Here is a 65,656-nt window from a genome sequence, read left to right on the forward strand (position 1 = left end):
AAAGTGCCGGTCAAATGTTAAAAATAATTATATTAAGTCTAAATAAGACTATTGTTAATTGAGATTTGAATATAAATATTTATAAATATAAGTTTGTGATATTGTGTTGAGTTAGTTTCATTCATTATACATTCATTGTTAATATTGTTGGATCTTTATTAACTTTACTTTCGGAGTACTCTATAAATAATTTTCCAATTTGACATGGTTAGAAAAGTGAAACAAAGTAAAAACTTTGACATGTGCTTGGAGTATGAAAACTTTACCTTAATCTCAATCTATAAACCAAAATAAAATGTAAAAGAATAAGTCTTTGGATTAGTTTATAAATGCATAAATCTTTATAAAATGAAAATGTATTATGGTTTTCAACTCAATCAAATAAATAGTTTCGAGGCCAATCTAAATAGTTTAAAACTAAATAATTGATTTTTTGAAGAATGAACTAAAAATAAAAAAGAAATAAAGTAAAAGAAAGTAGATAAGAAAGAAGAAGTAGGAGTGTAATATAAGGTAACAGTACGGTTGAACTCAATTCAATATTTTTACAGGTTAGATTGAGTCGGTATTAAGTTTTAGATACACCTAATTCACAACTTAATTCAGTTGTATAACATGTATAGTTTTACAATTTTTATATGTTTTATCATATTAAATATTATTTATTTATGTATCATAAGTATTAATTGTTGATATGTTGCCAATATTAATTTTTTTTGAAGTAATGAGTTTTATAACTAGAATCACTGAATTTGATGACTTAACCCAACTGAGTTGAATTATAATCTGGTTGATTCTTAAACGAAATACAAATCTCAATTTAATCTAATTAAATTACATAAAATAAAATAGATTAAATCCCACTAAACTTCACAGGTCCTCTGTTTGATAAAAAAAAAAAAGATATAATTTTGTTGATAAAATGTTTGAAATTGGAGCGATTAATCTAAACTCAGGTGTAAGAGTGAGGTGAGAAGAAGAAGATGGTAGAAGCAAGAAAGTGCTGACAAGCGCATTATTCAATATGAAGAAGTGCTTAAAATTTGATGAAGAGGAAAGAAAAGAAGGTTAGCATTTGGGAAGAGCACGAGGTAGAAGAGCACGAGGTAGAGCAAGTGGGTGCAATCTAAGACTAATTAACTGGCTTTTTATCACACTTGAATAAAAATTTATGCCTCTTCTTATGGAATCTTAGTCAAAAACTTGAAACTTACGTCCTTGGGCATATGAGATGCTGAACAAAAAAAACAAAACTTTCTCCCTTTTGTTTCATCTACTTAGCAAAATACTTTCAGGCCTATGCAAAACTCACTTTAGCTTATTTTTATATCTTTTCTGGGATGAGATACCAACAAGGATTTATCTGGATTTCTTTCTGTAAGGTGAAACAAAAATACAGTGTGAAGGCGCAGAAAATTCTGTCCTATCATAATGTGTACGAATCTTGTGATTCAAATCCATTGCTCATGCAAATATCTCATTACTGCTTCTATATTCTTGCTGTCTCCTCCAAAGCTGTCAGACTCCTGTAACATATTCTGATATTCAGTTGGCTTGGATATCCATCATGCAGCTTTTTGCTGCTGCACATTTTAAACTAGGCTCAACAAAAATCTCCCAAAGGCCAAATAATTAGATTAGAGTACGTCACATAAATGAAGGCCTAATTTTTAAATCTTCCAAACTAATGTATAGGAGCATGTTTTCATCTGTAATTATTATTATTATAATTTATTAAGCTTCTTTTCTTTTAGTCTGTGAAATTAAATGTTTTAGTGTAAGGATAAAGATCATCATTTTTTTTATACAAATGATTGAAACGAGAATAGAATCTAAGATATAATTAGACCCATACTCACTACACCACTTTTAGTGGTGTGGACTAAAAATCATGCAACCAACAAAAACTGGAAACAATTTTGTGCTGGATTGTTGAAAGCCAGTGGTTTTCATCTAAGAAAATCTGAACTGATTTTTACAAAAATGAAGGCAAATGTAGTATAGTATTGGTTAGGATGAGGTGAGGGTGATGACATTCTGTTTATGAGTGATAATCCGAGAGGTTCAATAATTTATAGATTTTGTGGCATTGGATAAGCATGAGTTTTAGCCATGGGAATGCAAAGTCTGATGTTGAAAGCTGGGGCCCTAATTATGTGCAACTTTTTAGATGAAGTCAAGGTAGTAATAAGTTAGTCGATTATGCTATAAAACCTTTGTAATGGTTGTTGTTAGGAACTGATATGTAGGATTGAACAGAGCTTTACTTACCCATCAGTCACTTCCCTGATAATGTGGATGAAGGGAAAGATAGAAAGGCAGTGAGAAAAAGGAGAAGGCTTTTTGAGTTTTGTCCTGATGGGCAACCATAAACTCCTCCATCATGATGCAGAAGATTAAGGTAAGGTTATAAACTAAAATAAAATAGGTACCACATAGTTGAAAAATTGGAGACCCATGATGTTGGTGGGTGGTGGCTACACATAGGATGATAGAGTGTGACATGGCAATGGAAGAAAGAGAGGGGTGGTTGAATTGCTTGGGTTGTTTTTATCAGTTCCCGGTTATTGGGGTAAGGATTCCCAAAGGGTGAGGTGGGGCCCAATTGCTGTTTGTCTGGTGGGTTTAGAGGCACTGCACGCCCTTTCATGCCCCATCGCTGCCTCTTTACTAGACCAATGTGAGATAGGACCACAACCTCAACCACTTCTATAAGAACCCTCCATCCCTCACTCACAACACAACTCAACTTCAAAGCTTCCACCTTTAACTCCAACATACCTTATAACAAAGGATAACCCCACCATAATTAACTCTACAAAAAAAATGAAGATGGCTAGTCCTACCATGGGAGCTTCAAAGAGAAGGCTCTCAAGCAGAGGTCTTGGAGGAGCCCTCAGGGAACAAAGGGCAAGGCTATACATAATCAGAAGGTGTGTGGTCATGCTCCTCTGCTGGCATGACTAGTACTATGGAAAACAAGATTGCTTCTTTCTCTCCTTTTTATTCTCTTTTTCTTCTTCTTCTTCTTCTTCCTCTTCTTCTTCCTCTTCTCTTCCTTTCATTCATATCGTAGAGTGTGTATATAGCTGACGGCTGGTTATTGTGGAAGAGTGTTAACAATTTTTTGTATGGCTTGCTGGCCTTATAAATACATATGGCTTGGCTTTATGTACATCGCAATAACAGAATTATTTATAACAATTTCAATTTTATCATATACATTCAGAGTTTATTTTTCTACTGTTTTTTCTCTTTAGCTTTCTTTTTTCTATTTGATGCACTGATTCTTGTTCTCTCTCCATATTAGTTAGATCCACATGAAGGAAATATCATTTGAAAACTAGAGCATATAAATAATTATTTAACAGCTTGTTGTGCATATTCAGAATCTAGAACAAAGTTTGTATCTTAATATGATCTTTTATGAGTTCACTCTGACATGGCAAGTTTGACGAGTGATTCCAGTTAAGGAGTATGAGTCCCCAAAATCCCTTTCTCAACAGAATTTCCGGTGGTCTTCAAAACTTTCTACAAATTTCAGAGAAAGAGGCTTTATCTTACCATATCTATTATGGTGCTTAATTTCGAGCATATACTTTCCCACAGATATGGAAGCTTGGTATGAATTTCATAGATAGGTGGGAAAAATAGCAAATCCTAATCCAGATTATGTTTTGAAGTGTATTGAATTTCCGCAATTTCACTGAACTGGAATAGTTATACACAGAGTATGGCACATTAATTTCATATTTTACAGCAGTTGTGTGTGTGAAGGCTCTTGATCTAACTCGCTAAAACAAGTGTAGACACAAATTTTGGCTTATGAAATTTACTACAGTGTAAAAAGGTAATATGAAGATATAGGTGTTGGTTAAGAAACAAAAAGATGGTATGTAAGTGAGATTAAGTTAATAGGAAGTAGCACTGAATAATTATTGGCATGGTGTAGGCCCTGTTAATCATTTGAAGTAAAGATTTTGTTGATGACTCAAAAATTGGAACAGTTAGCACACAGTTGTAACATTTTATATAGATGGATTTTGGAATCTACCTTTTTATCTTTTACCTAAAAGGGCGGCATCTATAAAGTGTTTGCAGCTTGAACTCAAAGCGTTACACTATTCCTTCTGATGTTAGTTTTTATACATTGAAATATTGTCATTAAATTCTAAGTTTATTAATTATTTGTAGTTAAGTCTTTTGATTAGGCAGCATGATTTGATCTTTCAACTGTTTCAAACTTTTTAAATAGGTTCCGTAATTTTAATAGAAATAAGAAATGTTTGGTTTAATTTTGACAGGATTAAAAATATTTTATAAGTTTAGAGAATCAACTACAGATATTTAAATATACTTAACTCACTTTTAAGAAAAAATAAAAATCAAATTGAACTAGTACATTAATATGCATGTCAATAAGTGCTTGAATCAACTTACACATTATTACTTAATTTAGCCAACCATTTAAGATTTAAGTTTTAGTTGTTTATAGGAGTTTCCTCAAACTTGAACATAGTTGTCTCTAATGATAAAAGAACAAATATTTAATATAATTTTGAAAATTGTTTAAATAATAATATTTATAATATTTAATGATTTAGTATTTTTGTAAAAGAAAAAAAAAAAACCCAATTAGGATAGTTAAACTCGTAGGTAAGACAAAGACGTGTGGGTGACATGAATAATTTTGTTCTCACATCTTAGTGAGATGGAGAGAGCAATTATCCTCTTTGTCTTCAACCTAACAACATTACATAAACTATTTTAATCAGCTTACTCTTATTTTAAATCAAGTATTAAAATTAAGTGTTTCCTTTTTCAAGTCTCAAAGAAAAGAAAAAGTGTTTCTATTAATTTTTTTGGTGAGAAAAAAAAGGTGTCTAAATTAAAACTCTAGACACCGCACTTTTAGCTAAACCAAGCAACAAAAAGGTTGAGTTTACGGTCAAATCTTTATGGAAGGTGGGCCTTGCTGAATTATTGGCTTTGAGCCCACTTTCACGTGTGCCACGTATCCACTTCAATGGGCCTACTTCTTTTACTAATGCATCTAATTCATCAATATTGACCAAAAAAAAAACACTATTATCAACACATGAAAAATGAATGAATGGAACGTGATCCGTTGAAGTTGTATGTATGAAGGTATTAGAACCTACAAATTATATTTGTAAACAAATACGTATAGTGTACAATTCTAAAACAAAAACAGGACTCCAACAAAAATAAGAGTCTCAAAATCACAATAAGTTTTATATCGTCGTATAGTTTTTTTTTTTTTTTAATAAGTTTCTTAAAAGAATATGCAAATTGGCTATAGAGTGAATAAGGATAAATTAGTAAATATACTTTCAAATTGTTTTTTTAGGTGGTTTAGTTTTTTTTATTTGATTTTGTATGAATTAGTTGTTGAATATTCATATCTACTATGCATTTTTTAAAGTTCAGATGTGAAAAAAGATGTAGTCATGGAATGATGATTAAAATTAATGATTCACCTAATTATGAAAAATTATTTTAAAACTTAGAATTTATTACTTAACAACATCAGTATAGTGGCAGGCTTTTGTCGGTGTACAATTGGGCAACATTGTAAATAATGGTAGCTCAGTGGGTTGTTTCTGAAATTAAAATGAAAACGAAGGCCACCCATACAAGTATTTGATTAAAAAAACTTTTTTTTTTATAGATTTTTTTAATCTGTTTTATTTAAATTTTAGATCGGAGATTAATAGCATAATTAAACTATTTATTATATTTAATTATAACAGTATACATTTAATATTAATTGGTAATCAATAAATATACATGAATATGTGTTTTAGAGTGGGACTGTATACTTTATATATATATATATAATTCGTATTATATTTTCTATTTGTTATAACATAACATAATTATAAATATGAAAAATTAAAACTATGAATATGATGATAACTATAAAAATTTCAAAATATGTACTTTATACTGAAATTTTTATTATGAAATATTAAATAGTTTTTTTTTTTTTTTATGATAAGTGTTTAATAATTTTATGTTAACCAAAATGGTAAAATAAATCTAAATCTAATTACATAATATTATTTTGATTTGATTCAACTTTTATATTAAATTAAGCAGAAAATTTCTAAATAACAACTAATTTTAAATATAAAAAATAATTACTTAATGATTAATTTAAATACAAATTTATACATGAAAGATTATTAATATTTAAAATAGTTATATTATGATAAAAAAAATATAATTGATTTGTAAATTAGGTTTTAAATGATCTTTAACATTAATTATCAAGATTTTGGAAATTAATTTTAAAGTTTAATTCATAAATTAATTATAATTTTTTATTTATAATAGAAATTATTTTAGATATTAATAATTTTTTTATAAATTAGTATTAAATCAGTGAATATACTAAACAAAAATAATAACATATTAGATGGAATTAACAATGAGAATTTAATGAAATTTATGTTAAAATATTAGTGCATCACCATATACTAAAAATAATATTTTTGTCATAGAAATTTCTTAATTTTTCACGTATTGTATGATTTTTTTTTTCAAGAAAATGTTCACGTATTGTATGAAATTTCAAAGGGCCAAATCATTAACCAAAATTAAAATTTAAAATTTTGAAAGAATAAAATTGCAAAAGAATCGTTGAATGGTGTGGACGAGAATATATTTAAGCACAATGATGGAAATGAAAAAAGACAAGTTGAAGAGAACAAAATATCAAGAATATTGAAAGCATCCATTGAGCTATAGGTCTATGGAAAAGGATCCAATAATCATATGATTTCTAGCACTTTCCTTTTCATTTCTTTCTATCATATTTATCATGTGTAACTAGTAACTTAATTCAACCATCTTAATAACCTAACTTGGATCTAGGATGACACGTCACTTTTTCTACACTCTTTCAATATTTAATGTATTTTTTTTTTCTGATTCTTAATATGAAATTTGTTTTTAATTTTGGGTTTTCCCAAAATCCGTTTGTCTCACCTTTTTTTTTTTGTCTCTTATTTATTTATTTTATAATGAGATTATCCGTGTATCACTGTTTGTTTGTATTATATTGAAGGTGTTAACATACTTCAAATCACATCTGCTAATATATATAATGGTGTCGCCTTTCAAAAAGCTAGAAGACAAAGGGTTTTTGACTAAAAATAGAAAAGACTTAATCTACTTTTGTAGGTATAAAAATATATCATACCATGTTACAGGTTTAGTTGCATAGGATAAAAACTATGAAATTTTGTTTTCGATCATTTTAATTACAAAATTATAAAGTTCATTTGAAGAAAAAATTCAGAATAATTAACATATAATAATGAGCTTAACAATGTAATATTTGATATCATGAGCTTTATATAAAAACAATGATCCCTATTTCATTCTTAAAGCAACGTATAGATAAGTAATTAGATATAAATATTTGGGTCTTGAGAATCCAAAAATAGTATCTACTACGGGATGAAAATATCAGAAATGCATGTAAAAAGATGAGTGTAAAAGATTTGACACGTGTTTATATTAAGTTGAAGAAGAGAATGTGAAAAATAGAAAAATAAAAGAAGTGTGTTATGTTTGGGGATGACAGAGATGGAGGAGAGAGAGAATAGTGGAGTGTTTGGTTGGGTTGGGTGAAATAAGGTTTGGATGATGATATTTTGACAATATTTTTTGACTACTTTTTTTATAATAAAACACGTGTCATTACTTTATTAGTTTATTTGAATTTATATTTAAAAGATATTAAAAACATACCAATCATAAATTATAACACATGTATTTTAAAAAAATTGTTAAAAAAATATCGTTAAAGTTACTTTTTCCATAAGGTTTAGGGCAGCCACGTGCGTCTCCCTTATCAGAAAACCCCACTGCGTCCTTTTGATTCTTTTCCAGTCACTCCATGTCTCTTCTCTTGTCTTGGTCCCCTCCAGTTTTCATACATCCCCTCTTCTCATTTTATATGCACTCCTTCCTTCTCTTATCCTCTTATAAAAATCATTATCATCTTATCACCTCACAAACTCAACTTTTGTCTTATGGATAATGATATTTTGACAATTTTTTTTTAATAACTTTTTGATAACAGGTTATGTGTTATTATTTTGTTCGTCTATTTGAATTTATGTTTAAAAGAATATTTGAAACGGACCAATCATAGACTGTCACATATGTGTTGTCAAAAAATTATTAAAAAAGAATGGTTAAAGAGATTTTTTCCTTTTCTTGTTTCACCGATTTCTACAAAATCTGTTTCATTGGCGTAAAACAAAAGGTGTCGTTTCTTGCAAATATAGAATATACGTGCTCAGATTAGATTAAATGCTGTTAAACAGACAGAACAAACAATTGTTGTTACTTCGATCCAACAAGAATATAATTACTAAGACGTAGGAAGATGATTTTGTTCTATAAACAACAAAATAAGTAATACGATTGCATTGGCTTATCTTGGCGAATGAAGTGAAGTAAAACAAGTTATAATTTCGCAGCTGGTCATTGTCTAAGCCAGATAATTTGTCTGTGAATAACAGCACAGCCAGCATTGTCTTTGGTCCAATAGTTAAATATTTTAAACACTATAAACTGACCATTGCCGGTTTATGTTGCCTCGTGAAAAATTGAATAAGAATGAGAGACACAATTTCATTATGCTTTGGATTGTCTCTTGTTCGATGTCCCACCATTTTCTAATACAAAGACCACAAAAGAATCATTTATAGTGTCTGTCTCTCTTGTAGAATGAGACGTTAATTATGATATAGTTTTCAAATGTTTGCATTGGAGGTAAATCAAGACAACCATAAGGAAAAAAAAAAAGGTTATCAACTCATAATTACATGATATAGTTATGCATATTCTAGACAAGAAACAAGATTGAATAGCATTGCATTAGAAACAACTACAGACCATTCCTTAATTAAATGTCATATTATTCCTTTTGTTTTAATTTATTTTGGATCAAAGTAAAAAAAAAAAAAAAGCCTGTTCAGGGGATTGCCATTGATCAGTAAAAAAGGACAAGTTGATCCATTAAGCTAGCTGAAAATCGTGGCTGATTTTACCAAAAGATATATTAGTACATTGGTACATTGGTGAACGTAAATTATTTTAATCGGGTTATATATATTAAAGTCACACTTAATTATATTATCAAATCTACTCAAATTACAATATTTTTTCCTTTAATTTGAAGGACTTATCTTCATCTCTTTTTTTTCTTTCAAATCCACTGAAAACCACTGTCTCCGACCCATCTTCGTATCCAAACACACAAAGAGTATAAATATCAGCAAATGAGAGCAAGTAACCCACAAGCAGATACGAGAATAGTAAATATAGTCAGAGATAGTATATCTAAAATAAAGGCAAATTTATTTATAAAATAGTGATGAATCTTTTATTTAGATAAATAGAGTGTAACTTGACCTAATCTTTCAAAATTTCAAATACTTGATTACTACTTAATCTCACCTTTATGCTAGTAATCTTAGTGATTAAAAATGGTTGGATGTATGTTACACCCTGAAGTACCGATAGGCATTAATGCTACCCATGAAAATGAAAGCAAGTTCGTGCCCAGCTATTACAAAGCAAGACAACCTGGAATAAACTGTAACACTCTTGATGTTCATGAATCTGGCACCACTAGAATATTCTTTTTAGGGTTTATTAGGTAGACAATGTATTTGACTGTATGGAATTTATACATGAAAGTTCTTAAAACAGTAACATACATGTGTCTGTCTACATTTGAGCAAGTCAGGTCCACATCCAAAATCTGAGAACCTGGAAGGGACATACTACAATTTCACCACAACAAAAGCAAGGTTTGATTCATCATGGTTTTCAAAGCATCGAAGCAAAAGTTCACTGTCATCCACTAAAGCACTAATGGTCAAAGAAGCAAAAGTTCTATTAATTTAGTCCTGATCCTAAAACGAGAATTTCTCAAACAAATAATTGCAAAAATCTTTGCTTTCTATCTGAGGTGAAGAACCACGTTACAGCAGGAAGCCTACTCATTCCATCAGAGGCCTTTGGAAGAACGCTGTGCAGCTAAAACAGATGAATAAGAATTCTGTAGGTAGTGTAGCAGTTGTCCAAGTTAATCTCTCTAGACTTTCAAATCACCGTGGTTCAGGTATTAAAAGCATATGACACCAAGAGTCTCAGTAAAAGAGTTAGGTGACATTTCAAGTGTGTGAAATTATTTCAGAGTGGTGCCAATGCATGTATCTATTGGAAACAAACCACATGAAATAAATATCTACTCCAGACCATGTCATTAACCTGAGCAAATTAGATATTTCTAACATAGAAATAAAACCACAAATAGACCTTTCGTATTAGAATAATATTTCATTTTGAATTTGACCCGTCTACTAGAAACCATCTAGTAATGTTGAGAATAATTAGACTGTCTAATGCGTTGTTATAAATGTTTTAACGGTTTTGTTTTCTTTTAAACCTTTATTATTATTCCCTTCGTTTAGATTTTATTTCTAGAGACTGTTAAGAACTTAGACGCTAAATTATATCTGGTATTAAACTGTGTTGTGGTATTAGTAAAATTGTTTCTTTTTTCAATTTTGTTTATGTTTTCTTGTTTGTTACAATGGATAACTCAACTGATAGCATTGAGACTATGAATCATAAAAAGAATATATAGATGCTCAAATACTCAAATCTTAAAAAGATTCTATATGCCCAAATAATCAAATCAGTTTTTATTGTAAGCTGCATATATAATTCTGATTTCCTCTATTTCCCATCATTTCTTTCTAACAGATTTGATGATTTCCGCGGCTATTCATTCCAATAAAAAAAAAATACAATATTAGAAAGAGCAAGTAAATTAATACGTGCTAAAATTGGGGGTTTTTCTTTTGAGGGAATAAATTGAGAAAATGAACTAGATAATATTCTTTTCAAGTTTGTGACATGTTACTTACAAAAAAATATAAATAATATTCCTAATATTTCTGGGAGAGATAAATATAATGGCCAAAAAGTAGCACAGGAGAGATGTATTGGACTAAGATGAAAATGTTAGGATATGCATACGACACAAGGATTATTAAATGATATTCTCCAGAACACAAGGCCCTGTTACTTCTACAGTGGAGTTGAGAATTCATCTTCATTTACACTTGACACCAATATTAGGAATGAACTTCTTTATGCTACGAGCTGAAACTGGACATGTACAATATCTTACAAACCCCAGAATAAATTTAGCATTCCAGATTCTCGTAATTCCATTTTTTTGTTTTTTCATTCTGACAAATCAGAAACATACAGCGAGACAAAGTGGTTCGCATAAGAAACCTAAACTAAGAGATTCTACCTTCTCTATCTCCGCAGAACTTTATTCCTTCTAGATATAGATATACCTTTTCTTACCAACTAAGATGTACGGATTACCTTTATGTGATTGCTTGTGCCTATGTGATTGTCATGCTTAATGGCGTTGCTTGTGAAACTGGGCTCTCCAAGACTATGATTCCTTTTACTTTTACATCTAAGATCTCTACTAATTTCAATTCTAGCATGATGTCTCCTTGGTTGCAAAGACTTCCTTAGGTGAGAGGCTTTATAATCTCTACTACGCAAAATTGATCTGCTCATTTTAGTACGTGTTGGAAAATGGTGCGAAAGGCTTTCACCCGAGTATAATTTTTTTTTCGTGTCCATTCTGACTCTTCTTATTCTCCATGTTATCCTGATATTGTGTAGCTTAATACACAAGAAAGTGCAAGAATACTCCCAAACATGGAACCACGAAGAGAAACATGCCCGTACCATTTTGCAAGAAGACCGGCAAATTCAACCACACATGCCCAATTTATGCACCAGATAGAAGAACAACAGAACTGCAAATAAACAGAACATACAAATCCAATTTCAGGTTCGTGTCAAGCACTACAACAGTCCATGCTGCAATCTAATAAACAGTTGAACTCACCAACGTACCATAGCATAAATAACATGGCTAATTTCAGGATATTGACGATGCAAAAATTTTCTATATAGCACATGAAATCCCATGTTGGTCCACACACTGAGCTGAAAACATCCAGACACAAATATATCAAGCATGAAGTGGAATTGAAGATATACATACACGAATCATAATGTGTTACAAATCCGAATAGGAGACCCAACCAAAACAATCTCTCAAACACTCAAAACAAGTAAAAGAATAAGGAAAGAATGGAATTGAACAAATGAATATCTTTTATTGATGGTAATATCTGAATAAACAAGAGTAATACAATAATTGGAGACATAACCTCCTTTTATTATATGGGAGCATAACCTCCCTCAGGATGGTAGCCTCCTGTCAACAAAACTCAATAATAAACAGCATAACTCTAACCTTAGACTCTTTCTTTATTTATATTAATTATTTCTCACCCATACTGTGTTAAATCTTTCACTAGAATATTATTCTAAATAAAATATTTAGAATATATATTTATTTACTCTAATTATCTTATTCTGAATATTTTCCTAGGATATATCCTTATTTACTGTAAATTTCTTACACTGAATATTTCCCTATAATATATTCTTATTTACTATAACTATTTCTAAATATTTTCCGCCTATCCTAATTGTTATCCAACCCTTATGATTACCTCCCACCTTATACCCTAACATAATGAGTAGAATAATCCTTCATGTCTTACCTGCAAGACTTTCCAGAAAGAAATTCAATAGGAGAACTAAATAGTTTACCAATAGCCTGTCCTAAGCCCGAAGCAAAGGATTCAATGACCTTGCCCATATTCAAGAATCAAAGAGCTGTAGGAGATATTCATGAAGAGTTAATACTACTTATTACCAATGCAAAGTATTCAGTGAGGGTTTTAGCAGAACACTGATGGGAATGCACTCAGGAAGAATCCAATAAATATCCTTGATTTGAATATTATAGCCTGTGATGTTCTCAATATCCAAAACCTAACTTTGACACAGTCTATTTGCATGGTTAAAGCTTATAATTAATATCTTTATATTTAACATAAAAATAAAAACACATAGATGTGTATATTGATTTAAATCAAAGAGAGTACATTAAGAGAGAATGGTGCATTAGCATCGAAGCATCTATGTTCTGTTTTATGGTGCATGTGCGTTCCTTGTACGCAGTGTGTACAGTTATTTTTACTACACCTTTTTACATCTCGGGAGTCTCACATCCTAGCTCAATTCCTGGAATGCGACTTACAATATGTTGGACAACTTTTGCTAAATGCCAATTGGTTTAAGATGAAATCTGACATTACAAAAGGTATTATTGCAATGTAACCAAACAAAGCAAATAGACTAACATTGTTACAAAGCTATCTTGTATTCATACAGTACTAGATCAACCAATATGTGAAATGAAACACAACAATCCGAACTAAAAGTTTTAGCTTTAAATAGATGCTCATCCTCTTTATATTATCACGGGGTATTAAAGAAGAAGAAAATAAAAGATTCCAAAGATGCATACTTGCAAATCAGTTGATCTCAATGAAAACAGCCATACGCGGAATCAGATTGAACAGAATCAATGTCCCAACAAGCTTGGGTCCCCTATATACTCCGCAATTTGCTCAAGCTTCACATTTAGCAGCTCATGGGTATCAGCATCCCTAACAATGGCCATTTCCCGCTCCAAATCCCTCTCCACCAGACTCCCAAATACACCCTTGTATTTACCAGCCAACACAAGCACAGGTCCCCCACGTTTCGGAATTGCCGTCTCCAGAAAATCTTGGGACACCCCTTGAACAATCTCCCTGCTCTCATCCATTGATACATCACAAGTGGTAGGTCCAACAACATCCAGAATCTCCCCCTTCTTCAAATACAACCGCCCTCCTTTCAAATCCCTGCTAATCACCCTCACCCGAATGTGACTAGTAAGCCAAGAAACCTTCCTCTGATCCACCACTCTCCTCTCCTCTCTCCTACCACCATCCATTCTCTTCTCCTCAACCATATCCCTACGACCCACCCCTTTCCTCTCCTCTCTCCGACTAACATCCACTCTATTCTCCAACTCATCCCTGTCGCGCTTCCTTTTTGGCCCTCTATCCTCACGCTGAATCTTCGACTCCTTCAATTTCCTCAAACACCTCTCTTCATCCTTAGAACCCAATTCAGCAACATCCCCCACCTTCACTTTCACCTTCTCTTCACTTCTGGATAGCTCCAAAACAAGATAATCATCACCGATACTAGACACAACAGTACCCTTCCTCCCAGCATCTCTTCCCCCAACAACCCTAACAACCTTCTCCTTCTTCTCATTCTTCTTCTTGTCCTTGTCATTGCTACTCCGAACCAGCGCAGCAGGAGCATCACCAACAAAACCCAATCCTTCCTTAGCAGTTCTCCGCTTGATCTCAGTAATCTTCACGTCCTCCTTCGCGTTCTTTCCAATCCCCATCCCTTCCTTCCACCCGTAGCCGGCCAGCAGCGCCGCGCCAAAACCCTCGACTGGGACATCCTTGAACTCGTCGAACCCCCGATCCTCCGGTAACCTCTCCATGTCGTCCTTCAGCTTCTGCAGCATCGTACCGTCCACCGGAACGCGGCGCGGCGGCGGCGGAAGTGCGATGCTGTTGTTTTGCTCAGTTTTTTTGTCGGTGCGGAGGTTGAGGCCATAGGAGACGTCGGAGTCGGGTTGGCCGTCGACGGCGTGGACTTCGAATGTAAGGGGTTCGGATTCAGGGTCGGCGGTGGGGAGGTGGAGGTTCTTCATCTTCTTAAAGGGTTTCCATTCGTTTTGGATTGGCTGAATTAGGATTTTGGGGGCGAGGGAGGGAGCGGGTTTGGAAGGATCGAATTCGGTGATGAGATGTTTGGATCCGTCAGCGTCGTTTTGGGCGGTGGAAGTGTCGTCTAAGGTATTGATGGGTTTGGGTTTCGATTGGGATTTCGATGAGGGGACGGAAAACGAAAGCTTCATTCTTTCGCTTCTTCTTTCACGAATCAGATCGAATCGAGAAGAAGATGGTGATCGACCAGCACCAATTAGGGTTCTTCTAACGTTAAGGTTGTGTTCGTGTGCGGGGATTTGAATGAAATTGAGGGAATTTGAAAGTATTGTTTATTTTTTTTAGTGAATTTGAAAGTAAAATATTTTGAAAATTAGTGTAGGATTTGATTCACGTGTTATATTTAAAAACTTTTGTTTTATTAATAGAAATTAAAGATTATTAAAATATTTTTAATAATTAAAGTAATATAAAATTATAATGGTTAATGTTATATTTAAATATAAAAATGTTTATAAAGAAAAAAAATAAAATTAATTTTTAAAATTTAAAAAGTTGTAATTTAATAAAATGAAATAATTTTTAATAATTTTAGTTATTTAGTAAATTGAAATAATTTTCTTTATAAGAGAGAAAAAATATAAAAATTAATTTTGAAAATAAAATAAAATTGTATTTGAGTAGAATAAATAATTATGTGATATTTAATTATTGTTATTAATAAGATATTCAATTAAGTAAAAATAAAATCATGTAATTAGTTATTATATATTTTATTTCTTTAATTAATTATTCACTTAATCTAGTAAATAAAATATTATTTAATAATAGCATTTAAGATATTTAAAACATATTTTATCATGTTAGATTTTCTGTCATTGAAGAGTTTTATGTCAGCAAGCAACTTGCACCTTTACCGTGAAGTTTCGAAGTTTGGAAATGCTTCAATGCTGGAACTAAATACAGTGCTTGAGAAATAAAGAAGCTTGGAATCGAATACGATGGCTGTAACCGAATAAAACACCGCATGAACTTTCGTCTTCTTCTTCATGGTAGACATCTCTCTCATTTCCTTCCTCTCTTTCTCCACTTTACTTTTTGTCTGGATTTTTATGCTGGCATTCTCCTCAACCCGAAGTCACCATTTTACACGTCTTCAACATGCAACAACGAGATAAATGTGTGCGAGAAACATTACCTCACGAAGATCTTCACAGTTGATACTCTCCACAGCTGCTAGAGGGCATAAGACTTTTTGTTATAAATCATCGCAAATCTTTGCAAAACTGCGAGATGCTAAAAAGTGGACAATCTCGCAAATCCTTCCTTTTCCCCACTTTTCTTTCTTCGCAAATCAGCGCATGCAAACACAACAAATCTGTGCAAATCCATCCTTGCTAATTCTCGCATACATTAAATCAGCTCAAACGAACAAAGGCTAACTCTTTCTAAGGTTAGTGTGTGTGAGTTAGGTGGAAAATAGGCTTAATATATTTTTCGTCCCCATTTTGAAATGGTTCTAATTGTTTTTAAACGTTCAATGTACTTCTAAACTTTGTAATTTCCGTTGAATTAAGTATTTTTTTTCAAAAGTCATTTTAAATTGTCAATAGTTAAATGTGCAACAGTGAAATTAGTAAATGAAATATCATTTGACCGCGCTTGACACTTTAGACTTATTATTCCCTATTTGACTAGATGAATTGACTGATGAAGTCTTGTCATGTGTGAGTTCCTTCCCTACCTAAAATTAAAGTTTTAGATTGGAGGGAAAAGCTTCTTGCATCGCTATTGAGAATGCGACTTGCTTATGCTGCTGTAAAGATGATTCACGTTTTCTCTGGTCGGATGGCGATGGGAATGGAGGTGGAGGTTTCAGATTGATGATGCAAGGGAATTCTGCTCCTATGTCGCGAGAAGAAAATCCATGGCATTAATGGATGTCAGGTCGAAGACGGTGACAGTTCAAAGGTCCGCAAATTGGAGCGATTATAGGATTTTTGTTTTTGATTTGGGGATTTCTCCGTTTCTGATTTGTGCAGGGTAAATCGCGATTTAAGGTTCTTCTTCATAGAGGTGCGATATCGAGAAGATGTTTCTGAGTTTTTAGTTTGTGATTGTAGCTGGCCTCACTGGCGATTTGGGTTTTCTCTACTGTAGGTTGACGAAGACTATGGAGGAGGTTGAATGGATGACGCTTCTTACATTGGAGGTTGAAGTTTTATGATTGGAGTACCAATGGCATAATGTTTGGTGGCAGCACGAAGGTTGTGCAGTTACTATAGGGGTTACTTGTTTATACGCGAGAAACGTAACAAATTATGGTTTAAGACGACCCAAGGTTACTAGTGGTGGTAGTGGTACGTGATTAGAGTTAGGGTGGTGGTTCACTTTTGGATGGATGGTGGCAAATGATGGAGGATAGCATGATCAAAAATATACTTTCCAAACACAAAAATTCACTTCACTATATCTTTAAAAAAACCCAAGTCAATTAATAAACGACATTTCATTAATTGATTACACTGTTGGACATTTTACATTTGTAAAAAATACTTAAACCTAAATTACAAAGTTTAAAACTACATTAAACATTTAAAAAAAAATAATGACCATTTCAAATAAATATAATAAAAATTGGGATCGCGTGGAAACTATAAAAATAAGTATTTGAGATTTTGATAATTAGTGTTTTTAAACGTGTTTAGTTAAAATATAGATTTAATAGCTTTTTTTTTGTCTTGAGTTTTGTTTAAATTTGTCAATTAGGTTCAATTTTCGAAAAAAAAAAGTGTGAAATGCTCTTGGTAAACAAAGTCACACAAAGTTTCTTAGTTAAATATTTAAGGAATGCTAATTATACTCAAATAACACTGTATTTTTTAATTTTTTTTTCAAAATTATCTTTTTTTAAAAAAAATATTTAAAATAGTGAGATCTACCATGTTATTTTAATGTCAAAAATAAATAGACGTGTTAAAGTATAATTTTTGATATTTAAGAGTGATGATATGACAGAATCTCATACTCAGTTTCGAATATGATATGACAGAATCCATCTAGTAATGTTGAGAATAATTATACAGTCTTAATGCATTTTGTTATAAATGATTTAACGGTTTTGTTTTCTTTTAAACCGTTTTTATTATTCCCTTCGTTTAGATTTTATTTATAGAGACTGCTAAGAACTTAGACGATAAATTATATCTGGTATTAAACTGTGTTATGGTATATTAGTAAAATTGTTTCTTTTTTCAATTTTGTTTTTAGTGTATTCTTGTTTGTTACAATGGATTACCCAACTGATAGCATTGAGACTATGAATCATAAAAAAAATATATAGATGCTCAAATATTCAAATCTTAAAAAGATTGTATATGCCCAAATAAAATCAAATCATTTTTTATTGTAAGCTGCATATATAATTCTGATTTCCTCTATTTCCCATCATTTCTTTCTAACAGGTTTGATGATTTCCAATAAAAAAAAAATACAATATTAGAAACATCAAGTAAATTAATAGGTGCTAAAATTGGGTTTTTTTTTTCTTTTGAGGGAATAAATTGAGAAAATGGACTAGATAATATTCTTGTTTGTGACATGTTACCTACAAAAAAATATAAATAATATTCCTAATATTTCTGGGAGAGATAAATATAATGGCCAAAAAGTAGCATAGGAGAGATGTATTGGACTAAGATGAAAATGTTAGGATATGCATACGACACAAGGATTACGAATGATATTCTCCAAAACCACAAGGCCCTGTTACTTCTACAGTAGAATCGAGAATTCATCTTCAGTTACACTTGACACCAATATTAGGAATGAACTCCTTCATGCTACAAGCTGAAACAGGATATGTGCAATATCTTACAAACCCAAGAATAAATTCTTAACATTCCAGATTCTCGTATATTCCAAATTTTTTTTGTTCTTTCATCCCGACAAATCAGAAACATACAGCGAGACAAAGTGGTTCGCATAAGAAACCTCAGCTAAGAGATTCTACTTCTCTGTCTCGGCAGAACTCTATTCCTTCTAGATATACCTTTTCTTGCAAACTTAGATGTACGGATTACCTTTATGTGATTGCTTGTGCCTATGTGATTGTCATGCTTAATGGCATTGCTTGTGAAACTGGGCTCTCCAAGACTATGATTCCTTTTACTTTTACATCTAAGATCTCTACTAATTTCAACCCTAGCATGATGTCTCCTTGGTTGCAAAGACTTTCTTAGGTGAGAGGCTTTATAATCTCTACTACGCGAAATTGATCTGCTCATTTTTGTATGTGTTGAAAAATGGTGCGAAAGGCTTTCACCTGAGTACAATTTTTTTTTCATGTCCATTCTTACCCTTCTTCTTATTCTCCTCGTTCTCCTGATATTGTGTAGCTTAATACACAAGAAAGTGCAAGAATACTCCCAAAGACGGAAACACGAAGAGAAACATGCCCATATCATTTTGCAAGAAGACCGGCAAAGACATCCACATATGCCCAATTTATGCACCAGATAGAAGAACAACAGAACTGCAAATAAACAGAACATACAAATCCAGTTTCAGGTTCGTGTCATGTCAAGCACTACAACAGACCATGCTGCAATCTAACAAACAGTTGAACTCACCAACGTACGATAGCATGAATACCATGGCTAATTTTAGGATATTGGCAATGCAAAAATTTTCGATATAGCACATGAAATCCCATGTTGGTCCACACGCTGAGCTGAAACACATCCAGAGACAAATATATCAAGCATGAAGTGGAAGTGAAGAAATGCATACATGAATCATAATGAGAGGGTCTTACCTGCAAGACTTTCCAGAAAGAAATTCAATCGGAGAACTAAATAGTTTACCAGTAGCCTGTCCCAAGCCCGAAGCAAACGATTCAATGACGTTTCCCATATTCAAGAATCGAAGAGCTGTAGGAGATATTCATGAACAGTTAATACTATTCAATGTCAAAAAAATATAATGTGATTGAACAAACAATGGTAGAAGAAAAGATGTGAAAGAAGGTGCATAGGCTGCTATTGTAGAGCATTGATTCCAACATAAAAAAAATTAACCTCATTTCTAACCACTTTATTGTCTCTCTTTGTTGAGGATGCAACCACCATGTTTACATACATAATAAGTTAAAGAAAAAGTGAAAAAGTGGTAACCGTTAAAATTTGTTACATATTTTTGAAAGAAAGAAAAAACTGTCGACAAAAAAGCTAGGTCTAATAACTGCTTGAAGGAGAAGAATCAAATCAATCCATCCTTTGAGATGACCCAGGGAAGAAAAGCAGAACTTACTAAAACCACAACCATACAGCTAGACCGGAAAAAAAAAACCCTGACCCCACCGAACCCAAGAAATTCGAATAATATTTAAGAATAAGATCATTGGATAAAAATAATATTGAATAAATAAAATTAAGTGAAATGAATAATTAAGATAGAAAATAATAAGTTACAACTGTATGAATATTTTATTCAACTCAAACTTATATTTTAATTTCTTATAAATATATTTAAAATTTTATTTTTAATATAATACTATCGTGTTAAAATTTAATAATGAGTTATATAAAGTTAAAGTCCATTATAATTGTCATCATCAAAATTATAGATGTTATTTTTAGTTAAAGATTCAGTGTGTTTATGTATTTATTTTAAAAAATTATTTTTATTAAAAACTTTAATTTAGTATAAATTTTTAATTCGGTAAATGCAATCAAATTAATTTACAATTTGAACAATTAGAAGCTTATTAACCGACAAATTAAATGCTCAAATATAAATTTTAAAATATTAAATTAGAATTGTACTCATTAAATTAAATTGAATTCGAATGTGATCCAACTCGATTGCTACCCTACATATAGTATATGAATATACATGGAATTCATATAAAATTATATAAAAGAAAATATTAAATTAACTAAGTATTTATTAAATTTTAAATTAAAAAAATTAAAAAAGATATTAACCGGATTTTGAAAGCCCGTTAATAATTTTTTTTTTGTTTTTAACTTTTTTAATATGTTTTATTTATTTTAATTTAATAAATAATATTTTATAAATTAAAATATTAATTGATATAAAACTATATGAAAAACATTACGTTAAGTAAAGATTTATTAAATTTTAAATTAAAAAACAATTTTAAAAAATATGTTAAAATTATTTCTAAAACCAGTTAACATATTTTTTAAACTTTTTTGTTTTTAATTTTTTTAATACGTTTTACTTGTTTTAATTTAATAAACAATATTTTATAAATTAATCATTCTAAATTATATAAAAGATATTAAATTAACTAAAAATTTATTAATTTATAAATTTAAAAATAAAATTTTAAAAAAATATGTTAATGGATTTTCGAAAACCGTTAAATTTCGAAATTGAAATAAATTTATTAACTTATTTTCGAAAACTGAGTAAGAAATTATATAAAAAATCATTGAACTCTTAACTAACTTCAAAAGTTAGTTAAGAATTTTTTTATTATTTTTTTCTTATGTTTTTTATGTTTTGATATTTCTTTTCTTATATTAAAAATTTATAATAATATAATACAATTTTTTTATATATTTTCTTATAAGTGTTACGAATTTTTTTTTATATTTTTTAGTAATAAAATTGTAAATATTAAAAGTTAAATAAAAATTAACTAAAATTTAGAATTAAAAAGTTTTTTAACCGATTTTCGAAAATCAAAATCAAAAAGGGTACAGGGGGCTGGAACAATTAATGTGAATAGAGAAGAGAAAGTAAAAAAAAATAAAAAAAACGTAATTATAGTTTTTATTATTGAAAGTTATATTTATAATTTTAGAGGTGTAGAAAATCCAAAGTATACATGGAGAAGTAATCTAATTATTAGGCTGTGGATTACATTGTAAAGGAAAAATATAAGAAAAAAAAAATTCTTTAACAACTATTTTATGTATATTTAACAGTTTATGATTGATCATTTCAATTATTTTATAAATATAAATTCAAATATATTAATAAAATAATGACACTGTTATGTTGTCAAAATATCGTTGTAAAAAGAAAAAAACAAAATGGCCCGTAACTAAAAATGGTTATCTCAATAAAACAATTTTTTATTTTGCACACTGCAAGATGCCTTATTCTTGGTCCTGGTCTATGAAACATTATATTCAACCTTTCTGACACAGAATCATGTTCATAAAGACTGTTAGTTGTTTCACCATATCTCAAATACAAGATTGAAACATGAGTTTTATAAACAATTAATTAAAATATGTTATGTATCAGTGTATAAAAATACTGAGTGGTCATAAAGTGATCAAACATACTAAATTTCAAATCATAAACGTGGTCAGATATACTTGATTATATAAAAATATGTTGTCAGTGAAATTTGATATAAAAATGACTGATAAATTGGAAGAGATAAGTGGATAGGTCGATTCCAGACAGAAATATATCCCACTTGGTAATACCATATGTTTCATTCCATTTATTTTTCTCACTTTCCCGACGTTACATTCATTACAAATCAAATTATATAATTATGAAATCGATTATTTTGTAAAGAATATTCTAATAACAATTTTCAGAAGTTAGAAAATAGTTTAAAAGTAATGACACTGGTAAAGGGTTTTAATGTCAATGTTTCTCAGTATTTAACATTCTAACTCCATATTAACGTTATATAATGTCTATCCATAACTTATGTGACTTCATATTGATGACCAATGGTTATGGTTGATCATTAATGGTTATAGTTTCTATTTAATAAAATAAAGGATTTGACATCCAGAATTGAGAGAAAAGATGTAGATTTGATGTACAATTTATGTATGCACCGACGTCAATTTTGTTGAGTCATAGAAAATATTACTCAACAAATATTTATTTTGGGAGTTGACATCAACCTATGATATGACCAATATTAATATATGTATTTTAACATTTAATGCATAGTCTATGATTTTTAAACAAAAAGAATTTAAAATATCACTATCAAAACAAAAAAACTTAAAGTAAACTATTATAGTCTAATTTCATCTTTTATTAAAAATTTAAGACGATTTAAAAGTTTTTTATATTAATTTAAAAATTAATAAAATGAATAATATAAATTTGATTCATAAATTTATTATTTTAATTATTAGATAATATTTTTAATCCTTCAAACAGTTTATTGATTATTTGTCTCAAATGTTGCAAATATCTTCTTAAAAGAACATAACATTTAAGATTGTTTTTTTTTTTTTTGTTTTTGAGAATACTTATGTGTATGTAAAAGTATAACCTATTCTACTAGGAAGGAATTGTTGAGTTAGATTTTGTAAGGTTGTTTCTTTAAAATTTGTCTTCATGTTTTGTTCAATAGGTTTATATTTTTTTATAAATCAAATCAATTTGAAGTGGATTACTGTAATAAAATTAGTAAATAATTGTTTTTCAATCTAAATTAGAGTGTTTTAAATTAGGATTTGATAATTAAGAATTTATACATCTTTTTAATAATTAGAGTTCTTAGAAATATTTGATTATTGAACTTAGATTTTGCTTTAAATGGTGTGAATGTAAATGAAATTATGTGAATGAAAATGATTAAGATGAAAGTGGATGAAAGTAAAAGATGATTGAGAAACTGGAAACATAAAGTATAATAAATGTAAATGCTGAAAAATAAATTAGGAAGATAAAATGGAAACTAGTAAATGAAATTTGTGACATAAATTGTCATTATCCTTCTGTTTATAAGGATTAAATACAAATTGTCCTTTTTTTTTTTACATAAATAACCTATTTATATCTACTCACTCTTTTTTTTTTAAGTTAAAATAAAATATCATAATAATTGAAATAACGGTCTTAAAATCGTTCACATACACCAATTATTTCTATTAGATCCACATTTGCAACTATTATTATTTCTTAAAGTTACTATTTATTTTAACTTCTTTTTCGATTTTATTTTATGAATTTCCTTTTTGAATTCATATTAAAATATCTATCCCATGATTTTCATTCCTATGTCAAACATGTCTGGATATTCTATATGATAATTTCTCTTTAATCTTATCATTATTTTCATTTTTTTATATATTTATTGAGATGAAATTGATTTGAAGGAAACATAGGCATGGGTAGAGACATAACAGATTTGGCAACTTATAAATTTGCTGCTATCCGTCAGTCAAATTGTAGGCTTAGAAACAAGAAACTCGTTTATAATGTTTAAGAAAAGTTGTAATATACAAAAAGAATGTAACGACTAATCATTGTTTTGATTATATTATATCTGGACTTTATTATATTATCTCTTTGTTTTGAAAGTAAAAAGAAAAAAAAAATTGAATATTTATTTTTTTGATAAATACACAAAAATATTACACAAGAGTTGAATAGGTTGACTGATTTATAAGATTTATTATATCCTTCCTCTTACATTATATAGTTTTTTTTAAACTAACAATTTTAATATAGGAAAATAAAATTTTAACACCATTTTTTGACACCATTTTGACACTGCACATGTGTCAAAATGTGGTTGGACGATTTCAAATTAAAAAACAAACTTTGGTTTTTCTCTTCCAAATATACTCCTGCCTCAACTTTTTTTAATTTGAAATCGTCCAATCACATATTGACACGTGTGCAGTGTCAAAATAATGTCAAAAAATAGTGTTAAAATATCATTGTCCTAACTTAAATATAAATAAAAAGAAAATCATTGGTTTAGTCTGACTTACTTTATCTGGTAACTAATTCAATCATTAAATTCAGAATTCGTATTAAATAAATAGTTTAAAAATAGGTAGTATGATTTAAAAAATAGAGAGAGATACGAATTTGAAAGTTTCTGAATGTGAATTATTGAAGAGAGACATAGGTGAAAAGTTGGATGCAACGTGTCACCTTCTAAATGATTCTTTTAGATAAATTATAATAAAAGTACGGATACTTTTTTTTTATAACGATACTTTATAAATATCTTTTACAATATTTTAATATTATATATGATCTAGAGTGATTTTTTTTATATTATTATAGTTTGTAAAATAATTTTGAATCAATTATAAATAACAGTAAATGATGTTAAATTATTGTAAAAAGAAAAGTTATAAAAGTATGATTATAGTTGACAATTTGTCTTCTTTTTTAACACAATCCATGCATAACAATGGATCAAATTCTAATATTTATTGTGTAAAAAAACTGTCCTCATAATACATACAAATCAAATTTATTTTTAAGATCTTCTGAAAACTAGAAAAACAGTTATTTTCTTTTTCTAAAGATATCTATAATAAAAATTTTATTTATTAGGTATATAGTATCATAATTAATTCAAACCCTAGTTATTTATTCTTTATACATTACATTATTTATTATTTTATATTTGATTTAATGTAAATTTAAATTTTACTGGTCAGAAAATCTTTATTTGTGTAATAAGATTTTAGAAAAGTGATTGTGTGATATAATTTATTGTTTTCTACTTATAAGAAATATTAATCTCTTAAAAAACTATATATTAAATGATTGTTATTACAAGGTTTTTGAAACCAATTTGCGATTAAAATAGCAGTTTTTATATGGTAAAAAAGAAAAACTGAAATGGATGATTTACAATTGATTTTGACGCGATTTAATTTTATATATATCGGTGTAACTTGTGGTAAACTTCTGTCATGAATTTCTTCTTCTTCTTTTTTAAGTCAATTTATTATTTTAAGTTATAAGAAAAAAATGTTAAAAAGCAGAAATGAATAAATAGATAAAGGGAAAGGAATTAAAGAAGTAAATCAAATTAATAACATGGAAGAGGGATTATATTTACTAAACACAAATGTAGAATCATTAATTATATATTTTTGGACAAAAGGGGTAAAGTATCTATCAGTCAAAGAAGGGAACTTATTTTTTCATGCACACAGTAGATATGTACCTTTCTCTGCATTGCCACCAAAACCTTTTCATGTGTACAAATAAATCATTTATAATATTTTTAATGTGTTATAACTTTTCACGTAAAATAAATATCAAAATAACTAAAATATTTTTTATTTTGCAAAATCTAATTATTCTCTACACATTTTTATATTTTAAAAATGTTTGTATAACTTTTTTTTTTGCAAATTATATAAAAATTAAGAAGGTAAAATACCACGCACCCATATATTCGTTATTTATAGTATTATATAAAATGATTTCCTATTTTGGTGTGTATATATATATATTAGAGCTGTTAAAATGAGTTACAATCCGCGAGTTAATCCGGTTCATCATAGGTTCAGGTTGGATTGAGTTTGAAAATATTATATTTTTTTATGCGGGTCAGATTTAAATCCGACTAATTTAAACTCGGCTCATGCTAGTTGAATCTATGGTGGACCGAGTTAGCCTACTAACCCACCTACCTAATTTTATTTTATTAAAATTTAATTTTAATTTTATAAAAAATATTTATTATTATTTTTTGCTTGAAAAAATATTTAAGTTCCTATTTTCAAAATTAATTAAACAGGAGTGATATTTAGGAGTGAAATTTCTTTAGATTTGAATTATAGAAAGTTTGTAATTTTTTTTTTATTTAAAAAAATGTAATTAAGTGAGTCAACCGTGGTGAATCGGATCGAGTTCAAAGTTTTCTGACTCGCTAATAAATAAACTGGGTTAGATTCACTCACTAAATGACCAACCCGTAGTGGGTTAGGTCGGGTCGGACTGGATGACCTGTTTTGACAGCTCTCTCTCTCTCTATATATATATATATATAAGTTTTATTTTTATTCTTTAAATAATTGTTTTTTAAAATTAAATAATTATTTATTATAAAATTATAAAAATCATTTATATTTATGTATGTGGATCTATATGCCTGTTTTTCTGCGGGTATAAAAAGATACCAATGAAATTTTATCGTATGGATTTAGTATAAATACAAATAAACCCTTTTTAAACTAAGTTTAACTAGAGGAAAGTGGGTAGTTGAAAATTGTTACACTAGCGTATTAAAACATAAATGTTTATTAAAAGAAATTATTGAAGTAGACAGAGATAATTTTTTTTGGTAATTGCATATATTTATTGATAAAACCTTTAATGATACTAAATGTAAATGAATATTCTTAATGCATATTGTGAATATTGTATATTATTATTAAATACTTTTAAAAGATTAAATAATCAAAATAAAGTTATTGGATTGTTGAAAAAAATATTAATAATTAAAAAATTGTTCATAATTTGAATTTATAAATTTTTAATTTTTTACTTAGATTTATAAAATTGAAATTATTTTTAAGAAATTAAGTTTTTAAATTTATATTTTGGTGTAATTCATTTACATTTACTTTTTAGAAAGATCATGTTTATTTATATTAATTCTTTTAGTAATTTTACTTGAAATTGAAAAACGTGTGTGTTTACAATTAATTTTATATCATATTTTAAAATACTTTCAATTAAGTAAGAAAATGTAGAGTAAGTAAATGTTATTATTTTGGTATATGAATTAGTGTTTTGATTAAATAAATAGTTAAAAGTAAAAGTGGTAAGAAAAGATTATGAAAAAGCAAAATAAATGTATGATTATCCATTTTTTGTAGTATAATATTAAACATTATTATAAATAGCTAATCTTTGAAGAAGAGAGAGTTGAAGTATACTTAAAAAAACAGTAAAGATAATGTAAAAAAAATTAGTTTGTCTAATATGATTAAAGAATTTGTTAGAAGAAAAAAAGTGAAGAAGGCTATGATAAAATTTGATAGTGTGCATGCAGAGTATAGCTACGCGGCATTCCCACTTAAATTTTGAAGTATGGCTTAAGGAATCATGCGTGTTGAAGAGTAGGTGAAAAAATATTGGTAACTACTATTACTTTTCTAGCTAGCTATATTCTAACGTACACACTTTCCTATATAAACCACCTAGCATCGTTTTCCTTTTGCATGTCACAATTGTCATTAATCTCTGTTTGTACTTGACTTCAATCCCATTAATTATACCACACTTCTGCAAAACCATGGTAACGTCACCATCCATTCCCGCCGCCACCAAGGGTCGTGTTCTCATAATCGGAGCAACGGGTTTCATAGGCAAGTTTGTGGCTGAGGCAAGCCTCCGCACCGCACACCCCACCTACTTGCTTCTCAGGCCACCACCTCTTGTCCCTTCCAAGGAAGCCATTGTTAAAACCTTCCAAGAAAAAGGTGCCATTGTCATTCACGTAAGTCATAACATACACTTTATCTTTTCTTATGTTATATCACAGAGGTCATCAAGTTTTATATAAATATATGCTGTCACATTATGAAAATTTACATCTTTTTTCATTATAAATACTTGTTTCGAAGAATGTGTCAAGTTTCATTCTTTTCATAGAAGATTACTTGTGTTGTATTTTGTGGTAGGGTGTGATAAATGACAAGGACTTTGTGGAAAAGATTTTGAAAGAGTATGAAATAGACATTGTCATTTCTGCCATCGGTGCCAAGAGCTTGCTGGATCAGCTTGTACTGGTGGAGGCCATGAAATCTGTTAAGACTATTAAGGTACTACTTTTTTACTATTTTCTAATTTAGTAAATGACATAATGACAGGAATTAGAATAAGAAAAATAATGAATCAAGTTCGTTTCATTTACTATATGGTTGTTTTTTTCTTTCATACGTTGTAACTTTCGAAACAAATAACCAAAAACTGTTCATTTAGTGAGTTACGTGTATAAAGTTTTGATACAAACGGTTGATTTTCGTTCTTATCTTAAACAGTTTTTCTTGTCCCAAGAAGTTTACTGTGTTTTTTGTGTGATAAATGACAGACTTTTTACAGGATAAAAACACGTGGATTACATCCAATCCAACTTAATTTATTTTTTATCACATAAAAATAGGTTAACATTTCTTGAACATAAAAACTTAAGATTAAAGTTTGAAACAGAGATGAAAATCAAAATTATATTACAGTATAGTTTACAACCAAAATGTTAGCCTTTTATTAGAAGAAAGAGTAGTGAACGTGATATTGATAAAGGGTGATTTTCATACAGACAGACCAGCCTTAGTTTGAGCAAGAGATGTTAAAGATTTAGGATAGAAATTCTTACGTGTTATAATTAATGTTGCAGAGGTTTTTGGCTTCAGAGTTTGGGCATGATGTTGACAGAGCGGACCCTGTGGAGCCAGGTCTAACAATGTACAAGGAGAAGCGATTGGTTAGGCGCATGGTTGAGCAATCTGGGGTGCCATACACCAATGTTTGTTGCAATTCCATTGCTTCTTGGCCTTACTATGACAATTGCCACCCATCTCAGCTTCCTCCACCCTTGGATCAGTTGCAAATATATGGTCATGGTAATGTCAAAGGTATAACTAAAAAAGAGCAATCACTATTGCATACATGGTTGTTTTCAACAAATTGCCTTAAACTGTCACCATTTTTTTTTTCAATCTGTTCAGCTTTCTTTGTTGATGGCATCGATATTGGGAAGTTCACCATGAAGGTTATTGATGATGTGAGAACAGTGAACAAAAATGTTCATTTTCGACCATCTAGCAACTGCTATAGCATCAATGAACTTGCTTCTTTGTGGGAAATGAAAATTGGCCGCACAATCCCCAGAGTGACGGTAACAGAAGATGATCTTCTAGCAGTAGCTGCAGGTTCAATCATTCGTCTATTCCTCCATTTTTTATGTATCTAACTCAGCAAAGTTTGACTACAAAGTAACATTAACTTTAATAGGAGAAAGAAATGTAACAAAAAAAATATGAAAGTGAAGATATCTACTAATCTGTAAAGTTAATCTATAATTAAAATCTCAAGTGCTCAAGTGGGGAATGAGAATTAGTTTTAATGTGTACATTTGCAGAAAATTGCATACCCCGAAGTATTGTGGCATCTTTCACTCATGACATATTCATCAAAGGTTGTCAAGTTAACTTCAAGATAGATGGAGTTGATGATGTTGAGATCAGCAGTTTGTATCCTGATGAAGGATTCAGAAGCTTGGAGGATTGCTACGAGGAGTTTGCTCGTATGATTGACGACAAGATTCATAAAGGGGAACATAAAATTACGGGCACAAAGCCTGTAGTGGAAGCAGTGCCAATCACAGCTTCCTGTGGATAAGATTCACCTACTCTAAAATGTTTTAAATTCGATGCTATGAGTAGTTAGATATGGATTTTTTATGTTCAAGTCATTTGGAAGACCAAATTATCTACTATATTATCCTATAGTATGTTCCTCTGTTTTGGTGTCATATTTTTAAGATTTTGTATTCATAGCAGACACAGCAAGACTATATTGTCCGCACATGTTCTTCAATAACTTTCTCCCGACAAAAGATAAAGCAAATAATCATTCTCTACTAATACCATGATTTAAGAACTTTATTTAAAATATAGGGGGAAGGGACACCTGTAGGCTAATTTTCTATTCAATAAAAAATTGCAAAGAATTTAATCAATCACAATTACTTTCATTTATGCTTCCTATCCGTCAGTCAAATAGTATATTTGCAAACAACATATTAGATTGGAGTGAGAAGTTGCAAATTACGTTAATAAACTAAACATGTAAAATATCTTTATAGTTAAACTCCTCAATTTGATTTCGTCTTAATTATAGTTATCATCAATCCAACAATTAAATTGGTTAGGATCTGAGATAAATTATGTTCTTTTACATATAATGAAAATCAATTTAATTATTCGTAGAGTTCAATTAATGAATTAAGGATCGAATTTTAGATATTAAGACATAAACATATATTATATAAGTTAGATCAGTCTGAATATTATAATTATTCTTATTAGAAATAACATTTTTTCTTATTGGATTAGCAAAATAACTTACTTAAAGGTAGGAAGGATATATTGTTCAATAGTATATTTTAAGATTTTTTGTTCCTATAATAGTAAATTCAATCAACTTGTGATTTTGTACTAAGGTAAAGTCTAAACCGAGATGAACTAATGTACAAATTAGGTCTAATATCAATCTGAAATATCTTTATTGTATCTTAAATACATAAATTTCTTAAGACAAGTTATATTATTTCAGAAATAATGTAAGGTTATCCTAAATTTATCTTTAGTCTTATAAATGTAAATGTAACATTAATGCTAAATTAACATTACGTTAGTCGGAGTGAAACTAAATTTTAAAAAGAAGATTGTGGTTGCAAAGTGAGGCACGATTGAAATGATTATCGATTAAAGTTTTCAATTAAAAATGGACGAGGAATCTTCCATATTCATAGCATAATAGTTAAATACCATTATTTGACTAAAAAGGATAAGTATAACCTACCTACACTTCAACCTACGGAGTTTATTGGGTTGAAAGTTAAAAAAGAAACTATAAAGTCTAACAAAATTTAAAAGAATATTATAAACTTACCATTTTTTGAAAGAAAGAAACAAAGATAAAAGCATGATTTAGATTTTGTAATTTAAATTTTTAATAAAGTTATATTTTGAGAATTTAAAAGATTTGAAAGGATTTTATGAATTCATAAGATTTGAAAGAACTCCATGAAATTTTAAAATATATTCAAAATTGTGAACCAATAAAAAATAAAAAAAAATATAATTTCAATATTTTATTAGTCATTTGTTTCTAACTTCAGATCGTCATGTACTAATCTGCTCTATATCGCCATCTTCTTATTTTTATTCTGGGTTAAAATAATAAGTTCAAAATTATGATATTTATTATATAGTTGTAATGAAGATGAATATCTTTCCATTGGTTAGATTATTAATTCATCATAATCGTTTTTTTCATAAATACATTATCAAATGATGCACATTAATATTTAGGAAGGTCTTCGAAAAGAGCTCTACTATGAAGAGAGAAGGCTATATCAATGGCAGAAAATAAAATATAGAATCGAAGCAATCTAAAGAGTTTGACTATTTTTTTTATTGTTGTAATATTTATAATTCTACTTAAAAGTCAGCAAAATTTACTAAAATTTATATACCTTTAAATACCCCCAACAAGTTTTTAATGAGTTGTAAAAAATCTTAATTAAATCCTAAAAACACGTACTAGATTTATTCGTATCATTTAATTAAATGCTATAAAAGTTATTAAGAAAAAATCTTTTAAATAAATGGAGAGGTGGTCCAAGATTATGCTTTTGGTATAGCAGAAAATTTTCTCGGATATAGTACGATTCTAGAAGCAACTTTTTTTTCAGGCCCAGTTGCTTACATCTGTACGTGAAAGCCGATGACAAAGGAATTAATAGCTACAACACCAACCAAACATTTATAAACTATAGTTTCACTATCATGTGTTTGTTTTGCCATTTGCATGTCGTTTTTTCTTTTCTTTGTCCTTGTTAGAGGAAGATGTCTCCAAAGGCAGGTCATCCCTAAAACCATATTTTGCCATCAACCCATCTGCTAAATTTGACCCAATGGTGGAGAAAATTAGGTGATTTGTACGAAGTTCATCAAGTGTTCAAAGAGTTCAACAATCATCTTGCATTTTCTGTAAAAAAAATAAAAATTCAAGACAACATAACTATTGGCAATTCCTTCAGAATTGCAAGAATGCACTATGGGGGCAGAAATGTTTTAAATTATATATACATCTTCTGGTCTTCAACATATAAAATCTATGAGCAGAGAAATTGATCCTTCTCAGTGCTTGCTTCGTCTAAAATCACAAGCTGGATGGTCAGTAAGATACCTATACATCTTCAATACAGTCTACACATCATATACAGGCATCCTTTCTTCAATGGTGCCACGGCAGACAGGGCACCGTTTACATTTTTCGCAGCAGGTGCTGTTATTCACATCGGAAAAAGGCAAAACAGAAAAATTCAATACTTTTTAACACAACTCCCTCATAACATATTTGAATGGAAAGAATTAAATAGATTCTTTGCAGATGCAACAAAAACTGGTGGAAATTTCTTCATTAAAAATAAAAAAGGTTGTGATCCTGTCACTGTCTACTTTCTTCAAACATTGCATATGGGACCATTTGGTTTCAGAAAACGTCTTCTGTTCTTTAATTAATTACTTCTATTTTAAAAATGTCACCTTATTTTTTTCTGTTTCTTGTATTCAAAGGTTTGTATAAAAAACAAACAAAATACTTTCTTTTACTATCTGCTTTCACTGCTTTTTATTCAAACTTTTCAAAGCAGAAAATAAAGTAATAATATAATAGCAGAAAGTATTTCCTCAAACTGAACTTCTTGGAATCCCTTTTTCGGGCTTGAGTTTAGAAAAATTTACTGGAATGGTAGCAGAAGAGAATCAGACTGGAGCAACTGCAATGCAAGAGCTCTTACCTGCAAATAATGTGATGCCTACAAGGAAGGAGGACCACGTTAATCTGCTCTTCGAAGCAAATTCTACATAAGATCTTCTCCTGATTTATTATCATTCAATTTTGAATTTTGTTAGATCCTGATACGCTTGACAGCCATTCGCATTCAAACACAATTATTGAGCAAAAATAACAAAATCAGAACAAGAATTTTTGTGCAAGATGTTGTAAACTACTAGCAATAGAAAAAGGGTTCAAAGCCAGTATAATTCATATAAGCTGATGTCGTCTAACTCTTATTTTGTAACTATACCAAACATGCCTTCAAACATTCATGTAATAAAATGATGGATGTCGGCTCCCTTAGGCAACAAATGTCACACATGTTTTTCCTTGCAAGTAGGAGGTTCATATAACGCTAAACTCTAATTAAAGATTAAGATAATTGTTACCTAACTATATTAAATTACTTACTTCCACGATATTTTATGTAGGAAATAAATTCAATGATTGGGAAGAGACAGACAAAGGTTAGTCATAAATTCAGTGCCCACTAAAATTTTCAATAATAAATCATGAAATCACAGGATATGACCTCTTAAACCAATCACAAGTTTGATTGACCAAAAAAAAAAACTAAAGGGAATAATTTAGGTACATGCAATTTTAATTAAATTTCAATAACTTGGTTCAACGGATTTCATAATAGATTCTGTGAAAACGAAACAGGAATTGAGGCTAACAGCACCTTCCCAACAAGTAAGATCCAGGGACCCTATTGACCAATGAAACTAAAGATTATATTTCATAACAAGTTGATAATGTACTAAACTAATTAATTGATTAAACGACCAAGACTTGGTCATCACATGCACATAATGTCAAAAACAATCAATCAAGGTAGAGAACGTTACATTTTGAAGCCTTTCATACTCCTCCTGGCTAAATTTTGTAACTTCTGTTTGCTCACCCAATGCAGCTTGTAATCTCCAAATCTGCTTGTTATAAATAACAGCGATATATGAAAAAGATTAAACCTACTTGTGTAAACTAAGATATTCTTATAAATGACGAAGCAATATCATAAAAAATACTTAGGTAGCCATTTATTTTGACAAAAGGAAATTAATGTCTTCACCTCCTCAACCAGATCTGCTCTAGGCATTTTCTTCACTGTATCAGGGGTAAAAGTGTTATACCTAAATAGTAAATCAAATGACATATCATTAGAGGAAAGTTTGAGTAACACTAGAGACTTGTGAAGATAGCAACAATACAAGGGCAAATATTTGATGTCATCAGTGTCATTTGAGAGTAAAAGAAAAAGAACAAAGCTTATTTTATTGCAAGCACACTGCAAACTTTGCTAAATTTTTAACAAAAAATTGTTACACTACACAACTCCGGACTTCCAAGAGAAAGGTATGCAAGTATAACTACAGGATTCAAAAGCTGCTCATAAGCATGGCAAGAAATGACTTATGACGTTAAACACATGTAATTTTAGGGTTTAGGGCAGCGTACTGACCCAGAACTCCCAGAAAAAAATAGTCTAGCTTCTTCCTCTTTACTTCCTTCATCTATTGACCACCAACCAAGTAACCTGTTGAGAGAAAGTGTAGGCAATAAGAAACTTTTTACTGTAAATTTGGCATGGCATCTACCAAAGACAAAATCCTTTTCAAGCCAAAAAGATCCAAATCAATACCTTGAGCCATGTCGAAAGAACCCAAAGCACTCACGAGACTTTGATGCTATAGATGAGTATCTTTCAGGAATATCTCCACTGTAGAGTAAAAGAACTATCTTCTCTATTAATCTATATGCAGCAAATAAAACCCCAGCTCCTTGCAACAAAAAAAGTGGTGAAAAAATGACCCAATGTTGCAGATTTTTTGCACTGGATGGCGTTCCCTAAAATTTAAATGAAAAAAGAAAGGTGGAAAACCAATCAAAAACTAAGGAAAGCTACAAATTAAAAGAACATAATGACAAGATTTTTGTTCAAAATTATCATACCTCTAAATGCATAAAAAGAAGTATTTGAAAACCAATGAATGGAATTTTCATGATATGCCCACCAATATCCTGCAGATTGCAGAACCCATTTTGCTCCCTATCTTCATCCGCATAAGTAACTAAGCGTCCTCTACTCATGTCTAGGTATCTTATGGTATTTGATGATGAACATGGTTCTGTGATGTGACAGCCTCCATGTATAGTTGGATTATGCCACTTAGTACAAACAAGAAAGGCAAAGCACTGTGCAATCCTGCCAAAGAATGCATTGATTTTATTAAGGAAAAGGCACGAGACTAAACCAAATTACTAAACACTCGACCATAAGATATTGATCATACCCATAGTTAATAAATAAGTCCCACCAGCCTAGAGCAGCAACATCACCTGCAGGTAATCGAAATAAAGTTAGTCGCAAAAAGTTTGAGTATCAACCTTAGTCACAGTAAAGTTTTACAAGGAATGAGATCAAAGTAACACAAAACAGCATGAAACCAACATGAAAAGATCACACATACAGATCACCCTAACTATTCGTAGACGCATACCAATGTGATAGGAACTCGTTAGAAAATAATTTTTTATTCTTTTCAGTTCTGTAAATAAAAACTGTTTGACAGTTATTACTTCAGGATGTAGTATCCATATCATCTTTGAATTGATTGGAGTACTTTATGGAACACAACCTACTGTGGAAACTTTTCTCCTTTTACTCTTCAATATTGGACAGATGTCAATATTGACATCTGCGTCAGTGTAAATATGCCTTCCTGTTTCCCAATTTCTCTTTATAGGCCCTTGTTTCTTTAAAGATACATTAATTCACTCAATCTTAGCTTAACTAGAAAGATTATTAAAATTTGTTCATGACATTTCATCCCATGTACTTCACATGAAGCAATTAAATAAACCATTTCCCAGTCTGATAAAGCAAAATCAAACATTCTAACCAATATGTTAAAACACGTGTGCATAGAGAAATACATTGCAAATCTGCCATATATATGCTATAGTGGTCAGAATACCTTATTAGACACATTAAGTAGAATTTATTACACTATATTTTTTGTTTTTCATATCTGTATATTTAAAAGAGCTGGTATCATAAAAATGTAGCAGGAAAAAAATTACTCAACATCACAAAAATAGATGGTAGAGAGGTCAAGAAAAGGTGGGGAATGATAAAGTCGTATTTAGATAGTAAGAAGCAGCTCCAAGTTAACCATGACATTAAAGAGAATAGAATCTCAATATAAATCACAAAAAAAAAATTAAGAGAAACTTAAAACTTACCACATATCTTTAGAAGGGTGAACACTGTGGCAGCAATCAAGAAGACCATGGATATTGAAATCCAGAAGTGCTAGAAAACAAAATTATACAATTTAGTTTTGCACTTTTCAAAAATAAAAAACAAAAGAAAGATAACATTCTACGGAGTGCAACACTTAAAAAAAAATATTTGTAGTAGACAAGTCTTGAATAAGGTAATGTCAATTATAAGATGAGAAGAAAATAAAAACAAAAGAAACGTCTCAATGCAAGGAAGCTATCAATGTTGTAAATATCACTTACAGGTCGGTGTTACAAGGCATAGCAAATATTAAATATAACAATGTTTTAAACCCAGCATGAGATGTACAATTCATAGTTGAAAGGCACTTGTGCTTCCCTATACTCTTAAGATATAGAGGCACCAACACTTCCTAACTACAAATATATTCCAATAGTGAAGTTCAATCATTTCTAACACTAGGATCCTCCTAGATTAAAAATAAAGAGACCTCATTTCAGAATGTGCGTGTGCATTGTACTAGTGCCAATAAGCCACAACGCAGTAGCTATCCATCTCAACCAGGTAGGATTCTTCCATAACATAATCCCACAAATCACAATAGACTCTTTTTCAAAAACTACAGCCATGTGTGCAGCGCACACACACAAATGGGCAGTAGAATGTTTCTAAAGCATACCACAAAAGACTATTTATAATGTGTGAAATGTGAAATATCATTCAATTTCAATGTTGATCATCAGGCATTGAAATGAACGCCCAAAAGGATGTCAACCACCAACAAATAAATGAATCATTGAAGTGAGAGTCACACGCATCACACTTAATAGACATAAAACGAATAATAGTTAATCCAATGCAAAACAATGACAAAATAAAAAGAAAAGGAAAGAGTTTTTTTTGTATTTATAATAATTATATTACTCGAAGGTTCTTTTTTCTTTTACTTACCATAAAGAAAAAACAAAGAGACTTGAACTTTGATTACTAACGCATTTCACCTAAATTTAAGTGTACAAGAATAGCCTACAGCCAAGGCTCCGTAGACAACAAAGACTTTCAAAGTATAGATATAATCACAATCTTATTGCTGCTACATATTATTCATCCCTCTATAGACTAACAATAACACTCCAAAATTCACTGAGGATTTGAATATATGTTACGTGAAAAATCATCACAATTGGGAGTCTTAAATTGCCATGAAAAGGCCAGTTGAGATGCTTATCTCAGTAGTTTCATTGAAGATCCTCATTTATTCTGTTACAGATCATATTACAGCTAAATTAATCAATCAGCTAAAGAATAACATCTTACAGGAAGAGTTTCCCATACTGCTTCATCGGTCAAATTTTCATCATCCCCAGGCATCAAAGCCCTACACATCCTATGAAAAGACATTTTTGTCAATAAATTATCCATTTGTTACAAGGGCATAAAAATAGTATTGCATGTTGCATAATTCATTAATGTTAGGCCCAAGCACTACTTCCCTTCATGCAATGAATCCTCTCAACCATCAAATAATTAGTTGAAAGTAGACCCAAAAATGCAGGTAACTTTAAAAATCACTTCATAAAGTTGAATGTTTGTGGTGAATTTATTGCAAACTATTATAGTAGTTCCAGCTAATATTACATAAACCGGAAGACTGTGAATGGGTTAAAATATATCTGCAAGCACCTTATGAACTACTTGAATATAAATTCTGCTACGCAGATAGATGAAACAAGATAATACCTGATGTTATCAAACAAAACCACCATTTCAAAAAATACCAGGGGCATGAAGACAATCCTTAAATTCATATCTGCATCATTATAATGAATAATATTTAATTTCGTAGCATCTTACAATTAATCACTATTAAAAGAAGTATCACACTTTTGGTGTAAAGATACACTGATTAACAAATACATTTAGCCATGCCACAAGAAATGTTGCCTACCATAACTGCTCCCGAGATGTATACAAAGAAGTAGCTCAAATGCAACAAGTAGTGGAGTTGCTACGAGTGAATGAAAAGGAGCCCACTGCCCATTAACAATTTATTTTTAAGTTCAGTAACAAAACCCTTCTGCAAGATAAATTTGTAATTTTCAGAAAATAAGGAAGACTTTTCATGAAGTATATCTTACTCGCCGATCATGAGGAATCGAAGGAGCAGGCAAGGAAAACCTGCCTCGTGCCACCACAGCATGAAAAAGCCATAGAGGAGAAAATACTTTCCTGTTAAAAAAAGATGTTAAAGTATGGCTATGATTGATAAGAATATGATATACATTCTTAATCTATTTCTTCTTCTCAATAAACAACAACCTATGATCTATTACCCAAAACTCCACTCCTCAATAATATTTTAACACAAGATTTGAAGGACTTGCCCATGATTCACGTGGAATGATCAAATGTTTACGTTCAATTCAGTGTTCTGCATGACATAAATGGGCAGCACATAAACGTGAAAATGACACCCATACATATTCCTATTTACTCAGTTTAACAAAATTGACAATATTGTTGTTGGTTTGAATCACATGGTACAAGATCTCCGCGGGACAATAAAGCATATCAAATGAAAAGGGAAATGCCATGATTTCATTACTAAGACTAAAAGTTTCATCGAATAAAATCCTGCGCTATCTTGTACAATCATAATATAAGACATGCATAAGAAGAATAATCATTTCATGCTCAAAACCACAGACAACTCTGAATCCTTTGATGATTATTCTCATAAGTAGAATTTGGTTGGGATCAGTACCCATCAAAATTGAGAATATTTATCGGTAACAACTCATAATGCTAATGTATCAGTATTAATTTTTTAAAGCCTTATCAATTATTAGCCTAACTATAGAAAAACATTTTTGGAACATAACAAAGTTGAGAAATGGGGGGAATTAATTAACACTTTACTAAAGCGATGTACTTTCATCCTTACTAGCTAAATCAACATGGCCAGAACTAGTATGTTTCTTATTATTAAACTTACATATAATTACACATCGAAATTTTAATTCTCTCTTTACTTTCGTCTCAAAAAGATCAGAAGAAGAAAAAAAAAAAACAGACAGTTTCACATATGGAAAGCAGAAACGAGGGTATCCCAGTTCCCATCCCATTTACAAATGAACAAAATAAAATAAAATAATAAGTTTGTATAACGCAACAGAAAGACAGTAGCGTATAAGGTAAGCAAGTTTGCATTTCCAAAAGGGAAAAAAACTTCACATGTTCCTCCAATGAATGTCAATTTTTTCCAGAATTACAAATAAAAAAAAAACAACAGCATGCATTGAAATTTAAAAAGGGGGGAAACAAATTACCACATGGCAATTCATAACAGAAATCAACAAAAGGTGGAATTTTGCAGAGACCCTTTGATTCAAATCCACAATTTCTAAACTGGGAAATAAAAGCGGAAGTTGTGAATAAAGAAAGATAGAACCTACCACCATGTCCATGAGTCAGGAAGGAGATGGTCAAGCTTGAGAACAAGGAGAAGAGTGAAAGAGAAAAGCAAAGCATGAGCTACCAGAGCTTGCAGGGCCTTCGCCACCCTTCTCCAACTCATCACCCTCCTCCGAACCAGCATTTCTCCAAGCAGAAAGCAAAAGCAACAATGGACAAAATAGAAGAACTTTCTGACACACTCACAAAAACAGCAACAGGACCAGAATCTCACGTCTCTCTCTACCAAAACCGAAACTGATAGACAAATTATCACAGAGGATGCTACCAAAATTCCTCGGAGGTTGCAAAGAGAGTGACTTGGGAACAGCCTTCAGCTTCTTCCGTTACATAAATCTTTGCCTTTTTTAAAAAACAATTTTACTCTCTCTCTCACTACCTTCTTTTCTACGCAAAAAGAAACGCTAAAGAAACGTTTCTATCCGATGATAGATTAATTTATTATATCTTTATGCCGATGTGACTGAATGGTCGAAAATACCCATCACGTTCAAATGTAAAAGTTCAAAAAGAAAAATAGAAGACTCACCTCGAATCTTATTACCATGAATTCAACAACACAATTCTAAATGATTCGTAAGATGCTTTTAAAGGAAAACAAAACCCACTAAAACTAAACCCAAGACTTTTTTTTCTGACAAAAAGTGTTTCCTAATTTATTCTGTTGACCGGTTTTAATCTTGTCTACATATATAGATATATATATCAAAAGATAAATACAGGAAACATAGTTATGGATATTCGGTTTTTTTAAATATTTCTGCTTTTTTTTTTTTCTTTTTACCAGAATATTAAATGTAACAACTCCGTCACATTTGACTTTATTAAATTAAAGAGTAGTTTTTCCATAACTGACTTTATTAGATTATGTGGTCAGTTATGGTAAATTTCTTACAACAGAATTGTTACATAGGACTTTAAAATGAATTGCCTTTAAATTTTTTTTAGAAAAGAAACAGCGTCCAACCTGTTTAAACTGACAAACAAAATTTTAAAGGTTAAAATACAATCTTATCATAAATTATTAAATTTGTGTTATTCTTATCTTTATTTTTTTCTTAATAAGATAGAGACTAGTTTGAACAATAAAATAAAATGTTTTAATATCGCTATATAGATCTAATAAATAAAGTAAAATCGATAATTTATCATAAATAAAAGATATATTAATCAAATTTTAAACGAGCATTAAATATTGACTGATGAAATGGAGTGGTGGGGAAGAGAAAACTATGAGTCGGTGACTTCTCCATCTATTCATAAATTGGATTTGTTTTTTTGTTTTTTTAGGTTCAATTAGTGAAATTTGATTCCTTATTCATATTTTATTCCTTCTTTGAAATGTCATATTTTATATAAAAGAAACTTTCTCCATGGCTTAAAAGTCATCCATTCACAATCATAATATTTTTTGAAGGATAACATAAGTGGTTGTCTTGTTTATTCGCACAGTTAGGGTTGAACATTCCAGCCATACACGTTACCTTAAAATTGCATAAGGCTACAATGTAATTTAGAAAAAAGATAGGATATATGATTGGCTGAGAAAGTCAAATGTATTATGAAAACCATCTTCTCATACCTTATCTCTTTTATTGTTAAAGTATTTGTACCAAAATTTCCTTAAAACTTTGGAAACATTTTATGTTATATATGGTATAAGAGCATGAAGAGATATATTTAAATTATTTTTTATTTTCAGTCCTTATTAGATACGTTTTTCAGTCAAAATATAAAGAGAAAAGATTAATTTTGAAAATTTCTTTTTACCATTTATACATATTTACATACATTTATTAATGTTCTCGTGTCATTTAAAATAATATTATGAGTTAATTATTATGTCAAAATTGAATTTAAAACGAAAATTATCTTTTACGTCATCTATTTAAATTCTAAATATAATCAGTCTATATTTATTTAACGTAGGATATTTTTTTTAGATTATTGGTTATGATGGGCACAGAAGAAGATATGTACATTACATTAGATTGTTTTGAAAGGTGGGACCCCAAAATGAAATCTCTTTAGTTTCATACGCCTAATTAGCCTCACCAATACGCCACTGTGATAGTTTCTTCTAACCAGTAAATTACATTAAATATAGGGAAAACAACAGTTTCTAAAAGAAAAGAAAAAAATTATTATGGGATCAGATAGTAAATAATTACGATGGTGAATTTTAAATTGAATTGTTATTTAATATATATATAATTTAAAAAAGAGTTTTGTAAAAAGTTGAGATGTGAAAATAGATGAGTAGAGAATTTTCAAGTTATAGACAAAAATAGATTTGGAACTAAGACCAAACGTAATTTCATAAATTAAAGATTATCATACGTACAAAAATGAGTTATGACATATATAGTTTTGTACGTTATAATAAGTTTATGTATTTTATGACGTAACAAAAATTTATGTTATTTGAACATATTATAACATAGTTTTTAAAATCAGTTCATTTTTTATATGAATATTGAGAAAAATGGTTTCGACTTGATATGGAGTAAAATTATATATGTTCTAAAAAATTAATTAATAAATATATATATATAATATTAAATCTTTAATATTTAATATTTAAAAAGAAATATAATATATAAATTTTATAATATTAAATAATAATTAGGCATGAAAATAAAAAAATTATATAAAAATAAAATTTCATAACAATTAAAATATCCATTACTTTAAAGTTCAAAAATACTTTTAAAAATTTATGAAAAAAATTAATATTCAAGTTTAAATATATTTTAGTTTTTTTTATTTTTCTAAATTATAATAAAATATTTTTTATACGTTAATAACTTAATTCAAGATGCATATTAAAGAAAACAAAATTCAAGAATCACATTCTTTGAAGACATTGTTATATCAGAAGAATTTTCAGATTCCTACCAATATTCTTACCAAGAATTAAATTACCTAAAACTTCAAAAACTTTTACATCAAAATCAAAATCAAAAAATTGTCTAAAGAAAAAAAACTTTACCTTATCCCTTTCTTAGAGTCTGCTCCTGCGCTTGTGTCCTCTAAACCTTATTCATTGGTAAAGGATGTATTAAGAATGGATGCGATAAATGCTGATGCTCTAAAGCTTGGTATTATATATATATATATATATATATATATATATATATATATATATATATATATATATATATATATATATATAAATATAATGTAATGACTGAAGGTTTAAAATATATTGTGATGGAGTGACAGAATTAAAATATTTTAAAATATATCAAGTCACTTCATTAAGGAACTTTGTCCTCCCTTAAAAACTGAAATTTGGGTCGATAGCTGTATGTTTCTAGAAATTGAGACATTGCTAAAACTGCTTTCAATTTTCAAAAATTAGTCACATTCAAAATTTAGAGAATATGTTCATATTGTTACGTCATAAAATGTGTAGATCTATTATAACAAACAAAATTATATACGTCATAGTTAATTATTTTACTGTCATAAAATATGATTTTTGTATTAGTGTATATTCATTAGATTTGTTGTTTTAATATTTTTCGTCTGCAAAATTTAAAATTAAATTTGTCAATTTATTAAGTCCAATATTTGTTAGTATTTATCTATATTTAAAAGCCTGAATTTAACTATTTGATATATGTATAATTTTGTTTTCACTGAGAAATATTTTTTGGACACTTGAATTACATTGGAATCATGGTTGTTGTAAAATTTTCATTATCTCAAATCTTTACTTACTGCATTTTCGTACTAAAAAAACAGGACACTCAAGCAATGCTTTGAAATCTCCACGTACATCGATATCTTCATCGAATATTTTAAATTTTTTTAAGAAATAATATAATTATAACTTTTAGTAAAATTGTTTGGTATTATATAAATATATATATATATATATATATATATATATATATATATTAGTAAACGTATATTAATTATTTACAAAATTAAACTGATATAAGTTATTTAATGAAGATTTTATTAATTTGGTTTCCACTTAAATTATAGTGTAGATTGTAAACGACACTGGTATTTTGAATCTGTAAAAAATGTAGAAACCCTTTTTACCTATAGATTTGAGATGGTTAATTTATTTTGAGCAAAGAAAAAAATTTTACTAAAAGAGAGATGAGAGGTAGAAGAGGTACCACAAAGCTTAAGAATATAGAAATAGAGAAAGGTACATGACAACCACAATCTATAGTGCCATGGCGGAAAGACGATGAAAAAGGAAGGTTCCTTACCATTTAAAAAACTTAAGGAAGTAAGGTCAAAATCCATAATATATACTTTCAAATGCTACATATACATAAAAGGATAAAGTTTATCTATTCTAACGTCCCACTCCTCACTTTTCTCACTTTATTATTTAAGTTTTGTATCTTAGTGTTATTCTATCAAACCCTCCTTAATTTTATTAAATCAAATCATAATTTTTTTTCTTATTTCCTCAATATTTATGGAAAACAACAAAATGTTTATGCACAAAAAAATCGACTACACTTTTAGATGATAGGTGTTTTCTAGTGTACTGTAAAATGAAATAAAGCGTACAAAACAAAAACGGGAAATAAGAACATGTGGCTTGGTGTAAAAAAACAAAACAAAAGAGGCAAGGCTTGAACTTATTACCATGCGAAACTGCCTGTTTCTTTCTACATTGTTTTTTTCTTCTTGTCTCTATAAATTTCATAAATCTCAAATTAATTCTTATTAACATTATAATAAAAAATAAATAAGATCTTACATTTATTTTTTTCAATATAGTCTGAACGTGCGTTTGAAAGATAGTTTCACATTATAAAATATATTTTACAATGTGTATTATAATCGAAAAAAAAAAATTGATTTAAAAGTTCCAAATATATTTAAAAATACTATATTTCTGAATACATATTTAAAATGATTTTTAACCGGTTTTCAAACTTACCCTTAAGTATTTTTAGCTTATTTGCAGTATGTTAAAATAATTCTTTCCGAAATGGTGAACCGCGTTCCTTTATATTTTTTATTATTGATCCATTTATCACTTTTTGTCTTTAAAAAATCGATTTTAATATAAAATTTGCATTAATTTATATATTTTAAATTAATATTATTTTTAATTATATAAGACTTTTAATATTTTTTATTATAATATATATTTATTAAATTTTAGATTAAACATTAATAAATGATTTGATAGTAAATAAAATAATAAATCAAGAAAGAACAATTTTTCTGATGACAAAGTAATCAATAAATCTAGTTAAAATAAATTTTAATTCACTATTCTAATATCATATTAAAAAATAAATTTTAAATTAAATTAAATTTTACAAAAATAAATTATAAAATAATATTTATACTCATTTATATAACATAAATATACTTTAACTCAAATTGGTTAGAAACTTCCATCATATAATATGTCTCACATTTGCAATCATGGCTAAAATGGGTCCATGCTAAGCCATCAGCGGCTAAAAGAAATGCAGGACTAGACACAGGCTGATTACAGCAAAGAAGGAGGGGATAAAATTATCATTTCATCAAGTCTATAGCGGTGCATAAAGAAAAAAGAGTGTTGCAGCAAGAAGCATCCTGTTAAACTATAAAATTAATGGCCCATAACAACTTCTTATATATACTTCAGAGTTGCGCTTTATTAATGCCGGACCCATTTCTTTGAAGTCGGCTTGCTTAGAATGAACTTTCCCAAAATGCCCAAAACTGCCTCAGACAGAGAATTCCCAAATACATGGAAGCACCAGTTGTTTATAATATAAATTTACAATCCATCTAATAGCAAGCATATATATAAGTTTTCTTATACTGGCTATATGATAGCTTTAAATTTTTATTTTCTTAAGTTACTTTTGTTTATATACTATTTTAGTCTTTTTCATTTATTACTTTTAAGTCTATTTTACACATTTAGAATTGCCTAATCATCACAATTTCAAAATAGTTTTAATGTAATAGAGTTTAAAAGTAAAATAATTTCTAAATTAAAAAGATTTGATTTCAATAAATTATATTTATTGGTTAAAGCTCTTATTTATAATACCATTTTTAAATATAATTTTTGTTTTAAAATGACATAATTTCATGAATGAACATTACTAAAAGTTATTAGTTGAAACCCCTTTATTTTAGTGAAATTTACATTATAATTGTTTTCATGAATTAATATTTTTTTACTAAAATTATCGGTTTAGATTACACATTATAACTTAACCATTTTTCAAGATGTGCTAATGTAATTGTTTTTATAGTTTTTTTATAGTAAATAACTTTTTTTATATATTCAATGATTAATTTCCCTAGTTTAAAATAAAATATGCACAGGAAACTTCAAAGAGTAGACTTTAACAAGTTAACCTTTTGAATATTGATAATTTAGTTTTTCCAGGGTTTACTACAAAAGCTCATTTTACATGACACCTAGTAAATGCAATATGTTTGGGTAATAGTTGAATTTTACTTATAACGAATAAGGAAAAATGTCACTTACTGTGTCTAATTATCCATTGTATAGTAATTAGTTTAATTGGCTTATGTAAATTTAACTTCTATTATTCAAATAAAACATCTTTCATATAATATTAATAACCTTTTTTACTGTAAAAGAAAAAAAAAATAGTATTATTCTTACAAAAGCTTGGATTTTTTTTTTAATTTGTGTTATTTATACATTTAGCCAGTGGATTCAAGACTTCTTAATTTATACTATATTCAGTATATTCATACAATAACATATAAACATTTATTGAAAGAAATTATTATTAACTTCATATGTAAAACAAAACTTAGTTGTAAACAAATAGAGAAAAATGAGTGTTTTTACACTTATTTATTTTATATCCTTTCAAAATAAGTTTTGATGTTATACAGAATAAATTAAAAAAAAAAGTATAAAGTGTGCGATTAAATTCAGATAATGAATGAATGAATAGTACTTGAAATTTAACAGCGAGTTAACCTAATTCATGAAATCATTGCCCTCCCCAGTCCCCTTTAAACACAAATAATGCAGTGTAATTTTAAATTGAATATACTCTTCTTGAGCTTTTTTAACAAACATATTATATCAACTTGAATGTTATTTATTATATTTGTATACACAGAAAACACTTAATATTTTATATTATGAAATTTTAATAATATATATACCATGTAAACTTATAGAATTATGAACTGTTTAGTTCTATTTTTTTTATCGTACAAGTACTGTAATTTAAATGAATTTAAACGAAAATTTAAAGAGGTTTTACCACATCAAAATTGGTTTTGAAATTTCGATATTGTTCTTCAATTCAATTCTGTAACTAATATATAAAATAATTTATTTATTCGAATATAAGTTTTTATCGTGCAATTAATGCTATTTTGGATTAATACTTCGAATAAAATTAAAAAGTCCCTTTCCAAATTTTAAATTTAAATATTTTTGTCCACGCCATTTTACCATTATTTAAATTTAACCTAATATTTTTAATCATCAAATTATTGATTGTTTATAAATTTCTATTAATATTAAGATTATAAACTAGTAAATCTTAATCTTAATCATGAAGCAGTTAAAAAGCTTACCTCCTAAGAAGAATTTTAGTTATGAAGAAGTTAAGTTGATTGAATAATGTATATTTTGTCTCTTTGATTCAGTCTCTCTCTCTCTATATAAATAGATACATACATTTCTATATTTTTAAATTAAGCAATTTCATATTACATTTAATTTTATCTTTATTTAAGGTCTTCAGATTTTTACCATTTATGTAAAATATTTTTTTTTCTTTCTGAATTTAAGACATCAAATTATTTTAAAATTTAAAAAGGAATATTTCTAGTAAATTTTGAATGTTTCCAGGAGGTATAAAAATGTGGAATAAGTTATTTCTAATTAAATATGGAATAATATTTGCCAAGTGCACAAATTTGTATTTAAGAGATATATTAATAGGTTAAAATAAAAAAATTTATAAAAAATACTAGTATTTATTAACTTATTCTTGTTTTAAAAACTAAGTTTGCAAATATGATATATATGTATATATGCATGAATTATTCAACCATTATCTATGTTTTTTGTGTTTGAAATTTATGATATTATGCCTTGAAATTGTTGGACTGAACTTGGTGTATGATAAATGTCATGGTTAATTTCCAATGATCTTATTAGGGACTTATCACTTGTCTATTACTTTACCAACTTTCTATGGTGACATTTGTAATTATAATGTGATGCACTGGAGAGGGCAATGCTTCAAATCAATACAGAAGATCCCAGGCCATAGATATCCAAGTTTAAGAATATTTTTAATACCTTCTTATAAATACTTCTCTTTGTAAATTTAACAAGTTATAAAAATATAATATACAATAAGATAAATCAATGTTCGATTCTCCTGTTTTCCAGTTAGGAATTAGCAAATAATTTATGTTCTCAGCAAAAAGATCTACACTTCCCATATCCTGGATGAAGATGTGTGAAGCAATAAAGAAGAGATTTAAAGAAAAAACCCTCCAATATCATTACCTCATTTCTTAACGATGATGATGTTGATGGAGAAGATACATATAGTAATAACATTTTCCGGCACACACTGTTGAAAAGAAAGAAAAGGAAAAGCAAACCACACCCCCAAAAAATATGTAAATATATATAACAACTAAGTAGATAATAATGGTAATCATATAGGCCTTTAATTAAATAAAATTTATAAAGACCTCCATCCTTTCTAGGACATTGATATTATATTGGTCCTTTGTCTCTTAATATTTGCCGAAGCAGACTCATCCCCCACGCTCTTCTCCATCACAGCCTTAAGTGCTTCTTGTATCGAGCTAATGCAGTACTGCTGTTGGTGGTTGTGGTCCTCACTGCCGCTGCTTGAGTCTTCTTCTTCCCCAGTGATGAACAACACGTTCTTTACACGTCCTCCCAGCGTTGTGATCTCAGCTTTAAGGGTTCTTAGCCTCAATGCTTTCAAGGTCCTGATGAGTTCAGGAAACAGATCTGACCTATCTTCACAGCACAAAGAGGCTTTGATCACAGACCTGCCATCTTCATCAGCTTCGTCCACCACAGTTAACTCGTCAGCCTCCGTAGGAACCGGACTCGATTCTGCTATCAATGAGGTTTGACGCTTCAGCTCCTTCACATGCTGAATCACTTCTGCCAGCAATGATGCTTTATCTGTCTACAAGAAAGAACACAACAAAACAAAAAGAAATCATGTTACGGATATGACAATAAAGCACTGAAATTAAGTGTACAATATCATGGTGTCAAAACAAATGGTGGGGCTTTGGAGATGTTGTTATATGAGGTTATGAGGTTGGTAGGTAATGGCGTGATGATTGTGAAATGTAAATAGTGGGTATCTTTGAATGGTGGAAGTGTCATGCAGCATATGATAGAGGAGATGAAATATTGAAAGGGGTATATAGAATAGATAGTGTGTGCGTTTGTGACTGACAAGGGTGCTAGTTTGTCTCTGGCTTTATTCTTTTCATTCTCAAACTGAGTTTGACTGATCAACATCATCCGGCAAGAAATTTCCATGCCAAGCTTTTCCACTGCTAGTTGGTTCCTCTTTATCATGCCAACCAAGCGACATTAACGCTAATACGCTTTTCTCTCATCCTCTTTTATTACTAGTACTTTTTCTAGCTGTTCCTCGGAACTACCACACCCATAGAGACTACTCTCCGAACACACATACATCATTAAAGTCATTAGTGTGAAGAAATTAAGCCGAAAAGAAGAAAGTAGAATATCACGAAAACAAATTAAACAAAGCCAATCGACTGGGTAAAAAAAAGCAGGCAAAAACAGCCCAAGACCATGTTTTGCACCTCATTTTCTAAAAGGTTATGATATTTTGATTTTTGTTGTTTTACTTACTACGCCAAAGTAATAAATAGAATCTTGCAAAGATTTACAAACCAGTCTTTGAAAAAAAAAGTCCATAAAGAAAAAACACAATCTTGCACTATTGTTTATACGAACATGTTCTTATAAGACGCGAGTGGGAACAACATGAGATTTAGATCTTGGATTTTTGTTGAGATGAATAATTACACATGCACACTTTTTAAGTAATTCACTATTCATGATACGTGAATTCATTTTAATGAATGAATATTAATCTGGAAAATCAATTAATCAGACTCACTTTGGTTGTGCTAGGCAACAAGCTGCGAAGCTTGGCAAGATGGTTGTTGATTCTCTCTCTGCGCCTCCTTTCGGCTTCACTGTGACTCTTGGATGCTGCAAGGGCCTTGGCCTCCATGATTTCCTGAGCAGTCATCTTAGCCAACTCGGTTTGGAGGCCAAAGGGTGCCGAACCGGGTTGAACGACCGGTCCAAGGGTGTCTGATATGATCCTAAGATGGTCAGAAGATGAACCATCATATGCAAACTGAAGAGAATGACCCCTTCGGTTGAAGAAAGTTGCATAGGGTGAAGGTTGGGGAGGGACAAGAAAAGGGTCGTGCTCTCTCACCGTGTTGAAGGGGTGATGAACCTGATTATGAGACACAGACCAAGGCTGATGCATGATTTGAGAGACTTCACCAGGGTACATGTTGAGACCTCCTCTTCCTCCTCCACCAAAGATATCATTGTTTTGTTGCTGCATCTGTTGCTGAAGGAGAAGCTGGTCTTGATAAGCCTGGTGGTAGTTATTGATCGCTTGAGAAGAACACTGTCCTTGATCTTCCTGTATCATTTCCCTAGCTAGTCTACAGCCGCTGTTGCCTCCTGTTTTATATGGAACTAACTCTATTGAAGGATAATACAAACTCCAAGGCTTTATATATAACAATATTTTGCTGGAGAGGAGAATTAAAAATTAAAAGAAAGAGATTGAAATGTCAGAAGCTGAGGTGGGTTTGTATTTGTTTTGTTTTGTCTGATGTGAGTAAGAAAAAGGAGGTGGTTTGGTTTGGAAGAATAAAGAGTTGGGAGAAGTTTGCTTTACACTTGCACAAGGAATAAAAATGAAAAGGGTATTTCAAGGGACAACGTGGGTTGAAAAAAACGGGGGGCCTTTTTTCACACCCGTTACCATCATGAGTATATATACTTTGAGATAAAAGACAGAAATGTGGAAAAAGAAAAGAGGTGAATGATGTGTAGAAATAAAACAAATATAAAAACCAATAATAATATTAAAAAATAAAAATAAAAGAGAGCTTAATAGTAATACCCTGTGCAGTGTATATGATGCTGGGATGAATGAGTTAGTTTGGTTGTGGTGGTGGGCGGTGAAAGAAAAGTCCAAATGCTTTGGATTTCTCTTTCTGCCTCAATGTCAAATCTCTTTCCCTTAGTAGTGTTTTTCTGCCACAAACCTTTGTGCGGGGCAAGGTTACCATCCTTTTACATTCAACAAAACTTTCCTTTTCCTTCGTGCTTTGTTGCTCTCTTTTCGGTTTCTTTGTTTTTTTTTTCGGTTCTAATCTTGCAGCCTTCTGCGCACCAACACCCTCTATCATATACAGAAACTGTTTAGTGCTGCTACTTCACTTTCCTTTCTTCTTACGGCTCTCTCTATCATACCTATACATGTATGTATGTATGTAACCATCCATACCTACTTATGTCTCTACTTTTCCTTTATCATTTTTCTTACACATGCTTTTATATTTTCTCAAATTATTAAACACATTTAATATTCTTTCTATTATAATAAACATATATCATTCCTAAATTACCATGAAATTATATATTTATGAGTATGTATGTGAGAGAGAAAGAGGTATAGATAGGGACGGGAAACACAAGCAAAGCGTAGTGAAGCAGATTGTCGACCGACCAACGACCAAAAAGACTGATATTATCATCATGCTTAACCAACCATTCTCTTTATTCCATTAATATTACCTCCAGTTTTGTCTTTCTGCTAATTAATTTTCTTAAAGATAACAATTTTAAATTATATTAATTACTCACTCATTAAAACAATTAAAAAAAATGAAAGTGAAGAATCTTGAAACGCGTCGTTTATATATATTTTCTAGATTTTTCCTTTAACAAGATCCCGAAATTATAATTTATGTCTAATAATTGATAAACCAAACGACTAATTGACTTAATTGTTTTTTTTTTATCAAAAATCCGCAATGAACAAATCATGCCATTAATTAAGATGATGAATAAAGATCAATTTTGTATAATAATATACTGAAGATAATGGTAAATAAATTACAAGTAAACAGATTCAAATTCTAATATGTTTTAAAAATTTTAAGAAATGTAATATTTAAATTTTACAATATATTTCTGTCATAATTTTTTTTTTTATAAAAACTAATATTATATATATCAGTGTCCTTAATACACTTATCAATATTTGTAAGAAAATAGACTCAATACAATTTATTAATTCATTGAATGTCACGATATTTTAAAAAAATCATTTGATGATTCTTTAACTATTCTATTTAGTACAATATTGGTTAGTAAAAACCATGAAACATTCCCTGTATGTGTATGACTTTGAAATATTTTTACATTACAAATATTTGATCAACTACTATCAAGGAGATTTTTAAATATGTTTTACACTATTTTTTTCCCCAAAATAATTCAAGGATAGACTCCTCTATGTTAAATAAAAACTTAAGATTTAGTCACACCTTAAATCCTTTCAATGTAAATTATGTATGATATTATTTATTGATTTTAAAATTAAACAAAATTAGATCTTCATAATATTCTTTTTCTAAATATATAAATTTGGAGTATTAAACAAGTTTTAAATTATAAATTAAGTGAAAATTTACAAATTTTGAAAGACCATAGAAGTAATAAGACTACAGAATTAATATCTGAGTTTTCTTAATATGAGGTAAACTTTAATATTAATTTTAGTTTACAAATTTTCAGAAGAATAAAATGAAAATTTTAATGAAAAATATTAAAGATTAAATCGAATTTCTTTAATTCAAAAATAATTTCATAACCATCAACAACATTAAAGCTATAAATATTTCGAAGAAAAAAAAGTTTAAAAATATTTTCTTAAGATACATGAAATATATTTTTAAAGACTTTTCAAAAACATGCTTATATAGGTTTTAATGATAATTATCTAATTCTTTAATCAGTAAGAAGATCTTATATTAAAAAATTAAAGCAGATGTACTTGAAAACTTAAAATAAAAAAGATTTTTATAGAATTTTTGTTAGCAATTAAAAAATTTAATTAATTAAGTTAATAGTAATAATTTGAATGGATAGAATTTTAATTTAGGGCTTGGGGTTTTGGCGTTTTCTTTTCCTTGGTACCTCGGTCAAGCCCCCCACGTTCTTCTATACTCTTCCTATGTCCACGCCACCCTTTATGCTTCCCCAAGACCATGTAATCATTGTGTCTTGGAACACACTCTATCCCTCTCTTTCTCTCTCCCTCTCTCTTTCTCTCTCCATATGTGTCTTGGTTTCAGCCATAACCTACACCTTTTCAAACCTGTTTATGACAAAATTAATTAACCCTACTACTAATGCTCCATGAACAAAGGATAAATAAGGAAAAACCGATGCCAATTCAAATGATAATGCACTGCATAATTATAGAGTAGTGGATCTACGCAATGCCTTCATTTTTACGTGCCATGCTACTATAACTCCAAGACAGCCCAAACTTAAAGTTTAATCCAAACTAAAGACCAGATCATTGTCACTTTTAGCATATATTATTACTAGCATCTCATCATCTTCAAAATCAACTAAGATGAAATTAATCATTCCTACCTATTAATTATCTTCTCAATTTCAATAAAAAACATTTGGTAAAGAAGCACGATTCTTGTTCGAAACGCACATTCTCTCAGAACAAAACATAATCTCAGAACATATAGGAGTATGATATTTTTCTTTGGTAACCACTTCTTCTACTTCTTTGATTCTATTTGGTTGACGTAATTGACTTAGAGTCAGGAGACAGCAAATGGCAGCCAATAACTGTGGTTTCTATAGGACAAAATTATTTTGTTTGTTAGCTAAAAAAAAAAGAAATAATTTTTGTGTGTGAAAAGAATGCATAAATATAAATGTCACTTTGAAATGGGTTGGTAAGATATTGTCCACCAGAATGTTAGAACTTGAAAAGGCCACACAACACCGAGGAATAATAGATGTTTCCGTTTACTTTTGACAAGTGGCACAGTTTATCAAGCTCTTCATCTTTATCTTCTACTTTTTAAGAAAAAAAAAACTACTTTTTGTAAAAAATTTAATTAGTTACCTAAGGAACAAATTGTTTTTAAGCAGTGTTGACTTTTAAAATTAAATGATTTGCAAAATAGTGTATGGTTGTCACTTTCTACATCATTTTCAATTTTCCGCACATAATAAATAGTACATTGAGGGTGATGAAAATATTAATGGAATTTTTTGGTGGATGAATTTTTGTGCAATAATATGAAAAGAGTAGCAACATTTTGTTGCATTGCAAAAAAAGAAGTTGAAGTTGATTGGAAGTGGTGCATGGTGTAAAAGAATCAGCGTGTAGGGTAATTTAGTAGTCCTAGCTTAAAAGGCAAGTCTTATATCTCTTGCAAAGCCTGCAAGTAAAATACACGATTCAATAAGCAGTTTTTCTATCGAAAGTTAAACAAAAATCATTAAAGTCTATACACATTTAATTTCCCTATTCAACATTATAATTATCCACGCATAATCACACACCAAATAAATATATATATATATATTAAAAAAACACGAAAATATATTTGTATAAGAAATATAAACTACAACATAGAAAAATATATTTCTATATAAGGTATATGAGAAATATGAATAACTTATAAGAGAGAAAAACTCATTACAGAACCAACACTTTATTTTATGTTGAGATAATGATTTTTGGACAACATTTTGATGATCGGCTCAAAGAGTATAATGAGTACAAGTTTATAAATTAAAATTTTCTTATATCAAGTTTAATCTACGTACAAAATTAATACAACTTATAATTCAAAATCCTAAAACAAATTGTAGATTTATTTTCCTTATAAAGTGTTTATTATTTATAACCTGTAAATATATAGTTGGGAAGTTTAGTATTTATGTCCACTAATTAAATATTTAAACTCATCTATTTTGTTGAAGTGAAGGTTGATTGAATGATCTATGTTGACAAAACACAAGATAAAAAATGTATAAAGTTTTGATTTGTCATTTCATTATTATATTGAGCATAAAAATTTATTTTTAAAAATCATTTAAAATGAGATTTTGTAATTGAAATAAAAATGATAATATGACTAATTAAAAATGACTATTTTTTTATTATTTTCGTTAAAAATGTATTAGATATGGAGGTCGTTATAATTTTCACTAAACTTTATGTTATCAAGAGACTACCAGGGGAAATAATTCATTTTATTTTTAATAAAAATAATAAAAATTCATCATTTTATATTAATTTATAAAATCTTATAATTTTTTAACATACGAAGACAAAAACTTAATTAAAAAAACATAATTTTTTTGAATACGTAATATAAAATATACTTAAATACTTAAATTTATTAGAAATTTCATTCATAATTAAATCTATTTACACGTGTCACAATTTAAATAAAAAATATTTTTGTTGTTTAGTCTAGAGTTAAATATGTTTTTAGTCCCTATACTTTGGGGCGATTTTGGTTTTAGTCTCTCTTTTCAACTAAGGTATAATTTAGTCCTTCAACTTTAGAAAACTCTGGTTTTAGTCATTTTTACCATTTTTTTTAACTTTATTTGTTGTTTTAAGCACGTTTCATTATAGCATTTGGATTGTTTACATTCTTTGACACATTTTTACTTCAATATTAACTGAGAAACGCGTTTGAAACAACAAATAAAGTTAAAAAAATTTGGTAAAAATGACTAAAACCAGAATTTTCTAAAGTTAAAGGACTAAATTGTACTTTAGTTTGAAATAAGGATTAAAACCAAAATCGTCCAAAATATAGGGACTAAAAACATATTTAACCATTTATTCTATTTTCAAAATATATTTGTACCACTACATTAAAACAAAATAGATACTTTCTGCGAAATGCATACACATACATGTTGATATGATGCAGATATTTTGAAGAACCCACTACGTATATGTAATATGTGTTCTAATATATGTAAGTTTAAGTAAATGTGCAACAAGTTTGTTTTATTTTTAAGGTTTAAATATTATTTTCTTATTGTTTTTTGTTGAATTTTTTTATTGTAGTTTCAGTTTTTTATTTTTTTCAATAAAGTCCTAATTTTTATCAATTTTATTTATTTTTGTTAATTTTGTTTACTTAAGTTCTTTTTGTTAATATTTGTTTAAATAATTAATAGTATGTGAATAGCTGTGAATTCTTGATTTTTTTGTTATTTTTTAATTTAAATTTTTTTTCAATTCAGTTTTTATATTTATTATTTTTATTTAATTCAGTTTTAATTTTTTTAAAATAAATAATTTTTTTCTTAAACTTTTATATAAATATTATATTGAAATTTAAGAATATATTTAAATAATATAGTTATTTTTGAAATTATTTTTAAATCAACTGTAATAATTATATTGTAATAAGATAGCTAGAATTAAACAATGTCAGAGACATTAAAAATAAAATTTGGAGAGTGATAAAATATGATAAAATAAATCGAAATAATTAGTTTTTTATTTATTTATAATGCCTTACAAAATCAATGTGAATAATACTTTCTCTTCATAAATGGATTATGTTGTGTCTTCCTGTGCATGAAATGATAAATCACGTATATTAAATATCTAATTAACTATATATTGATTGAAATTTTGAACATGCAGTAATGTAATGTACCAAGGTAAAATCAACTTGTTATAAAAAACAACACCACCAATTATTAAACAAGTGAGGGAAAATAATGTTATTAATGGAAACCAATATCAATCAAACCAAATTGAATTGTAACTTCGACACAATCTACGAATGAGAATGATTAGATCTACAAGGTTGCTTCAAAATATCAGTTAAGTTAAGAACATGGTCGTGTATTTCACTCCAAACTTCAATTTTAATATTTTTTAAATTAACTTTAACTACGTATAATTATTAGAATTGATTTAAAAATAATTTCAGACATATTAACTTACAAAAGTATAAATTTTAATAAAAATATATAATATTTAAAAAAATTATTTAAGAGAACTTAGACCGAAAGGAATAAAAATAACAAATATAAAAATTGAATTGAAAAAATTAAAAATATTAAAAATTTAAAAAAAAAACTTAAAAGAAATTAAAAAAAATAAAAACAAAAAAAATATTAAGACATATATTATTTACATGTTATTATCTATTTAAATAACATCGACTTAATTAAATAAAATTAATAAAAATTAAAATTTGATTAAAAAACTAAGACTACATTGAAAAAACTGAACAGTATTAAATATATTTTAATTGAGATGTTTGTTTTAAAAACAATTTCACAAGTTCAAATTTTATACTCGTAAAATTTGGTGAGAAAAAAGTGTTACGATATGCATCATATGTTTTTAAAACCCCTTCCTAAACTTATTGATTCTTAATAAAAAAAATATTAGAAAGGTAAGAAGAAATAACTTATCTATTAAAACTATTTTGTTTCATTTAATTTTAATGACTATTATGTATTGATGGACACTCGTCCATAATAATAAAAATTATTCAATAATTTAAACTTAATGATGAATTGTTGACGACTAAAACTTTGTTGATAAAAAAGTTGTCAATAAATTTATCGATAGCTTTTGATAGTTAGTAAAAATTACAAATGAGTTTTTTTTTTTTTTCTTTTCTCTTTGTTGTGCCTCCATGGCTTGTCATCATCGTCATGTCAATTGTCGTTGCATGTGACTCATTCCCCTCCTTCTCTCTCTCCTCCCCTCCTCTTCTCTTCTCTTCATCTTTATTTTCCTCCTCTGCCTCTTTTAACTCTGGTAGCCATAACCGTCGCGTCAATTGTTGTCACATTTAACTCATATCCCCTTCTTCTCTCCCACTTTTTTCATTTTCCTCTTTGTCTTCCTCCTTCACTTTCTTTAAATGTGGTAGTCATAGTTGTTGCATTTGTGTATCGCAATTGAACCACTCATACTATCATCACCATGCTTGTGTTTAGAGCTGTCAAAATAGGTAACCCAGCTCGACTCGATCCGACTCGACCCACCATGAGTTGACCACTTAGTGAGTTAACCTAATCTGACTTATTTATTAGCGAGCCGAAAAAATTCGAACCCGACCTGACCCACCATGGGTTGGTGGGATAAATGGGTTGACTCATTAACTCACTTAACTTTTTTCATCCTCTTCTTCTGATATTCTTATAACATGTTACTTTGATCGATCAAATTGAAAAAGTAATAATTGGACCAATTGATATAAAAGAAACTAAAAAGAATTGAAGAATCTAAAGTATTAAGTAGGCATGTGTTTATTTTGTATCTATTAATATAAAAAAAATTAAAGAATCTTAGTTATCATAAGTAACGTGTATTTATTTTGAAATAATTAATATAAAAAAACTGAAAAATCTTAGTTACATAAAGGCAGTTTTTTATATAAGATATTTTATAAGATTTTATATTGCTATGATTGTGCATATTAAACAATGAAAAGTGTTTGATAAAGTGGTCAAGTGATTGTAAAAATATTGTATTTATTTTTCCGTGTTATTAATTATTAAAAGTATTGTAAAAATATTGTATATACAGGATGTTTAAATATTGTAAAAATATCGTATAGGTTTAAATATGGTAAAAATATTGTCTATATAGATGTTTAGATATTGTAAAAATAGCCTAAAAAAATAGGATTTGAATAATTAATTTAATTAATTTGATTTAATTAAAAAAATAGGTGGGTTGGTAAGCTAAATTGACCTACCACGGGTTGAATCCATGTGAGCCGGGTTCTTAGTGAGTCGGGTCAAAATTAACTCACATCAAAGTTTTTGCATTTTTTTTCAACTCAACTCGGCTCAAACCCATAATGAGCTGAATTGACTCACGAGTTTCAATTCATTTTGACGACAATACTTGTGTTACCATCGTCATCACTCCTTCATTGTTACTATTGGCTTTCACCCACCTTCACCTCCTCACTCTTCTCACCTATCTTCCATAATATATAAACAAATTTCATCAAAATTAACAAAAGAAATTGTCACTCAATCGACAAACTATCAAAAATAAAAATTATACTTTATTAATGAAACATATTGTTAAATACTGATAGAAGCATATGTTAATAATACAATTTCTAATTTATCAATAAATCTATCTAACAAATTTTATGAACGAAAATTTCTGTAAATAATTTTAATTTTAAAATTCATTGATAAAATTTATAAATAAATTTGAATATATCAATACATTCATTTCTAATTATAATTACTTGAAATTAAGCTAATACCTATAACTCAATCGAAATTGAAATATCAATCAAGTGAAGTTATCTTCCTATATTTAATTTTTTTTTTTGTTTAAATAAGAGAGCACCGGCCAAACATTAATTTAAGCATTATTCTCCCTTGTTAACTTTTTTCTCCAGTGGACATAATTAACCCTGGTTCAGAAGAACATTACTGTCGAAGTAACACAAGGTAGATGAAACATGACATTTTAATTGCAAGTACACACAACCACATTACTATGTCTCCTCTCAGGCATCCTTTCACTATTTCTTTAGGGAAAGAGGTTTATCTTTTTTCTAAATTAGGTCAGTCACTAGGCACTGTTTTCTTTTCTTTCTGCAAGTTACTATTAATATGTTTCAGCATGGAAGCTCTCTTTTAAGCTTTTCTTTATTATTATTTCACTTAATTATATAATGTTTTTGCTGTAGAAAATGGACGCTTAGAGAGAAAGGGTACTTGTTTTCTAGGGCACTTTTGTGGTCATCACACGCATGTCTGCTTCGGTCCCATTCTTCTTAGCTTTTTATGTTCCATCCTTTTATAATAGTTAAATATACCTTTTTATATGTACATGTTTTTTATTCCTTCATAGTTTTGAATACAGTGTTAAGAATTTCATTTTAGAATGAAGAACCCTATTCAAACATTTGATGATAGCTGCACCACCACTACCAATTCCATAACCCACGAGAACCTCCTTTCAGTGGAGTTTATGATGACATCAGTCCCACCCTGTCATGACGTGTGCTCTTTCAATCTTAGTGCCTATGCCTTCTTTACTTATTCTGCTCTCCAGCAGACTCTGCCTTTCCATTAATCACTCATCATTCAACATTCTTCCCTCTTTGTCTTTGCTATCAACAATACAAACATTTCTAAGTCTTGCAAAATTTAAATCTATAATCTAAATTTTATATTAAGTAAAAAACAAAATATCATATAAATATATTATCTTAAAGTTTTGAATTAATATGTGTTAGAAATTAAACATAAGTTCAAGTTCTACATTATATTAAAAAATGAAAGACTCATTAATTTATTATTTTGTATCTTTACAATTAACCTTTTTCTCGATAAACTTAATCATGTTTAGATTAAATTCATATCTTATTTTTATTATTGCATTCTTTTTTTGAAAGATTTATCACTAAGAAATTTCTCAAATAAAAGTTCGGAACTTTGTTATTTGCAATATAAATACATATGGGTTGTCAGACAGGTAGATTGCAGTGAGATATAGAAATTATCAGGTTGTTTGATTCTACTCTGATTTGATTTTTCATATAATTTAAAAATTCTTACAAACGTTAAATAACACATAGTTGGTACTCGAGCAATGAGAGCACTTACTTTCAAGTTTTAATCAGTGTGTATCGTTTTGAGAGGCAGCATTGGATGGAGGTTTCTTTGATTTCTCGTTACGTGAAAATCTCCATCTCACCAAATGATGATTAGAGTTGCTTGATTACAATAAAAAAAAAAAACATAAAAATTCGGGTGTGAGCAACATTTTGACATACCCGTATCATATATAAAATTTTAGATTTCTTTCTTTTTTTATTTTATTTTGGTTGGTAGCAATTTTAATTGCTTATTAATAAGAAATTTAGGTAGCAAAAAATGAGGCAGCATTAAGCGTGTATTTATGATGATGGCTTTGTTCTATGTGATCGCTCGTATCATGTTTATTTAGTTTATCAAGTACATTCTTATATAATCTCACTTGAGATGGATTAATTCAGCGTGAGCTATCTTCGTTGAGCACAAAACCAGTAATGATGTTAAGAGAAACTTTACTAAGATACTTTTCTTCCTTTCCCAAAAAATATTGGTATGATCATGACCATGTGGCAAGTTTGAGCAGTGCCACTTATATCATTCCTACACTCATAATTAGCTACTATTGTGCAAGTGTTTTGTACTTGAGTTTAATAAATTTTCTTTTATTAAACATATATTACATTAATGGAAATTAATTTATTGGCGGACATTTTATGTATTATCTATCATTTGTGCAGTGCTTAGGAGCTCAAATTTAAATATTTTATATTACTAAGTTATGGTTTAGATAACTCATAAGGTAATTGCAATGGAAAATGAGGTGGCACTTACGTACCATAACTGAGCTCTATATATAGGATTTTTTAATTTTTTTTAATTCAGATAAATATGGTGATACAGAATACATATTAAATATGTTAGCTATATGAAATATTTAAAACAAATATATGTAAGAAATATAATTTCTTAATCAAATGGGGTTATGTGTCTTCCTTTGCGTAATCAATAGATACGTAACCTTATAATAGTAGTATACTGGTTTGTGGTGGAATGTTCAATGGGTAGTTTAAATATTATCTGCCACCAACCACGCACAAAAGGAAAAAGAGGATAAAAGGTACCACTTGATATATTTATGACAAAGCATTAACATGACTAAATAAATATGTACGAGCCAGATTAGAACCCTGAAAAAAAAACACTACTCCTCGTTCACATTAGAAAAGAGGAATGCGTATTAAGAATAATGATTGTATAGAATTTTTTATAAATAAAATATTTTTTAATATTGATTATTTTTAGTATTTCTATCTTCTTTTCACATTGTATAATTTACTATTATTATGTACTTTTTCATTTTCTTTAAGTTAAATAACATTTAGTTTCACTATCATATGGAGATTTGGTAAAATGGGAAGTTGAAATTGAGATTTACTGAAGCAAAATTAACATCGATTCTGAATTATAATTAAGGATTACGTTGAATAATGGGTCATTGACATCAGGTAGCTGTGATTAATTGATTTGATTTGATGAGAACACAATATTCCACTCCAGCAGTATAACTGGTCGAGTCCAATGTTTCTTTGTTTGCGTTTGCTTGTGAGCTACAACTAATTATTATTATATATAATTGATGTTGAAGAAATAATTAAGCAAAATGGTAATGATCAGTGAAAGTGGAGCTTCAAAGCCATGCTTGTTTTTCTGAGATGCATGTGTTACACTCATATATATCTTAGTGCTGGTCAATTCAAATTTGCTTCCTTGAATCCTCAACTAGCTTTTTCTTGTAAGAGAGTTGGAACTGTAATAACCTGCACCATTCTCATTCTCTCAAGAACATTTTATTGACTCTTAACGTACAGATTAAATAACTCTTAACACACAAAAGTTAATGAAACCCACCAACTCTAGCTAGATAGTAGTATTATGTATATTCCTGAACTGATGAATATAATCTTGACCATTGCTCATCACGTAGCAAGAAAGTAAATATTAGGCATTATTGGATGTTCAGTTTGGTTTGGTTTCAATATATAGCAATCGAGGATTCCATTGAAGATGCACGTGGTCCCAGTGAAACAACTAATGTCCATATCTTATACATTCAACATATCCTAGTGTTTTTGTGTGTGTCTGCCATAAGAGTCAAACTTTTATACAATCAAACAAGCACTTGAAAGTTGTGTGTATATATATACATATGTGTAAATGCTATATAACGTTTGCTCTTTTTTTACGTAAGGTGTAGTATCGCATTGAATCAAGATGCTTCCATTTGCTCATACATGCATATCTTTAATATATGAATAAAAAAACCAGCAACTTGTTTTCTCTTTCCTCTTTTTCTTGGACTCAATCACCCATATTGAGTCAACACTTCAGTAAATAAATCTTGTTACACTGCTTAATAAATTAAATAATAATGTGTAAGAAAATAATATTATATAGGGAGAAGTAGCCGCAATCATTTCCTAGTAGAGAGTATAATTGCCCCCATAAGTAAGTTTTCATGAAGATGGTTCACTATATGAAAGCCATATATCTGAAGATTTATGAAGAAAATCAATGTGCATTGAATCTTTCCACATTTGCAAGATGGAGCCGAATACTTCTCCTTTTAGATATTACTGTATATGACATTGTCGTAGACATACCAGATCAAAATACTTATATAGAGATTATGGTATCCCAGTCTACTTAAATTTGTAGAAACTCCATAGACTCAACTCCTAGAAATGAGTAGTAAATTCGAAAGAATCTCCTTCCCATGAAAAAAAAAAGAGAGTTAATTATATCATATGATTAAACATTTCAATATCATATTTGATCAAAATAGTAGATACTAATTTTATTATGTTCAAATAATTAAGTTTAGTAATATACAACTATCATATAAGTCAACAGTTTTATAAAATTACAAAATATAAAGTTTTATAACAATTAAATAACTAAAAAAAATTCAAGTTTATGTTTTTAATCCTTTAATGATGTAATTTCCAAGATTATCTATATATTCATATATAATCATGAGTGTATCATCAACATTAACAAAAAATCTATATTCAGAAGATCAAATAGATTTAGAGTTGGATTAAATGAACTTGGTCCAACTAAGTCAATATTTAAACTTTTCTAATACCATATTCTCAACTTTCCCTTCTCTTGTGAAGTTCCAAATTTGTTTCTTTTTTACTCTTTGGAGCAAAACATATATACATGCTAAATCTTACTAGATCTTATTAAGTCTCTTAATTTGAGAACTTCTTCAACATGATAATTATCATTGATCTACTATAAATGTAGGTTGGTGACCTTTTTTTTTTGCTTGTTGCTTCCTCAAACTTGGTAAAAATTTTCTTAGTTTCAATTATACCTTCTTATATCATTGAGGTTAAAAGTTCAAAGTTATATCTAATACCCATAGGGTGACAGTTGAACATGAAAACTTTCCTCTTGTATGTCTTTGAACAATAATTACATTTAGCATTTCTTGTTACCCAATATATCTACTTTGTGTTTCATCTAATATTTATCTTATTTCATACTGTATTTTTATTTCTACGTGTAGGAGGCGACGATGCATTTATATTGGCATGAGGAGAATTTGAGTAGATCCTACATTTGAACATTTTAAAATTTCCACAACTAATTAATCATGAAATAAACAAAAGTAAAAAAAAATAATACTAAGGGTGAAATTGAACATAACTAAGAAAAAGAACTCTAAAAGCATAACAAAACCAAAATAAAGAAATAATAATAAGAAATCTTACAATTGGATAAGTAATGAAGTGACAAAATGAAGTTTCCAAAACTAACCGCGAAATAGAAAAGAGTTAAACAAGTTAAAACCAAGGATAAACTGAAATGAACAAAACTAAGAAAAAAACTTTCAAAACATAACAAAACCAAAATAAAGAAAAAAAAACAAATATTACAAATGGAAAAGTAATGAAATGACAAAATGAAGAAAAGAAATGAAAGCTTACCCTTTCACAAAGACGTATGGCAATAACTACTAAAGGAGATGTGATGCAATAAAAACTAGCAAAGACGTGGGATAATAGTGATCTGAGAAGATACAACGATATTGCACAAAAGATATACTGTAAAATAGTGATTATTGGAGAAGACATGATAAAAACATGAAGTGCAAAGGAGACTACAACTTTGTTGAATACTATAATTGTTGTATTTGACTATCAACCCAAACAAAATGATATCAAAATATTGATTTTTTTTAATGCTACGTTTCAAACATGACACATGTCACTTTTGTTCCAAATGGCATGATTTATCTACCCAAACTTAAATTTATGATCTATTTCAAATTTATTAAATGTAGTTTGAGTCTAATTTAAGTCTACCAAAAAAATAGATTTTATGAATTCACCTTCTATCAAGTGAATAAACTCATAAACCCATAAATTCAAATTTATAAATTGGTGATAGAATTTAATTATCATATACAAGAATGAGTAAGGATATTGCTATATCCTTTACACTGATATTTTTTGCTATTCTTTGGCATAATTGTGTTGAAGTATAATTTTCAATAAAAATAAGTCCTTTCACTTGTAAATTTTAAATTATAGAATATATGATATGATAGAGGAGAAAGATGAAAAGAAAGCATAGAATTATATTAAATAGAGGTGTATGATTATCATTATCTGAAAAAAAAAGTGTACACGTAGATAAATTTTGAATAAAGATTCTTTTTATTGATTTTTAAAATATTTTTTGTTATTTAGTTTTCATTATGTCATATTATTTTTGTTTTAGTAATAAATAATGACAAGAAGTTTTAAAAGTCGTGTTTTTTTATTTATTTTCTACTTAATCATATTCAAAAAAGAAATTATTTAAAAATTTATTTATCTACTTGAAAATTCTTACTTCTATTAAAAGATATCATTTTTAAAACTTGAATTTTTATTAAGTTAAAAAAACCTATTGGGTTTCGTAGGACTTTTTAATGATGGGTGTTTCATCCTCCACCTCCAAGCTTTCATCCTGCACCTCCAAAAATTACCATTTTAACCTTAATTAATATTATTTTAATATTTTCTCTTTCTT

The 65,656-nt window shown here is 29.0% G+C and overlaps 6 protein-coding genes across 11 annotated transcripts; 2 read left to right on the plus strand and 4 right to left on the minus strand.

The window, feature by feature from the left end:
• Nucleotides 1-2,610: 2,610 nt before the first annotated feature.
• LOC106771578 lies at nt 2,611-3,222 on the plus strand. The gene has a single exon (XM_014657570.2). It carries the CDS (start codon nt 2,827-2,829, stop codon nt 2,965-2,967), a length of 141 nt encoding a protein of 46 aa, XP_014513056.1. The 5' UTR covers nt 2,611-2,826; the 3' UTR covers nt 2,968-3,222.
• A 6,445-nt stretch (nt 3,223-9,667) lies between these two features.
• On the minus strand, nt 9,668-15,134 carry LOC106772507 (protein MOS2). Of its 5 annotated transcripts, XM_022785409.1 has the most exons (4): nt 13,535-15,134; nt 13,210-13,312; nt 12,004-12,096; nt 11,193-11,903 (listed from the first exon to the last, which is right to left on the minus strand). In XM_022785409.1, the coding sequence occupies exon 1, from the start codon at nt 14,996-14,998 to the stop codon at nt 13,592-13,594; it is 1,407 nt and encodes a 468-aa protein (XP_022641130.1). In that variant the 5' UTR covers nt 14,999-15,134; the 3' UTR covers nt 11,193-11,903; nt 12,004-12,096; nt 13,210-13,312; nt 13,535-13,591. The 5 variants fall into 5 exon arrangements, with proteins under 5 accessions (XP_022641131.1, XP_022641130.1, XP_014514428.1 ...); XM_014658942.2 differs by lacking the exon at nt 13,210-13,312; XM_014658943.2 differs by lacking the exon at nt 13,210-13,312 and having other exon boundaries at nt 11,996-12,096.
• Nucleotides 15,135-18,805: 3,671 nt separating this feature from the next.
• On the minus strand, nt 18,806-19,721 carry LOC106770612 (protein HAPLESS 2-like). Its single transcript, XM_014656411.1, has 3 exons — nt 19,624-19,721; nt 19,439-19,539; nt 18,806-19,341 (listed from the first exon to the last, which is right to left on the minus strand). Exons 1-3 carry the CDS (start codon nt 19,719-19,721, stop codon nt 18,806-18,808), a joined length of 735 nt encoding a protein of 244 aa, XP_014511897.1.
• An 8,011-nt stretch (nt 19,722-27,732) lies between these two features.
• LOC106771362 (leucoanthocyanidin reductase) lies at nt 27,733-30,053 on the plus strand. Its single transcript, XM_014657331.2, has 5 exons — nt 27,733-28,029; nt 28,214-28,354; nt 28,930-29,167; nt 29,261-29,464; nt 29,674-30,053. The coding sequence occupies exons 1-5, from the start codon at nt 27,826-27,828 to the stop codon at nt 29,931-29,933; spliced, it is 1,047 nt and encodes a 348-aa protein (XP_014512817.1). The 5' UTR covers nt 27,733-27,825; the 3' UTR covers nt 29,934-30,053.
• A 1,866-nt stretch (nt 30,054-31,919) lies between these two features.
• LOC106769771 lies at nt 31,920-40,414 on the minus strand. Of its 2 annotated transcripts, none has more exons than XM_022785411.1 (15): nt 39,870-40,414; nt 38,553-38,643; nt 38,363-38,447; nt 38,155-38,224; nt 37,732-37,801; nt 36,414-36,483; nt 35,462-35,507; nt 35,121-35,373; nt 34,810-35,015; nt 34,630-34,704; nt 34,240-34,300; nt 34,016-34,096; nt 33,124-33,203; nt 32,511-32,609; nt 31,920-32,309 (listed from the first exon to the last, which is right to left on the minus strand). In XM_022785411.1, exons 1-14 carry the CDS (start codon nt 40,010-40,012, stop codon nt 32,531-32,533), a joined length of 1,410 nt encoding a protein of 469 aa, XP_022641132.1. In that variant the 5' UTR covers nt 40,013-40,414; the 3' UTR covers nt 31,920-32,309; nt 32,511-32,530. The 2 variants fall into 2 exon arrangements, 1 of the variants encoding a protein (XP_022641132.1); XR_002669342.1 differs by having other exon boundaries at nt 31,921-32,309; nt 32,411-32,609; nt 39,870-40,412.
• A 7,953-nt stretch (nt 40,415-48,367) lies between these two features.
• On the minus strand, nt 48,368-51,202 carry LOC106769904 (transcription factor bHLH30). The gene is made up of 3 exons (XM_014655701.2): nt 51,075-51,202; nt 50,040-50,626; nt 48,368-49,061 (listed from the first exon to the last, which is right to left on the minus strand). The coding sequence occupies exons 2-3, from the start codon at nt 50,592-50,594 to the stop codon at nt 48,600-48,602; spliced, it is 1,017 nt and encodes a 338-aa protein (XP_014511187.1). The 5' UTR covers nt 50,595-50,626; nt 51,075-51,202; the 3' UTR covers nt 48,368-48,599.
• Between the last annotated feature and the right edge of the window lie 14,454 nt (nt 51,203-65,656).

Source organism: Vigna radiata, chromosome 8, assembly GCF_000741045.1.
Source record: "Vigna radiata var. radiata cultivar VC1973A chromosome 8, Vradiata_ver6, whole genome shotgun sequence".
NCBI classification, from domain to species: domain Eukaryota; kingdom Viridiplantae; phylum Streptophyta; class Magnoliopsida; order Fabales; family Fabaceae; genus Vigna; species Vigna radiata.

Coding starts and splice junctions, on each gene's coding strand:
- LOC106771362 (XM_014657331.2), top strand. CDS start 27,826: ATGGTAACGTCACCATCCATTCCCGCCGCCACCAAGGGTCGTGTTCTC. Junction 28,030..28,213: donor AAGGTGCCATTGTCATTCAC/GTAAGTCATAAC, acceptor ATTTTGTGGTAG/GGTGTGATAAATGACAAGGA. Junction 29,168..29,260: donor TGGTCATGGTAATGTCAAAG/GTATAACTAAAA, acceptor CAATCTGTTCAG/CTTTCTTTGTTGATGGCATC.
- LOC106770612 (XM_014656411.1), bottom strand. CDS start 19,721: ATGGGAAACGTCATTGAATCGTTTGCTTCGGGCTTGGGACAGGCTACT. Junction 19,540..19,623: donor CTTTCTGGAAAGTCTTGCAG/GTAAGACCCTCT, acceptor GATGTGTTTCAG/CTCAGCGTGTGGACCAACAT. Junction 19,342..19,438: donor ATTCATGCTATCGTACGTTG/GTGAGTTCAACT, acceptor GTTTATTTGCAG/TTCTGTTGTTCTTCTATCTG.
- LOC106771578 (XM_014657570.2), top strand. CDS start 2,827: ATGAAGATGGCTAGTCCTACCATGGGAGCTTCAAAGAGAAGGCTCTCA.
- LOC106769771 (XM_022785411.1), bottom strand. CDS start 40,012: ATGCTGGTTCGGAGGAGGGTGATGAGTTGGAGAAGGGTGGCGAAGGCC. Junction 36,484..37,731: donor CAGTATGGGAAACTCTTCCT/GTAAGATGTTAT, acceptor TTTGTTTTCTAG/CACTTCTGGATTTCAATATC. Junction 35,508..36,413: donor CACCCTTCTAAAGATATGTG/GTAAGTTTTAAG, acceptor GATTACCTGCAG/GTGATGTTGCTGCTCTAGGC.
- LOC106769904 (XM_014655701.2), bottom strand. CDS start 50,594: ATGATACAGGAAGATCAAGGACAGTGTTCTTCTCAAGCGATCAATAAC. Junction 49,062..50,039: donor TGTTGCCTAGCACAACCAAA/GTGAGTCTGATT, acceptor TCTTTCTTGTAG/ACAGATAAAGCATCATTGCT.
- LOC106772507 (XM_022785410.1), bottom strand. CDS start 14,998: ATGAAGCTTTCGTTTTCCGTCCCCTCATCGAAATCCCAATCGAAACCC.